Source organism: Dendrobates tinctorius, unplaced genomic scaffold (genome assembly GCF_039654945.1).
Source record: "Dendrobates tinctorius isolate UK_male_01 unplaced genomic scaffold, ASM3965494v1 ptg000003l, whole genome shotgun sequence".
NCBI lineage: Eukaryota > Metazoa > Chordata > Amphibia > Anura > Dendrobatidae > Dendrobates > Dendrobates tinctorius.
The window spans coordinates 56,168,744-56,240,832 of NW_027361671.1; the positions used below are offsets into that span (position 1 = coordinate 56,168,744).

The 72,089-nt window shown below is 44.2% G+C and overlaps 1 protein-coding gene across 2 annotated transcripts; it reads right to left on the bottom strand.

Moving 5' to 3' along the window:
- Positions 1 to 7,050: 7,050 nt before the first annotated feature.
- Positions 7,051 to 35,666, bottom strand: CDO1 (cysteine dioxygenase type 1). 2 transcript variants are annotated; one of them, XM_073553180.1, is made up of 5 exons: positions 35,138 to 35,664; positions 22,134 to 22,211; positions 11,891 to 12,048; positions 9,988 to 10,157; positions 7,051 to 7,542 (listed from the first exon to the last, which is right to left on the bottom strand). In XM_073553180.1, the coding sequence occupies exons 1-5, from the start codon at positions 35,305 to 35,307 to the stop codon at positions 7,513 to 7,515; spliced, it is 606 nt and encodes a 201-aa protein (XP_073409281.1). In that variant the 5' UTR covers positions 35,308 to 35,664; the 3' UTR covers positions 7,051 to 7,512. The 2 variants fall into 2 exon arrangements, with proteins under 2 accessions (XP_073409281.1, XP_073409282.1); XM_073553181.1 differs by lacking the exon at positions 22,134 to 22,211 and having other exon boundaries at positions 35,138 to 35,666.
- Positions 35,667 to 72,089: the final 36,423 nt, after the last annotated feature.

Sequence of the window (72,089 nt, forward strand, 5' to 3'; positions counted from 1 at the left end):
TATGTGTAAAATTTTGGAGCTGTAGGTGTTAAAGGATTAATTCACGGAAAAAACTGTCACGGGCTCCCGCCCAATTTTCTCCGCCAGAGAGGGCAAGCCAGTGACTGAGGTCAGATATTAATAGCCTAGAGAGGGACCATTGTTTTTGAGCCCCCTGGCTAAAAAAAAATCTGCCCCTAGCTACCCCAGAAAAGGTGCATCTGTAAAATGCGCCAATTCTGGAATTTACACACTCTCTTCCCACTGCCATGTAGCGGTGGCATATGGGGTAATAAGGGGTTAATGTTACCTTGCTATTGAAAGGTGACATTAAGCCTGGCTAATAATGGAGAGATGTCAATAAGACACCATCAGTCCACTAGTCAGAAAGAGTTAAAGAAAAAATAAAAAAAACAGACATTAAGAAAAAAGAATTGTAATGAAAAACATTTTTTCCATCTTTATTACACTCCCAATCCATTCGAAGCCATCGTTCTTCTGAAAAAAAAAAAATCAAAAATAAGAAAGCAACAATATCCATACCTGTCAGTTGTACAGTCAGTCCCACGCCGCAATTCATCTGAAGGGGTTAAATAGTTTACAACCGGAGCGGTGCTAATGCGACCGGCCTGGCTGTAAACCACGGAGGAATGACAGAAGCTACCTGCGCAGCCTCCCCGCCTGACTGGAGATGAACTGATTAGCGTGGGAAAGTTTCTGAACATTTTCCCATGCAGTCAGATCACCGCGGGTCAGGCAGGGAGTCTGCGCAGCCTCACTGACATCAGTGAGGCTGCTCAGACTCCCCGCCTGAACTGAGGTGAACTCAAGAGCGTGGGAAAAAGTTCAGAAACTTTCCCACGCTAATCAGTTCATCTCCAGGCAGCCGTAGCGCCTGACATGATTTAATTCATTCTGCAGTGGTTTAAAGCTGGGCCGGTCACATTAGCATCGGTCCTGATTGTAAACTTGTTAACCCCTTGTGATGGATTGCAGCGGGGGACCTAACGGAACTGCAGAGAGGTATGGATATTGTTGGTTTATTTTAAATTTTATTACAGGAGAATGATGGCTTCAGTTGGATTGGCAGCATAATAAATTTGGTCAAAAACTTTGTCATTTCATTAAAATAATAATTTTTAGTGTGTGTGTGTGTGTGTGTCTTTTAACCCTTTACTACTATAGGATTAATAATTGATAGGTGTCTTATTGACACCTCTCCATTAACCCGGCTTAATATCACCTTTCAATAGCAAGGTGACATTAACCCCTTATTACCCCATATGCCACTGCTACAGGGCAATGGGAAGAGAGAGGGTAAGTGCCAGGAAAGGTGCATCTTACAGATGCGCCTTTCCTAGGGGCAGATGTTTGTAGCTGGGGGAGGCCAATTACCATGATCCCTTCCTAGGCTATTAATATCTGCCCTCAGTCACTGGCTTTCCCTCTCTGGCGGAGAAAATTGTGCGGGAGCCCACGCAATTTTTTCCCGCAATTATAGCCTTAAATGTAACCCCTAGAGTTCCAAATTTACCCCTAGAGTTCCACGGACATATACTGTATAAAGTTTTGATATGACATGGTTTACTATATGTAAACCATGTGTCATATCATGTCAGGTTCTGTAATGATTTTAGAGAAGCCGGCAATTGATTTAGCGGCAATTATGCCATGTAGAACTCTATGAACTATAAATATCTGTCTCAAATTCAAAATTAAAGAAGCTTTATTGGCAGGACTAAATACAGATTAGTTTTGCCAAAGCAAGTGTACAAAAGGGAATGGGGATAGGGACTGTAGGGATGTTGGATAGGGGCTGTAGGAAATGTGGATGGGGGCAGATCCAGGATGGGGCTATAGAAGTCCATGGCATAGGGAAGGTGGATGAGGGCAGATCCAGGATGGGACTATAGAGGTCCATGGCATAGGGAAGGTGGATGGGGGGATGGGGCAGATCCAGGGTGGGGCTATAGAAGTCCATGGCACAGGGAAGGTGGATGGGGGGCATGGGGCAGATCCAGGGTGGGGGCCTTAGAAGTCCATGGCATAACATAGTTCTCTTTCTCGCTGTCTATGACATTCGTTCACATATTGCGCTGCTATCTCCACTGCTCTCTCTTCTTCCCCCAGCAGGATATATGTTTTCTCTTCCTCCATGGTGATGAAATCCGGGAAGCGATGTGAGTCTCCTGAAGTGAGTGTCCCTCACTGCTGAGTATTTGGGGCAGTGTAGCAGGAAGTGGGTCTCATCCTCCAGGGCCTCCTGGTCACAGTGTTGGCACAGTCTTTTCTCCCTGGGCTTGTAGCTCTGCCTGTGTAGTCCGGATTCGATGGCCAGACTGTGGGCAATGAGTCTATATCAGCTCAGGATCTTGCGGTCTCTGAGGTCTGGGAGTTTCTCCAGATATGGGGCTAGTCTGTAGTCTCTGTAGACTCCGGTACATGGTCAATTTCTGTGAGCTGATGATGTCGTTCTTCCAGTCACTTACGTACCTCTCCTGGCCTTCGTCTACCATCTTCCTGATTCTGGCTTTTGCCAGGTTGTTGTGATTGGTGTTCTGGTCAGGTTGGGTTTGGGCGAGCTGTTCCAAGGGTCCTGGCTTTCCTGTTTCACCTACATGTCAGGGCTTTATGGTGATGGGAGCATGGATTGCTCCTACGTAGGTGAGCCCAGAATGACAGTGCCCTCTTTAGAACCGTTAGGTGTAGAGGGAATCTGCCCAGCTCGGCCCGGCAAGCACAGTTGGAGGTGCTCCGATGGACTTGGAGAAGGTGCTTCCAGAATTCCAGGTGGAATATTTCTGTTGGGCTTGAATCCCACCTTGACCAGTCTGGGTAGGTAAGAAGACCCGAGACTTCGCTGCCATACAGGAGGATTGGGGCAATGATAGAGTCAAAGATTTTTAGCCAGACCCTCTCTGGTGGCTTCAGATGGTAGAGTTTCCTTCAGATGGCATAGAAGCAGTAGCGTAGCTACCGGGGGGGGGGGGGCAGAGGGGGCGGTGGCCCCGGTGGGGCCCACCCAAGCTATGCTATGTACCTATATCTGCGTGCAGATCGCGCCGATACAATTACATGCTGCAGCAGGGAGTCATGTGACCGCTCTTCTGCAGAGGAGAGGGGGAGGGGGGGTCTCTCACCCAATCCTGGCTGAGCGCGCTCTCCTTGAAAGCTCCCTGCTGCAGAGAAGTCATCATCTCCAGCAGCAGCCTGGACACAGGGGGCTCTGCCTCTGCCTGTGAGCCGAGTTCACTGTCTGCTCTGCACTTGATTGCTTCTGACTGAGGAGCCTGAAAGCTGAGGAGCGTGCTGCTCCAGGACCAGTGGACACTGCACACAGCATGGGAATTGATGAGTATCCATGTTAATTACTATTTGAAGTGTCTAGTCTGTTCCTTTGGATATATACATACAACTTACTGCTATTTGGGTGTAATATTCATTACATGATGCTCTCTTTACGTGTTACATAGTTTTCAGGCACTTTGCAGCAGTCAGTGATGCGCTATATGGTGATGCTTTGTCATGGCCTGGGAATTTACTGCACTTTGGGACTGAGAGAAAACCAGGAAAAGTGCAAACTAGAGATTGCACAGCTCAATGACTGCAGCCAGCAGTGCTGAGAAAGTGGCGCATCCTCCCTGGCAGGCAGAGGGAGGGTTAAACCAGTGTATCGATCACCTTATCTCGCTGTTTGTGCTGGCATGTAATTATTAACCTACCCGTTACCAGGCTGACAGTGAGTCCTAGAGGATTAGGGTATGTGCACATGTTGTGGATTACTCTGCGGATTTGGCCAAATCCACAGGTTAAAATGACCTGCGTTTTACCTGCGGATTTAGTGCGGATTCCTATAATGGAGCAGGTGTCAAAACGCTGCGGATTCCGCACAAAGAATTGACATACTGCAGATTTAAATCTGCAGAAAATCCGCAGCATGTGCACTGTTTTTCATTTCTCAGACTGTACTGTACAACGCAGTAGAAACTGCTGCGGATCCGCAGGACCAAATCCACTGCGGATCCGCAGCAGAATACGCAACGTGTGCACACACCCTAACTAGTGTTTGCTGCTCCCAGAGTGCTCCTACTAGGAAGTTAAGTCTGGCACTTGTAGTGCCACAGCAGCAGTTAGTGCTTGATGACAAATAGCTGTGGAATAGTGTTTTTCTATACAGCGATTATTAGTGGCAAGGACATTTTACTAGTGTGATATATTAGTATCAGTAATGCAGGTGACTTCTTGTTGGAGTGAATCGTACAATGTGGTGAGCTACGGGGGGGAGGGAGGTCACCCCAGGACCAGTGCTTTGAGGGGACCCACCCACAGCACGCCGATAGTGTTAAATTCTGCTGCAGAATCGACCTCCCTGCTCTGCCACCCGGCCGCTATGGGACCCGTGAGCAGGCGCAGGGGCCCTGCAACAGCAGTGGGTCCCCACCTGTCATTGCAAAATCAACTGTGTTGGCTGGATGCCAAGTCAGCTGACTACATTGATGAAAGAAGGAGCATTACGCTCCCTCTCCCATCATCCCCCTCTCATCAGCTTCTGATGTCACTAATGCCAACACTGACAGGGGGAGGGGTGGGGGGGGGGCGCAATGACGTCACTACTCGGAGTCTACAGTCCGGAGATGTGCGGGAGCTCGCAGCAGTGAAGAAACCAGGAGGAAAGGTGAGTTTTGGATTTATTTTTTATGAGGCTGCCTATGGGGTGCATTATATAAAGGGCTACATTATTCTATAGGGTCTGCCTATGGGGAGTGCATTATACTATATTGAGGACTATAGTGAACTTGTCTGGCACATTATACTATATGGAGGCTACCTAGTGGGCCATCATACAGTGTGGAGATTACAGTGTTGGAGCTATCAAACAATTTTGGGAATAATAAGCGGTCAGTATATATACAGTGAGGGGGATTAGACTGTGTATAAGAGCGCATCATACTGTGTATAGGGGAGCATCATAGTGTATAGGGGAGCGACTCATGACATTATTAAATATAAAGTGGGCACTTATTGTTATAGGGAACTCAGGTAACTGTGGCTGTCAAAGGGGCACAAATGGCGCTATTACTTTCTAGGGGACAAAATATGGGCACTTTTTGAGAGTTGCCTTAGAATTTAGAGGGCACAGAGAACCACAGAGCAGGTACAGTTAAAGGGACACATACAGCAGCAGCGGCTCAGCATTGGGGTATCAGCAGGGTAAGGAGTTTGTGCAGGTAGGGAGTAGTCCCAATTGGTGACAGTGCTGAAAATATGAGACATGAAATGAATCTTTGTTGTAATCTATGCAGACGAGTCCTGGCTGGAAGAAGTTGTCATGTTGGTCTGGGCCAGATGGAAAAGTGAACGATTCCATCAGAAAGAACGTCAGCTGTAAGTTACCATCTGTAACTGTGCTGTGATCTCTTATACTGTATGTTGTGTAGGACAGGTATCTACCACTCACTATATGGTGGTAATATCAATATTGGTCTTTATTTAGAAATTATATTCAGCAACAGTGCGGTCCTCTGCTGAGGTTTTCCCTCCACTATTATTGTGCGTCACCGAGTTGTAATCAAGGTTACCTGGTTGGGGGCCCACTCAGAAGTTTCGCCCCCCCCGAACCAAAACCCTAGCTACGCCTCTGCATAGAAGGTTTTGCATGCCTTGTCTTTCAGGTTCTCTATGGCTTGTTTGAAGCTCCCTGACCGGTGAATCTCTAGGCCCAGGTAGGTATATTTGTCCATTCCTGTAAGAGCGCAGTTGTTGAGGACAAATAAAAGGTGCTGGTCTCAATGATGTGTGAGAATATCTATAATAATAAATGCCCTAAGCAGCTTCCGGTTGTAACAACTTCCGTCCAGTTGTAACCGGTGACGTCACCGCACACCTCTTTCCACGTTAACCCTCAACACACACACTCCTCTCACCTTTCACCATCTCCACTCACGTCCACTCACTCTTTCACTCCACATACGACCCTTTCTCTCACTCCGTCTCTCATACTCACGCCGTCATCGCCGCTGATCCACGATCCCCGACATCTTCTTCCGCCGGCGCCATCCTGGATCCAGACGTCCTCCACGCCGGCGACATGTTTTTGCGGCGATGCCATTTTGGATCGGCGAAATCCCGCGATAGTCAAGATGGCGTCGCCGCAAGAACATGTTGCCGACGTGGAGGACGTCGGGATCCAAAACGGCGTCATCTCGCGAGATTTCATCGACGCCATTTTGGATCCAGACGGCATCCACGCCGGCGACATGTTCCTGCGGCGACGCTATTTTGGATCGGCGAAATCCCGCGATACTCAAGATGGCGTCGCCGCAAGAACATGTCGCCGGCGAGGACGACGTCGGGATCCAAAATGGCGTCGGCGAAAACTCGCGAGATTTCGCCGACGCCATTTTGGATCCCGACGTCGTCCACGCCGGTGACATGTTCTTCCGGCGGCGCCATCTTGAGTATCGCGGGATTTCACGATACTCAAGATGTCGTCGCCGCAAGAACATGTCGCCGGCGTGGACAACGTCTGGATCCAGGATGGCGCCGGCGGAAGATGTCGGGGATCGTGGAGCAGCGGTGATGACGGCGTGAGTATGAGAGACGGAGTGAGAGAAGGGGTCGTATGTGGAGTGAAAGAGTGAGTGGAGATGGTGAAAGGTGAGAGGAGTGTGTGTGTTGAGGGTTAACATGGCAAGAGGTGTGATGCTATCGCATCCTCCAGATGCGATAGCATCAGGCCATAATCTAGTATATTATATATACACACACACCATTTTTTTTATTCATTCAATGTGTATGTATATCTGTTCCTTCGATTCGTTATTAAACCTGTCAGTGTGATTTTACTATACAGCAAACTGAATTGCCGGCTTTTCTAAAGGACACCGGTGCGTATGTCTCGCAAGTCACATCTGGTCCGTGTGTAATCCGTATTTTTCTCGCCCCCATAGGCTTGCATTGGTGTTTTTCAGGCGTAATACGGTGCAAATCACAGCAAGCTGCAATTTTCTCAGCACAAATGTTCCAAATACACAGACACAAACATTAAAAACAGCACAAATGCAAAAAGAATAAATGAATTTGAACTTTATTGTTCTTGGTGACGATTCCAAATTCATATGCCAACTTTTTTTCTAAAAATATATATAGATCGAAATGTACATTTGTTACAAGAGCAGTAAAAGTCTATACACAGAAATCTTGGCTTGGTTTCCACATAAATGAACTGTCCTTTGAAGCTAAGAAACAACTTGTTATGTTATGGCTAGGACATGTACAATTATATAGATACTTAAAAATTGGAAAGAAAAGGATTCTTTCATTTTTTAAAATATAAAAGTTATATTACTATTAAAGGCTTCAACCCTGAGGAGAACTTTAAATCATGTAATATTCCAGAACTGCCATTCTCGTGGGCCCTACTGAGGGTGTATGTACAGTTTGGTCAAGAACAGCAGAGGCTACAAGATTTTCATATGATCTTCAGGGTGCCACAGTATTTCAAGAAGAATTCCAAAAAATTCTGGAAAAAAGTTAGTTGTTTTCTTTTGATTGTGTGGTTGCCTGCAAATGAGAAATCAAAGTTTTATTCTAGGTGACTATGGGCATTGAGATTTTGCTCTTTGTAAAATCATAGTTATTAGAAGAGCATTACATTTAGCAGCTTCATTATAAAGCAAAATACTGTCAAATTTATACAATTAATGGATTTGAAAACCAAATAATGTATTTTATATTTCCATAGAGGCAAGCTACCATTAACATTTCCATAACAGAAAGTCTAACAATCTTGAAGAAACGCTCCCATCAAAAGGTTTAGTCTCTGATTATATTGCAGTCATCATATTATACATCAGTGTACATCCAATTGCTCATTTTGCCTTTCTACCCCACTAATTATTCTGTTTTCCATTAGGTCTATGACATCACGTGTTTAAAAACAGACTAGTTTAACCCTTCTAAGCTCTATGTAGATAAAGGAGGCCAAATTTGTCTGCACAAGTCAGTCACTGCATAAGTCTATGGTAGGGGTGAGGAGAAGAGCAGTTGGGCAGAAGAAGGGGGGGGGGGGGGGGGGGACACACACACACCTGTAGACCTGCACAAGTCGGGGGATCGGCTACAGGACAACAGGCAAGCTTGGTGAGAAGGTAACAACTGTTGGCACATTTATTAGAAAATGTAAGAAACACAAGGGAACTTTATCTTCTTCAGTCTGGGGCTTAACGCAAAATGTTGCGTCGTAGGGCGAGGATGATTCTAAGCACAGTCAGGAATCAGCCCAGAACTATATGGGAAGACCTAGTCAATGACTTAAAGAGAGCTGGGACCACAGTCTCAAACATTACCCTTAGTAACACACTATGCAGTCATGGATTAAGATTCTGCTGGGCATGCATGGTCCCCCTTCTCATGCCAGCACATGTCAAGGCCTGTCTGAAGTGTGCCAATGACCATCTGGATGAGGAGGCATGGGAGAAGGTAATGTGGTCAGATGAGACCAAAATAGAAATTTTTGGTATCAAATCCACTAGCTGTGTTTGGAGGAAGAATGAGTATAACCCCCAAAACACAGTTCCAACTGTGAATCATAATTGGGGGGTGGGGACATCATACTTTGGGGGTGCTTTCTTCAAAAGGGGACAGGACGACTGCATCATATTGAAGGAAGGATGGATGGGGTATCATCTATCATGAGATTTTGGCCAACAACCTCCTTCCCTCAGTAAGAGCATTGAAGAAGGGTTGAGGCTGGGTCTTCCAGCATGACAGTGACCCTAAACGCACAGCCAGGGTAACTAAGGAGTAGCTTCGTAAGAAGCATTTCAAGGTCCTGGAGTGGCCAAGCCAGTCTCCAGACCTGAAGCCAATAGAAATTTAGAGGGAGCTGAAACTCAATGTTACGCTTCGACAGCTGGGAAACCTGAAAGATCTTGAGAAGAACTGTATGGAGGAGTGGGCCAAAATCCCTGCTGCAGTGTGTTCAAACTTGGTCAACAGCTACAGGAAACATCTGACCTCTAATTGCAAACAAAGGTTTCTGTACCAAATATTAAGTTATGTTGTTCTATTGCATCAAATACTTATTCCATGCAATAAAACACAAATGAATTATGTAAAAACCATTAAAAAAAACAGAAGATCACATTGTATTTTTAGATTCAGTCTCACACAGTTAAAGTGTACCTATGATAAAAATTATAGCCCTCTCCATTCTTTGTAGGTGGGAAAACTTGCAGAAATCAGCACTGCATCAAATAGTTATTTTGCCAATTGCATAATACTTTAAATAAAGCGGCCGTGTTTTGACATTTCCTGGCATTTGGCTTTGAACAAACAAGTTGGCGTCATTAAAGTTTTAATTACATGTGTTTCTTGATGCGTTTCTGCACCAGAATCGCAATACCAACTTTCTGCATCTAGTGCATTTCTGTGGAGCAAATCTACACATAAAACTCAGTTAAATTGATGTGCTGCGGATTTGAAACATGCAGCACAGGTCAGTTTTACATAACGCTCAAAAAAAATATAAAGAACATGAAAAATACACAGCATGAACTTTCTATAGATCCTATCCACTTTCCTGGAACTATGAGACACCGTTTTCACATAGCAAAAATAATTGACCAAACACTCTTCCTGGGAAAACAGCCTAAAGAGGTTGTGCCATCAGATAAATAGGCAATGAGAATTTAACACTTATGACTGCTTTTATTAACTATATTTAGAACCACAATTTGTTTACAAGTGTATTATTAGGCATCCAGAAGGAATTGGAAGAATAGAGTTAGATGGCCTTCAGGTTGAGACAAGGGATTCCAAATGATCTGAATTACAAGTTGAACACACAAACCAAAAGAATTGTGAGTTTTCTTGGTTGCCAAAAGAAAATATTCAAGGTCTGCAATATTGTGAGCAGTAATCCTATTCCATTATAACTGCCCATGTGAATTGTTGAAGACAAGTCAAGGATGTTTCTTAAACCATTATTCTAAAAATTCGACTCACCACTGGAGTCCGTTCACCATATTTGCTCCAAAAAGTCATTTTAACTGTATTTCTGTGTCCTGTTCGTTGGTCAAAAGTTTGGCAATGGTCAAATGGAGGACTGTATAAGTGAAGGCTCACAGCAGTCTCTGTGTGACTTGAGTTTTCCACTCTGTGAAGACCAATTGAGTCTGAAAGAGAAGATGAGAATGAAGGGAGAATTGGCCATTGTAATGTAGTAAACCGTTTTAAAGCGTATGTACTTGTTTTCTTTTTGAAACGACAAAAAAAAAAAAAAACCCACACATCTTAAATGCTAATATTTAAATTTGTTTTCTGCAGCTTGTGTTTTCGTATGCTGCAAGCTGTATGACACTGAGCAAAACCCATCAGAGAAGCTCCCTGGCTGGTACCTCCCTCTCTATTGGTAGTGGAACCAGTGCATATGCCCCGATGAGTCAACACTCCCCTCGCTAACTCAATGCAGTGTGAATCTGAACATACACCACTCATTCTATCCTCACAGTCACCAAATCTTGTGAGCTCATTAAAAGGGGTCCCTCCAGGCATACCTTGCCCTGTGATTGGACACTAGATGTGGAGAAACAACAGCACACAGGGTGTGGTAACCAGCTGTTCACCAAGTAATGTGCATGGTCCCAATTCTTAGTAAGACAACCTACGAAGACATACCATCCAATGTGAATTGGTGTCTCTCCGTACCTGAAGGTCTGACAGTAGATTATACCTGCTCCGCTTCTAAAAATGTAACTCAGAATTAAAAATAAAAAGCATATTGAAAGTCAAATTTGTAGAGTTTTTTTTTTTTTTAACTTTCTCCCCATCATCCAGTTGTATGGCTTTTTTATCCATATTTTAAGTTAGATACTGGTCTGGAAAATAAAGCAAAGTCTGATAGTGTCTTCTAGGCTCTCAAGTGAAGGCTCACTTTTTTTTTTTTTTTTAAAGTATACCGAAGGTTATTGCAGATCTATGCAATGGAGAGGCAAGAGGCTCCGGTTGCGGCTCAAGGCCTTTCTTTTGGTTGACTGTTCTAAAACAAGCTGTCCCCACATAAAGTTTAATTGACCAGAAGTTGTCCAGTCAAATTTTATTCACATCTGTAATGAGGTCTTCAGAAATTTTTCATTTGAATTTCTACACCAGAGGAGATTGGTGTAAACCAAACCCAAGAGCTCAGTCTAAAAAGGTTACGTTACATCTCAGGTTTCAAAATGTGAACAGATAATTGAGGAGCCTGGAGATTCCACCTCATGAGTGTGATGCCTTTTGTTTTTCCATAACAGAGTGGGTAGATAAAACAAGATATTACTATATTTAATATCTTCCTCAGCGATTGGTCTGTAGGAGGGGAGTGATTACAGCAGCGCAGGTTATTTGTGTACAAGGCAGATAAGGCAGCAATGGCAAGATAATCAGTATCACCTTGAACATAAACCCTTTGATCGGATTACTAAACCATGAAAAGATACAGTCAGAGCTATAGAGATTAGGGTTTCTTTAAAAACTTATGAAAAACAATAGTTTATCTGTTATTGCTGTATGGACCCAAGGAGCACCAATTCAGAACGACAGTCACACAAAAACCAAACGCGACGAGTCAGGGGTCGTCTTTGAATTTCAGAGTTGCACAAATTACAGGTGTGTATAGAGTATGGAAACCCAAATTCACTGGGGGATATTGTATGATGTTGTAATTTATAGTCATAGACTAGGTCAATTTACCTGTAGCTGAATCGGAAATGGGGAGGAATTGTGGTAGGGACGGAAGTGACTGTCTGTTTTGGACTGACACTTTACCATAGAGATAGTGTAAAAAAAAAAGATCAGGAAAAAAAAATTAAAAAGTTGCATTATGTTTGATAATGACCAAGTCTCTGCATGACTGCCTGTAGAAAATTACCGTTGATATACGCGCATTGATTTAGTTTGAGTACTCCTTCAGACTTCTTTACCATCGATCCATTTGACTTTTTCTGAGGCCAATCATATAGCGTCTCCTTGAGGTTGCCTTGTAGTAGTTTCAGGAAGCAATGAGAGTTGGTGTGATCATGGATGCTGCTGTATATGGGGAGAGGGAACAAATAGATTATATTAATACAGGTTCATCTTTGGAAAAAGCCAAATTATTGGGAGTATGACAATAGATTAATTAGGGTACAAAACGGGAAACACTGTTGGTGGTGCTCATCTTTCTAAATCACCAAACTATAGAAAATAGTTAGTAATAACCCATTGAGTTAATTCTGCAGTTCAATACGGGAGGGGGGTGTCTGCGTTTAAAAAAAGATTATATATCTCCCATGACATTAGTGAAAAGTCCTGTCTTTGGATCTTTGAAGGGTTAACAGTCAGGATTAGAGGCGGATGCAATCTCACTTGCTAGTAATATGGTTTTTAATGACAGCTGTGGTATGGCATTGGACATCTTTCCAGGAGTCATAAAAAACCCCCATTTGTGATGAGTGGCAGTTAAGAGGTTAATACGACAGGTAGCAACCCTAATTGAATGTCGATTGTCCAAAGTGAAAATAAACCCGATATGGGCCATTTTATAATCCATTCAGACACAGCCGCTTTCAATAGCTTTTTTTCCTGGACTGGACTGTGGTTTGGCCCCATTCTGCTGTGTGACATGGCAAGTAATGATAGTAGCAACTCTATCACCTGACATTTCATAATGCACTGTTCTGGGGAAACAAGTCCAACAAGGCTAACAGAACATGATGTAACCAAAAAGTGGTTCAAAATAAATCAAGCAAATGATTTACAGAGTTACTTAATTTTTTATTTAGACCTATATAGGATACTAGCTGAAGAGCCCGGCGCTGCCCGGGCATAGTAACTGTGGCTAGTTATAGCAAATTATAATTATCCTCCATCCCATAGTCCCGTGCCCATATACCCATCACACATCCTCCATCCCATGCCCATATACCCATCACACATCCTCCATCCCATAGTCCAGTGCCCATATACCCATCACACATACTCCATCCCATAGTCAACCATTATGACATCATAATGAGCGGCGGGGCTTGCAACCTATGACGACATCAGCGTCGCCATGGCAACCGTTATGACATCAAAATGAGGGGCAGAAAGCTACTTCCGTTCATCGTTCACCTGCCAAGAGAGGTACACTGGTGTCTACTGGATCCTATGACAGCACGACGCAGTGTTTGTTCTGTGGACATGAAGTGGTGAAGACAAGACCTAGTAGTGATTTCGATGACTATAGCTTTGTTAAAACGGATGGATTTGTAAGGTCCATCTTGTCACATTGCAAACAGCATAATGATGACTGGGCAACCACCATTCAAGGGAGAATCGCGTACTTTGGGAAGGACTTACATGCTGCAGACTGTCTGTATCATCATTCATGTGACATTAACTTTCGGACAAATTACAGAATTCCTATGCGTCATGGTGGTGGATCTACTACAAAGAAACCGTGGAAGGTAGGGAGGCCAATGAACATGGACCAAGAGCAAGTGTTCTTGACAATGTGTGCATTTCTCGAGGACAACGATGAAGAGCAACTGACTGTCACAGATCTTGCAAAGAAAATGACGGAGTATCTTGTAGAGGGAGACAGTGCTGCCTATAGTAATAAATGGCTGAAGTATAGGCTGCAGGAGAGGTATGGCGATTCGCTACTCATAGCAGAGTGTGAAGGGTTGCCTAACATTGCAACGTTCCGTGAAAAGAGCAGAATAATCCTGAGGGACCATTTCCGTAGTCAGGAAACGGATGAAGCCCAGAAGAGAGCCATCATAGAGACTGCGGCCAAACTAATCAAGAGCGATATCAAGTCTAAGATCCCATCTTCAACCGATGAATATCCAAAGACTTCTTCGCTTGAATGTCAGTCTGCCTTAGATTATCTCCCCCTGAGTTTGCTTTGCTTGCTTGAAACCCTCTTCGTTGGAAAGGACATTCACTGGAAGGTCGCAGGCATTGGACAATCAGTTGTTCAGGCTCTACATCCCAGGGCTGTAGTAGCTCCATTGCAGCTTGGGTTAGCAGTCCAGGTCTCGATTTCTTGTAGACAGTCTCTCAGCCATGGGATATTGTTCATCATATTCGGAAGTTCAGCGATTCGAGGAAAATGCTGCCGCTTCTGTTGGCCAGGATGTACTCGGTGGTACCATACACAGACTGGATACGGCACTGCTGTTCACTGCGGACAACGTCGATCATAATATCATCACGTTAGATGGGAAGGGGACTTTCCACGGCATGGGGATGGTAGCTACTGTGACTCCAGGAAGGAAGGAGAGTCGCACTGTTCTCAGACGGAAGACTGCGGACTTGGAGATAGTTGAACAAAGCAGAGTTGATGTAAGGGAATACCGTTATGCAAAACACACTCGCCGAAACATAAAATTCAAGCCCTTGCCATTTCTCGACGCCATTGATCATCGTGTTGATGTATTGTGGGAGATGTCTTTATGCTTCAAACAGCCTGTACCAAGCTGGAATGGAATGATGCACATGCTACATAAAGACTGATCATCCGGGGTCGTCTTCGGTAATCTTCCTGCCCATCATTGACATGTATTCCGGAGACAAGTCATGCATCTTCTCTACTCTTGAGTATCTGTGCAACCTTGCTGATAAACACTGATCCGCTGTAGTTGTTACATTCGATCAGCCACTCTACTGGAAAGCGTCAGAAATCAAACACGAGGTGCCTGAAGACAGCACGGTTCGAGATGTTGTCCTGATGCTCAGGAGCTTCCACACATTGATGAATCTTATGGGTGCCATAGGAACATTGATGGATGGGAGTGGAATCAAAAAGATCTTGGGTACAATTTACGGTGACAATGCTGTGCAACACATCATGACTGGAAAGGTAGTTCAGCGTGCAGTTTGTGGCCATCTCCTCCTTGATCAGTGTCTTACTCAGCAAGTTGCAGACAAAAGTACTTTGCGACCATCCCAGTTTTGCAGACCTGTTGCAAGAACTTGAGCAGTTGTATACTCGGACACTGACAGGGGAGAGTGACTTGAATTCAGTCATCACTTCTACCTGCCTTAGTGAAATTGTCCACCTCTTGTCCACCAAAAGAAACGGATTATTCGCTCACTCTCGCACCAGTAAACTATGGCTGAATTACCAACAGATGGTTGGAATTGCAAGGGAGCTTATCGAGGCCGATCGTACAGGATCCTGGCTGATGCACCTTCATGCTGTAGCCGAATGTTTGCTCATTCTTGCAGCTGCTGGGCATGGGAACTATGTGAAGGCCGCCTACCTTTACCTCCAGTCTATGACCACTCTGGAAGATGATATGCCATCAGTCTACCATAGATTTAGGAATGGCTTGCATGTTGTAAGGCAGACTGATCAGTACTGGGCAGGCCTGGGTTGCGACCTAGTCATCGAGCAAGCTCTGATGCACTCCCTAAAAACTGCATGAGGACTCACCAGAGGAAGTGGAATGTCCGAACATCAGAGGGCCTTGTGGACTGTCTGTACCAGTGTCCTCTTCCTACAGTGATGCAATGCAGGGTTTCACTCGCCAGAGCTTTGTCACCAGTGAACACCACAATGAAGCAAGAACGTCAAGGACGAGAAGAGTTCGTGAAGACCTGGAGAAAATTGCAGATAAACTCAAGACCTTTTCACCTTTCTCTGATGAAGTGTCTCTTCGCAACATTATCACCGGTGTCAATGCAAATAAGGAAGTGACTGTCCATAACCTGTTCACCATTGGCAGAGAAATAGTGGCAACAACGGAGGGTCAATCACTGTTTTCAGTTAAGTACAAGCGGTCAATGAAAGCAAAGACCCTGGCATCCAGTGAGGCTATTTACGTTGCTAAGGACAAAACAATAGACCCCGCTCTTTTGTGGTGTCTCAAACTGCTGATCTTTCCCTTGAGGTGATGGCCTATGAACTTTCACCATACCCACCATCCCTCTTTGAGGCAAAACATCTCTTTCGCAAACCAAACAAAGCACAACTGATGGCTGCTATAAAAGAACAGAGTTCAGATGACGCAGTACTCAAGGATGTACCAGAAGTGGAACATTATGTTCTTGACGGAGGTTCTCTTCTCCATCGACTGAAGTGGTCAGAAGGAAAGACATATTGTTCAATCGCTGAAGACTATGCATCTTTCACTCTAAAGCACTATGGTAAGGCTACGATAGTATTTGATGGTTACATTGGAGGACCAAACACAAAGGACATTCAGCGATGTCCTTCAGCGACGGCGCAAAAAACGAACAAGTAACAAAGTGAACATTGCTGAAGGAACAAAATTTGTCAGGAAAAAGGAGGACTTCCTTTCGAATGTGGAGAACAAACAGTCTCATATCAATCTCGTTTCACAGCGCATGAATGACAGAGGTTGCCATGTAATACAATCAGAGGGGGATGCAGATGTGGAGATTGTTAAGGCAGCAGTGTCAATGTCATCCAACAAAAGTACTAGTCTCATTGGCGAAGATACAGATCTTTTGGTGTTCTTACTTCATCATGCATCAACCAGCGATGGCAACAAGCTTTATTTCTACTTGGATAAAGGGAGTCCTGCAACAGTATACGACATTAAGGTTACGAAGAAGTTCCTGGGAAACCATGTCTGCAGCAGTCTTCTGTTCCTTCATGCATTCACGGGTTGCGATACCACTTCCGCGGTTTTTGGAATTGGAAAAACTCGGTCTACGCAAGGTTTTGAAGGGAGACTCTGTCTTAAATAGCTGTGCTAAAATCTTTTCCACACCTAACAAAAACAGAGCTGAGATTGAAGACGTTGGGTGTAAAGCGATGGTGGCATTGTTCGGGGGCAAACGTGGAGGCAATCTGTCTGCAATGAGGTATTCTACTCTCTGCAAAAAAGTTGGTTCAGCCAAAATCTTTGTTACACCTGAACGACTGCCACCGACCTCCTCTGCAACGAAGTATCATGCCCTTCGGCATTACCTCCAAGTGATGCTTTGGATGGACAATGGTGAGGCCATGGACACTACTGAATAGGGATGGGAATTGCAGAACAGTCTAGTTCCAGTGATGGATACTTCACCCGCGCCAGAAACACTTCTGAAAATAATTCACTGCAATTGTTCTCGTGCTTGTAGTACAATTCGGTGCACTTGCAAAAGACACGGACTTACCTGTTCACAGGTATGCGGACCATGTCAAGAAGGGCATTGTGACAATATGAGTGAGGAAGCAGTATCTAATGATGAAAATAGTGACTATTGACCTGACACGCTTATTCAGTGATGAAGTAGGTCTTAAAATGCACTGTGTATTAATTCTATAATTTCTAGAAATATACATATATGTCATGACGTCATTGATGACGTCATGACCTCGCCTGTCCATGTAGTTAGTATAAAACTTTGTATAAAAATTGTTATATTAAAATTTATAGTATACAAAATGCAAACTCTTCTGTAACCTAAAGCTACAGCTTAGAAATAGGGAAATATTTGTTATTTTTAGTGCGATGGCTGTCATCAGCTTATGACGTCATAGTTAGGACCTTTGTGGTGATCAATTTTTGGAAAACTTTTAATATGTTGTGCTCCACATATAATAGTAATAAAAAAAAAAAAAAAAAAAAAAAAAATAAATCATAAAACGCTCTCTTGGAATTTGTTTCGGGTCAAAACGTATTTTGACTGGACTACCATGGCAATTTGATGAACAATCTGTAGGATCATCGATCTTGTGCAAGTGTAGATAGGTCCACCAGGGTCTTCTCTGCAGTTAGTGTAACTTGATTGTATTAAGCCATCTTGTTGCTGATCTTCCTATTTGCCTTGTTCCTTCTATTCTTCAACCATAATGTCCTTCTCCAGTGATTGCTCTTTATATGATGTGTCCAAAGTAGGCAAATCATAGCTTGGTGATTCTTGCTTGAAGTGACATGTCTGGCTTGATTGGTCCCACCCTTGACCTTTGCACAGATTCATTAGATGCTTCAAATTAGAAGAAGTCGGAGTCTGTCATTGTGGCACTGTTGTGGTGTTAAGCATAATAAGTTTGTTGGCGATATTTAAAAACGCCACTTCCTTCAACACACCACCCACTTATCAAAATTATAGAGTAGTTGGACAAGACTGGAGTAAATTATTGGAAACGCAGGAACATTGTTGTGCAACAGAACATGCTCATGTTTTGAGGAGGAGGGTAGCGTTGAGAGATGGCGGCTGACAGCCATGTCAGGTGCGCAACCACCGTGATGGTACCATATCCTTATTACAAAATGGTCAATAACGAAGTCACTGTTGGAGCAGATAATCTTAAGACAGCAGGTTGTGTTTTTTTTTTTTTTAGTTTCTCTTGAATCATTACCTAGATGTAATTTCTAGCACACATTTAGTCTGCCATGTTTAAGAATCTTAGTCAAACATTTTTTTCAAAAACTTAAATTTTGTTTTTGTTTTGTTCTCTATTTTAGTAAAGCCAATAAACTAGCTGCGAACATAAGACAGTTCTCATGTAGAAGGGAGTTTTTAATTTAATATATTGGTATACAACTTTTTTGTATTTCTACTGAAAAAAGTGAATAAACTAATAGGGACACCACACGAATATAAAAAATAAGCAAGAAGCAAAGTTACTACTGGAAATTTGAGTAATCATTTTGTATACGTGAAGGAATGTACAACTGTTAGATAATGTATACTGGTTTGACAGCTCAAGGCAAAGTTTGCAAAAAAAAAAAAAAAAAAAAAGATATATATTGACTTTACACTACAGTATATTGAAAGGAAAAGTAGAAGAAAGCATAAACAAGTAAGACAATGGTCAGTAATCAGCAGAAAAACAGCAAGAACAATAACAAGTAGGATAATGGTCATTAGATAAGAAATCATTGAGCAGGTGGAACTTGGACTTCATTATGTTATGAGGAGAATGATAGTCGTGCCAAGTCTTCTCTGATCTAATGTGTTAGTGGCTTTCAGTCTCTTACATACAAAAGTTGTACAAAACGGAAGATTTCAACCAAATCAAAAGTTCAGTTCTTTAAATGGTGAGTGATCAACTTTTGGTTGATGAACATTTGTAGTCTTCCAAAAGATCAATTAGACATCTGATATTTTCAATTTCTATCATCCATTGCATTACCATAGCTACCACCAGGGGGGCAGAGGCCACCCCATGCTGAGGGACCCACCCAGAACTACGCTACTTAACTATATTAGTGTGCACAGCTCGCAGACACGATCTCCCTGCACTGTCGCTATGGGGCCTGTGAGCCCAGTACCAGTACTGGGCCCCCAACTCGTTATTGCAACTTCAACTCTATTGGCATCCTAGATGCCGCTACAGTTAAAAGAAGCGATTAAGTCAGCTGATCATCTTCCTTGGTGTCTGACGTCTCAGCAAAGCAGGCGAGATGACATCACTACATAGTGCCCACAACGCTGACATTCAGAGCACTCGCTGCAGAGACCAGAGCAGCAGGGGAACGAGAAGGAGAGGGAAGTATTGTATTTTTTTTTCCATTTGAGAACATTGTCAGGGCTAGCATACCATATGAGGTGCATTATACTCTATGGACTATGGAATACATTATACTATACAGAGTACTATGGGATGCATTATACTGTATGGAGGACTATGGAGTGCATTACACTATACAGAGTAGTATGGCATGCATTATACTGTATGGACTATGAGGAGTGCATTATACTCTGTGGAGGACTATGGGGTGCATTGTGACGGTTTGTATGGGGTCCATATACTGTATATAGGCCCATTATGCAGCATGGAGGGCTATGTGTGGTGGTGGTGGGTCACCATACTGTGTGTGGAGAAATGCACTGTGGGGCAGTGTTTGTGGGGCACTTTTGTTGACATCATACCTTAGGAGTGCAATGGAAACTAAGGCTCCAGTAGGTGGAAAATTAGAGGGCACACAGCACCACACAGTAAGTACAGTAATAGGGACACCTGCAGCTGCTCAGTCTTGTGGTGTCGGCAGGATGAGGAGTTTGTGCAGGTTGGGAATAGATGGGGATGGTGCCTGAAATGTGAGACGTCATATGTGTCTTTGTTGTAATTTCTGCAGCAGAGTCGCGGCTGGAGAAGCGGTTATGTCGATCTGGGCCAGAAAGCTGGGAAAAATGAATGACGCCATGAAAAAGTACAACAGCTGTAGATCACCAATAACTGTACTATAATCTCTTATGTTCTGCAGGACTAGTATCTACAACTATATGGTGGTAATAATAACAGTGTTGGTCTTTGTATAGAGGGGTTTTTTTTTTCTAGTAAAAGTGCAGTCATCTGCGGTGGTTTTCCTACACCCACTATCACAGTACGCCACCATATTTATAATCAGGGTTACCTCGTTAGGTGCCCACTCCAAAATTTCACCCCAACTGAACGTTGTTTGTAAAATGAAAAATTTCTCTTTTACAATGCAAGTCTATGGACATTCGTTCTCATGCTCCTTAGACTTACATTGTAAAAGCCACTTGTAGGTCACACAGAGCACAGTAACCCTGAAAGTCTGCAGAGTGGTGATGTCACTGAAGAGGTGCAGAATGGCACTGGATCGCAGAGAAGATCCACACACCCACACTTTATGGGAGGGCTTCTTTATGTGCCCAAATACATTAGGTAGAGCTCAAGTTAACACAAGAAATTTGGCACAAATTAGCCTTTTATCTAATGTGTATGGGGTTTGAGAGGATGACTCAATTATTCCTCAAAGGCAAGTGCTGGATTTCACCATGTACAAACCTTTCTTTAAATAGTAGGAAAAAAAAAAAAAAAAAAAAAAATCATCTTGAGATGTGTTTTTATTCTGGAAAAATCATGGCGGCTCCTGGGCAATTACACAGTTTGCCTTTTGTATAATTCACCCCAGTTGTCCTTAGAGATTTGAGAAGACCAATGGATGAAATAGTAATTGGTGGGATCTACTGACAAGCTAAACAAAAAAAAAAAAAAAAAAAAAGAAAAACCCGTCATATACTTCTGGTCTGTGCATTACATGGAGGAAGGAAACCAGGGGTTTCTTCAAAGGATCAAGTCTATACTTTAACACCACATGAGGAAGGTATAGTGTTAGGCTAAGGTTAGAAGGAGACAGTCCGCGACACAGGTCACATAGTATTGCAACTGCGTTGGCTTTTTTTTTTTTTTTTGCATCAGTCACGGTACACTTGGGGGTCACTGTGCAACCTCATTCACTAATGCACTGCAATGTAGAAGCGACACCTAGCAAACTTTGGCCGGCAAAAATCGCTTTGTAGCCCCAGCACAATTTTCACTTTGGAGTCATACTGGGGCAGACTTTGACAGCTGAAAACATGCAAAACACAAGCCGCGGAGACACCATCACATGTTTCTCAACGCAAGCATGACTAGCCAGGTCTTTCCCCGGGAAGGAACAACCACGGGAAGGGCAGTCTCCAATGAAGGAAACCACCTATGCCAAAACATGGTATCCATCCACAGACAGCTGTTTCGGGGTATTGCCCCTCATCAGTGTGGAGTAGGAAACTGGCTAGTAGGAGCAATGCCTAGTAAAAGACTGAAAAATGAGGATGAATGAACTCATGGAGATCAACATCCAACACTGCGGAGACACCATCACATGTTTCTCAACGCAGTGATTCTAGAGCAATGCCCCCATCCCTTATGGGAAATCTGCAAAAACATGCGAAACACAAGCCGCGGAGACACCATCACGTTTCTCAATGCAAACGTGATGGTGTCACTGAGAATCACTGAGTTGAGAAACATGTGATGGTGTCTCCGCAGTGTTGGATGTTGATCTCCATGAGTTCATTCATCCTCATTTTTGACAGCTGAAAGGCCTAGGGAACAGCAGATGGGGCGACACTTCATTAGCTTATCATAGAGCTCCACTTTATGCATTTTTAACAATTCACAAGTAATTGATAGCCATGATGTTTTAACATCAGAATAGCTAGTAAAAGTGTGGGCTGGCCCCCTCCATATCCATTTGGCCCCTGTACGCTGGTTGCACATACATGTCTACGCCTGCAGCTGCTGCCAGATCTACCACTAGACTCCCTTGCCTTGAGGAAGGGCACTTTGCAAACCAACAATGTATGGTTAGTTGGACTCTTCAGTTGGCGATATTTTCAGCTACATCAACTAATCAAGACTAAATAGTTAAAAATTCTGGATGTTTTACCTGCCATGTCCTTCACCCCAACAGAGAATCATGAGATTAAACTTCCCATTTCCTTCATTCACCAAGTTTCTGGTGTACCTGCAAAACAAACAGATACAATGATCTCCATAGCAGGACCACCGTCACTTGTTGTTGGCCTCCTCCACGATAATTAGATATGACGACAGACCGGTGGGAAGGATAAAGACTGATGTGGATGATCACAGGTGATGAAACAAGGAGGCAACTTAAGCGGTCACTTGCACTTTTCCCCCCCGCATTTTTGACACAGAGGTTTTGGTCTCTTGTTGTTGTGTCATGTTTTAAATAAAGCTGCTTTGTTTTTGATACTTCCTGGTATTTGGCTTCAATAAAACTTTATTGATGCAGTCATGTGCAGATTACATGCGTTTTTACTGCATTTCTATAGTGGAAAAGCATATGCGGTTTTTCCACATCTAAGGCAATACTATGGGGAAAATCCTCACATAAAACTCAGTGTACCCACAAGAGAAATTGACATGCTGCGGATTTGAAACGTGTACCACAAGTCAGGTAAAAAAAAAAAAAAAAAAAAAAAAAAAAAAAAAAAATAGTAACAAAGAATTACTATAAATGCCATCCACTTTGCTCGAGCTGTGTGGTGCTGGGTTTTCAAGGGAGCAAAAAAAAAAATAAAATAAAATGTAGACTGAGCCCTTGCCGGCAGGGTCCTCTGTCCTTCTGTGTGTCTTGTATTGCTCATGTTTATTGTACTTGTCTATGTTTGCCCCTTTTCACATGTAAAGCGCCATGGAATAATTGGCGCTATAAAAATGTATAATAAGATTAAAAAGAAAAGCACCTTCCTTGTGGGAACACAGCCTTACAGTCCCATAGCTCACCACTTTATATGAGCGTGACAGAAGCCACAAGAAGTGGGCCTTGTTATCTCTTGGGGTCTGCCCCCTACTCTACAAAGGTCAGGATCCCTTACAAGGCACCATTAACTAACTGAAGCGTATCATGATGGACAGCATTAAAGACTAAGACGCTGTATACAGTCTGCCTAGATCAGAAGTGGCCTTCGTGATGTTTAGATTTGACATCAGAGCAACTAAAATGTAATCCAGTTTTATATGGTCTTCACACACCTTTAGATTTATCCATGTGTCTACCCAGTTGGCCATCCATTGCACTGCAAAACTAGTCTTATGGGTAGGGTCACAAGACCGGTTTCTCCACATCTGAGAACAACATTCTGATTATTCATATCAGAATGGAGCCAGTTTTTCTTGGATGGAAAAAAAAATTAAAATAAATAAATCACTTTCTTGTGAACATGGAGGATGTCTAACAAGTAAATTGCAAAGTTTGTTTTTACCAGCACATGGGCTCAACCCTAAGCTGTACCGACTATAACGCCATTCCTTCTATGGCGCTTTACATGTGAAAAGGGGTATACATAAAAAAAAAAAAAAAAGTAGAAGTACTGTATAATAATCGTAAACAATACAAGCGAATGTCTGGTACAGGTGGTGCGAGGACCCTGCCTGCGAGGGCTCACAGTCTACAAGGATTTGAACCAAATTTTTCTGAGGTTTGCTACAATTTTTGTTTTGCTGAATTAAAAAGATGTACGGCATTTACTGAAAAACCCGTAAATCAAAGGTTTCACTTTTTCCCCAAATCCAAAGTAAATACCGTACGTTTATGGTGATCTTTTGACCTAGATTAGCTCAGAACCTAGTTTTTATTGGTTATCAACGCAGGGAGCTTACAAGGTCAGCAGGTTTAATAGAGATTGTAGCTAAAATTTAACTTTCGTTCCTAAGGTATAACATTTCATGCCATCTAGTATCATTTATCACGCATCCTCTGAAAAAAGATGATGTTCATGTTAGAGTCAAGCCATCTCTTTATAATGGCCATGGCTCCAATTCATTCCACTGATGAAGGGTATGTGCCCACGATCAGGAATAGCAGCGTTATGGACTCAGCTCACCTGTGCTGCATCCAAAACGCTGCGTTCTGTGATACAAGCACAGTGGATGGGATTTATAGAAATCTCCTGCCCATGGGGCTTATATTTACTGCTGTGTAATCACCTGTGGTGCAGGTTTACAAGCCGCAGCATGTCAATATCTGTAGCGCAGACTAGAGTTTCCACCATAGAAAGTACTGGATGCAGTAAATCTGCATGAGTCAATGAACACATGAGGATTTAACTGCACGATTGAACCCAGCAAAAATATGGTGTGCCGAAGAGCCGCTATTTCCTGATCGTGGGCACTTACCCCTAGGGGTGCTTTCATGATAAATGCAAGTGCACGGCCAAACCCTGTAGTAGATGGGAAAAAAAAAAAAAAAAAGGGACCAAGACGGAACATTTTCACAGCAAGGACGTTTTGACATTGCCGTTCCTTTTTTTTTTTTCTTTTCATTTTATGGTAAGCTTTCACAGGCACATTCTATGAGCACAAATGCAGTGAAGACACGCAAATGTGCACTGAGCAGGGGGCTGGACAGGATGACCCTTGAGGTTCCTCCTAGTAATGAACTAGTATACTTGTTGCTCGGGTCTCCCCTAGCATGCTCGGGTCGTCTCCGAGTATTTTGGCATGCTCGGAGATTTAGTTTTCTTCGTCTCATCTGCATGATTTGCGACTGCTAGACAGCTTGAATACGTGTGGAATGCCTGTTTGTTAGGGAATTTCCACATGTATTCAGCCTGTCTACAAGTCGCAAATCATGCAGATAAGACGAGGAAAACTAAATCTCCGAGCACGCCAAAATACTCGGAGATCACCCGAGCATGCTCGGGGAGACCTGAGCAACGATGCTACTTGCCCATCACTAGTCCCTCCCAACTCTGACATTCTAGGATAATAAATCACAACATTCAGGCAGAGTTCATATGAAAATCCTGTCAAAGCACTCAAAACAACGAATAAATGCCCTTCAATGTAAAAACGACTTGCTGTGCATATGTTCAGATTGTGGAACTTATTATCTGCTTCAGGTTTCTAAAAACACTAAGTAGAAACAGGTCCTTTCTTCTGGCGTTTTCGGCACAGAAAACCATCTATAAGGTCGGGATCACACGCGAGAAACACGGCCAAGTCTCGCATGTTAATACCCGGGGCTGCCGCCGGCACTACGGAGCGGAGTGTGTGGCTCCATGTATTGCTATGCAGCCTCACAGTCCGCTCTGAGTGCTGGTGGCAGTGCCAGGTATTAACATGCGAGACTTGGCCGTGTTTCTCGCATGTGTGATCCTGGCCTTACCGAACAAACAGGCAATCCCCAAAAGTGTAGCTGCCAACAGCTGGGAGACATGCAGCCGCTGGGACTCGAACATATTATTCAAGCATGCCCAAGATACTTGGATATCACCCGAGCATGTTCGGATATAACACCTTATCCCAGCATGTTCGCTCAACACTATTCCAGACAGATGAGCAGATCTGCTCTGAAAGCTGCTGCAGGGCTAGTGCTTTATGACTCTTCAGAAGAGGAGGGGGACAGAAATGAGCAGGTAACTGCTGAATGGATATCAATAGGTTGGAGAGAGCTGTCTGGGATATTTACAGTTAACCCCTCTCCTGCAATGTAACTATTGCCACAAGAAGGAAACTAGCTGTACACTATAGAAGAAAATCTCTTGTTGTAGAGGGAAGGACAGCAGATGGGGAAAAAAAAAATAAAAAAAAAAAAAAAAGAAAGTTTATTTTTATGGTGTCTTAAAGGGTTGTACTTTAATTGTTTTAATTAAAGTATAGGGTAAAAGATGCTGGTAGAAGGCTCATCTTAACGACTCCATGGGAACATACCCATAAAAGGTCACAGTGTTTGGAGCAGAAACGCTCCAAAAAACTACCCAAACAAAAACAAGTGTGCACACACCCCAAAGTTTTTATCCCACAAAAGACAGAATAGGTGATAAACGCTCACTTTTGGGACCCTAACTGATCATAAGAACGGAGATCCAATTGCCTTTTCTTAGTCACTGCATGGAGCACATGGTACTGATCATGAAAGCTAGGAAAAACATCCTAAATTTGTTTAGGATAACAATTACTAGAAGTCACAGGAAAGCATATATGTTCTGAAAGCTTGGTTCAAAGATACGAAAGTTGTGAAATAGAGGGCGGACCCTGGCAGGTCACCAGATGTGAATCCACAAGTCCTGGCAGACTACTAGTTATCTACTGCAGAGATTCAGATCTCCAGGCTTTGCCACAAATAATGATTGATAGGTATTTAGTCACATACAGTTTTAAAGGCTTTTGCTTTATCAAGGAGTCAATAAACTACAAATATCTTATAAGAAGAAAAGGAATCAGGTCCATTTGTCTACGGTTCCCATGTGTCTCTATGGTTTCCCATGTGTCTCTATGGTTCCCCATGAGTCCAAGTGTGAAAAGGAAAAAATAAAATAAACTTCTAGAAATTGTTCTATTACAATCAGCCGATTAGGTAATGTTCCCAAATGCTTCATGCCAGAATGGTTGACAGTATTTGCTGTATGATTAGTGCAAGATTAAGTAACGTCTATACACACTTGTAAGGAGAATAAAATGTGAAACCCTTATTATTTGTAGGCTATGGACTGCCATGATGCTTTATTGTTAGAAGTTCCTATAAGGACTTAGTCTGCTGATCAATCGCTCAGATGTTGCTCTTAATGAAAACGTGAATATTCATATGGCATAAACCGTACAGATCCAAGGGAAAAACAAGTTACTTATCTGATCTTTTTCCTTGCTTGACCTAACATGAACTTATGTATTCATCTGCATGTTCAGTGCATGGGCATAAACCCCTGCTCTGTTAGATAATGTCATGACCTGGTGGTAACAGGCTTTAGCCAGTGTAGATATAACAATATCCCACTCTACAGCCCATTTGTTAGAAGTGGTCAGGCTCAAACAATAAAAAAAAAAAAACCCACTTTAAAATATAACGTAACTTAATAAATTTTAGAATATCACTAATATAGTGAGATAAGCACGTACCACCACCAAGGTATCATATAGACACTTCAGAAATAAGAGGGGGGTGCCTATCCCTGTAGTACACTAAACTTGCCCCCACCTACCAACGGAGGTTGGCACTCTAGATCCTGCGCAATGGTGCCCCCAGTCATCGACAGTTCACCCTGCTGGCCCCAATTTGGAGCAGGGGAGAAAGAAAATGATACAGCACTAGATTGAAATATCAGGAGTTTTAGGCTATGTACCCACGTATGCAGAGAATTCCTGACTGAAAACCAGACTCCTTCCCAGAAAACGCACGTTTTTTCCGGAGTGTCCCCAGTCTCCTAGAAAATAGTTAGAAGTGCGTTTTTTCTGCGAAATTAATGAGCATGCTGCGTTTTTTACCGCAATGCATTTTTTTCACAGAAAAAAAACCGCATCAATATGCACAAAAAGTACAGAAATTAAATTGAATGGGATGCTTCTTGTAAGCGGTTTTGCTGGTAAAAACGCTTACGTGTGCACACACCCTTAGAGTATAATAATGGTCCAACGCTGATATTTCAAACTAGTGCTGTTCCTTTTTCTTTCTCCCCTGCTCCAAGTTAGGGCCAGCAGGGTGCACCGTCGACAAGTGGGGGCGCCATTGCGCATGATCTAGGGTGCCAACCTCTGCTGGTAGGTAGGGGCAAGTTTAGTGTACTAGAGGCATCTCCCTTATTTCTTATCAAGTGTCTACATGATACCTTGGTGGTGGTACATGCTCATCTCACTACATTAGTAATTTCATAACATTTATTATTAAAAGTTATATTTTAAAGTTTGTTTTTTTTTTAACAGTGAACCAATAATTTCGGACTTATTTCTCCTAAAAACGTGTAATACAACTGGGCAGACCCTGTACCTGCAATAGGAGTTTCCAATCGGGGCCGTCAGTGTCATTGTGTCCAGGGGCCCAACCCACTGACAAAAGCAATGGTTACTCACACTTGTTACCTTATATACACTTTCAAGAGGAATAACAGATCTAAGAAAAATATGCTTTAGAACTGATAATTTATAAAGAAGGAGCCTTTGCTAAGACCGAGCACAAGTAATATGTGGCCATTTGTTTATGCAGAAAAGCCCTCTGGAATAATAGCACATTGCTGCAGAATTGTAACACATGTTAGGTAGACATATTGCCTCTGGCATGGATTTGTGTAGTCAGTCTACAGGTTTGGCAACTTATTTCAGATCCGATGTTTGCTGTAGCATATTCAGGTGTGATGTCTACCTGTACAATAATAGCTGATGGCAATTCCCAAGAGGCAGACACAGACTGTTATTACCATGACTATTATAAAACACTCACCCGTGGCTTGAGAGCATTGGTTCTCAGGACTGAGGGGGCGAAGGCCAACAATCGGGATGTTATACCACCATCTCATTGACAGGGTATAACATCCAAACTTGAGGCTACCCCTTAAGGGTGTGTGCACACGCTACGGATCCTGCTGCAGTTTTGGTCCTGCGGCTCCACAGCAGTTTCTGCTGCGGTGTACAGTATCATTATAATCAATGGAAATAGAAATCCGCAGTGCACACGGTGCGGAATTTTCCGCGCGGATTTGCTGCGGCTTCAAAACCGCAGCATGTCAATTCTTTGTGCGGATTCCGCTGCGGTTTGGCACCTGATCCATGGCAGGTGTCAAACCGCAGGGGAAACCCGCAAGCTAAACCGTAGAAAATCTGCAGATAAACCACAGGGCTTTTGACCTGCAGATTTACACAAATCCACGTGGAAAATTCCGCAGGACAATCCGCAGTATGCACAGACCCCAAAGCCAGTCACTAGAACACAATTATGCCCATGTAACCTCACCAGAGGGGAAGGTTCACCAAACCATACAGACAGAGGTTGTTGGAATTGGTGATGAGCGTGTGTTATCAGAGCATGCTTGAGGGAGAATCTTCAGCGTTCTCTGATACTATATTTGAGTCTCCGTGGCTGCTCGACAGCTGCAACACATGCAGGGATTGCCTTTTTTAAGACATGCAGCCAACACGACTCAAACATTGTATTTAAGCACTCCGAAGATACTCTACTAGCACTCGAGCATGCTCCAAAAACACTATCCGAGCATGCTTAATCATCACTAGTTGGATTTTTTCCAACTAACTCTGTTCCAAGATAAAATAACTAATAAAAAAACAAAAAAAAAAAAAAAACACCCACACGCCATACATTTCTAAGTTTCCTTTAAGTCATCATGTTAATGGAATGGTTCGGTAGACTTTATCAGTATTCAGTATAATCTCCCTCTCTCCTAAAGTCTGGGCAAACGTACCGATGACAGAACATACACATATGTAGAGTTAAGGGCATGTCACACTAAGATATCGCTATAACTAGTGACATCGCTGTGTCTGATACTTACCTCCGACCGGCTCCCCCGCTGGTTATCGCTGATCGCACGAGAACGTTCAGGACTGTTTCTTGTCGTCAGCTTCCTGCTGTGACGACGAGCAACGCGTGGACGCGGGCGGGAGGACGCAGGATCACCTAGTGTGACAGGTAAGTAGCGACCCCCGACTCCAGCGATGTCGCTGGTGAGATCTGCCTGTGTGGCAGCTCACTAGCGACCACTTAGCGATGTACCAGCGATCCTGACCGCGTCATATCGCTGGTACATCGCCAAGTGTGACAGTACCTTTATCCTTGGTGAACTGGTTCTTGCCATAGATGATGTTAGAAACTCATTACATTGATGACCATTTTCCAGGACTTTTTCTATCTGTAGTGCTACGCAGACTGCAACTCATACTGAGCAAGTGCAAGAATTCAGGACCAGGAGAAGGGCAGTAAGAAAAAAAAAAAAAAAAGCTAATCAAGCAAGGTGTGTGAAGATAAGTTTGCAGCCCGAATATACTTGGACTCCAAATCTGGCACTGTGTATAGGATTCATAAAATACTGAGCACTCCGAGAGGAACAGAAGGTCATTCTAGGATTGATTTGTAAAGAACCATAGTCCTTCCCACACAAGACCCACTTTTCTCTTATACTTTCCTTACCCAATTGCCTTCAAGACTGCAGCATTAGCACAGCATTGCAGAATCCCAAAGGATTGCATGGGATGCTTTTTTTTCGCGGCAAAATCACGTGATAAAAACCTCGACGTGTGAACGCAGCCTCAAGCAGGTCAGATTTGCAGAACATTGCTGGAGATTTTACCTCTACAAGAGAAATCACCAGTATGGGAAGGCATGAACTGTCAGTAGAAATACTAAGGAGGGGAGAGCTGGAGAAAGTGAAAGGTTTCCCCTGAGCTCCATGTGAATTTGGGAGGAAGCTTGCACTGAAGATTTTGTCTGTTTCAAAGAGCAGGGCCACAGTCATATCAGGCATCTTGTATTGTATTTTGGGTTAGGCCAAGTTCACATTTGTGTATATGTGTGCAGCGTATCATCTGCATGTGCAAACACATGCAAATGCAGCATTTTTTATCCGCATCAGAAGAAAAAAAAAAAAAACAAGCTGCGTGTGCATGTGTTTGCATTATTTATAACGCATGCGTTATTTATGCGCATGCGTTCGATAGGACAATGCTTTTCCAAGAAAATTTCCTTGACACAAGCCATGTCCTGGACCTGCTCATTCTGAAGTACGCATGCATACGCGTGTCCTTGTGTACCAATGCGTTCCCATAGACAGTAATGCGTTGCTTTGACGCACTTCATTCACATGCGCATGGCTGCTCATATTTGACGCCTCAAAAATGCAACATGTTGCATACACCACTGCATGCATACGCATCCACAAGCAAACGCATGTCCCTGCATACACCATGTTAAAGATATGTACGCATGAGGATCAAACGATGTCCACAGATACGCAAATGTGAAACCAGCCATACAAATACCATTACATACTATTAAAATGTGAGTCCTCAGTGGTTGATACCTTTTAACGGGTAACTGAAAAGATGGTGCTTGGTGATGAGCGCAAGTGCTCGTTCCTCAAGGGTATGCACCGAGTATGACGGATGCTCGAGTGACATGTTCGCGTCCCCATGTTTCGTTGCTGTTAGACAATACATGTGGAGATTGCCTGACATACACGGACAGTGAAGTAAAAATGACACTCAGGTCACACTCGCAACAGAGCTTGAGCAGAGGGTCATTTGTAAATAGCATCCAATGCTCTCATCATCGGATACTACTCACCAGTGCGAGCCCCAACACAGAAGTCTCAAGACTGTATCAAACCAATTTCAAGATTGTTATGCAAACACTGCCTAAGGCTAGTTTCACACCAGCGTATTGCAGAGCTGCGGACTTCCTCCGTGAATCCCCGCCCACTGCCGCACCTCCTCCATTCAGCTCCGCATGCGGCCTGCGTACCCTGCGCCGAAAGCACCACCAAAACGACGCATGAATAGGCATCCACATACATCGGCATGGCTTGCATACCCGATGCTAAAGATAGGGTATGCAGCCCGCATGCCGACGTAGGCAGAGCTTAATGGAGGAGGTGCGGCAGTGGGCGGAGCTTCACGGAGGAAGTCCGCATCCCTCCGCAGCTCCACCACTCGCTAGTGTGAAACTAGCCTTAGTAATGTGAAACTGACCTCAAACATTGCAACTGTTCTTCACTGCTGTCCTGACACACACTATCTGGAAGGTTTACTCAGTGTTTGGCCGGGGTCCCTTTAGCATATTGGTATCCAATGATTCTCTCATGTGAAAGCATTGAATGTGATGTGGTAATGACACTCGGCTCCTGCTTTGCTGCAAAGCGTGAGCTGAATGTCAGTGCTCCGATCCTTTCGCATGATAGGATCGGAGCACAGCTGTGGAGGAGCTGGAGCTGGAGGAAAGTAATTTCTCCATCTCCTCTGCTGTCGGTAGGAATCACACTTCACTCAGGTAATACCTGACTGCAGTGCGATGTTTCACACGTACATATAGACTTAAATGGCTGTGTGAGATCCGATTCTCAAGTGCAATTGCAGCATGCTGCAATTGTTTTCCCATGCCGATTCGCCTTGAAAAAAAAATAATTGCAGATGTGAGCTGCACCATAGAGAAATATTGCACTTTCCCAAATCAAATTTTTTTTTCCCAGATTGCACCGCAAGTGGGAATAATAGCCCTTATATGGCTTTCTCCTCATCTATACTGCCAAGCTGCGACTCTCACCATCCAGATTCACCCCAAAATGGCTGCCTCTTTTATACAGTCTATGGTGGTATAACAAACAGCCAATAAGGAGAGACTATTTGATTGCTGCAAGGCATTACAGGGAAGTCAGTCTGGTTGTTCTGGGGTCATGTGTGATCTTCTTTGGCCGATCCAAACTTCTGCAGTGTGTAAAATGTCAGCCAAAATTTTTTGGCAATTAACTAATCAAATTGTAAATTTCTTGAATTTGTTAGATTCAGCAAATGTTCAAAAAGACAATTGCCCAAATTCATCAAGAGACTTGTGTTTGGCCAGTCGATGCGCCAAATGCATCCAGAGGAGAGGGCAAATTAATGAATGTGGCACTGATGTCAGCATCTGTGCACAACCACAACACATGTACTCCAGGCAGGGACTGGAGTACAGTTCAGGTGTAATTTACACCACTTTGGTAATTTTGACTGTGGTTCGTCACGATTGCTCCATGCAAATTGCTGCCCACTTTTCCTGAAGCTTTCGGCGCTAGCGTAAAAATGCCAGAAGTTGCGCAAGTGTTTTTTTTTTTATCATATCAAACAATTTTAAAGTAGATTTTAAACAGCTGGCAAAAGGGCTTGTTTTAATAGGGCCAATAGGTGTTTTATGCACAGCGAGTGCTTGCTGATAAATCAACTGTAAAAAAAAGCGCAGTGTTGCCCTTTTCCTCGCACGGGGATTTCCATCATCTGTTGGAGGAAAGCCAGTAGCAACATTTAAGGGTTAACCGTATATAGTTAAAAGGTTACAATACAAAATAAAAGAAAAAAAAAAAAAAAAAATCAGGTTAGATCTGGATAAGCAGCCAGCTCAGCGATGCATTGCTGTAAGGCTGGACTGCCAAGAGCCTGTGGTTGTCAGTGTACAGGACAAGTGATTGGCTGGCGGACACACGCCCTCGCCACTCCCAACCAGAACTCTGTATGTTCTGCTGGCATGTGCAGAGGTGTGCTGTCTGCAGCATGGAGGGGAGAGGGAGACAAGCACCCATAGGGCCAGTCAGGTCCTATAGAATAGATCTACCCTGTATAGATTGTGTCTACACGTTACTGACACACTGAACTGCGAATATGGCTCTTTCCTAGTTACACTGACAGCTGAATGTGAACCCAAATCAATGGGATTATTGTAGGCAGCGATCTTGTGCTTTCTGAACTGACAGAACCGATGTGGCGATACCCATAAAGGATAAAATAATTACAGATAATTGTGTTAGGTGTCCCATGTGAGCAAAGGAATATTTTTCTTTTTAATACAGTATACGTAATAGCAATCTGCTTGGGTTATTGCAGAGTTTTAGGTGCAGATTTGGCACTGTTTTTTTAATGCATCAAAATTAAAATTCTGCCTTAAATGCAATTGCAATTTTTTCCCCAACATGTAGTTTCTCCCTCATAGAAAGCCTGTAGCGCCTCAAGAAATGGACAGTTCAATAGCATCTTTAAGTTTACAGTGGACATTATTTTTCTTAAATCAAGTCTACTTTTGCTAAAACTGTTAAATGCAGTTGATTTTCTGCATGAATAAATGCATTCAAAAAAAAAAAAAAAAAAAAAAAAAAAAAAAGGGGGGGGGGGAAGCAGGGCCTCAAAGGGCACTTGTCGGAACCTTCATATTGCCATCTGGCACCAGTGGTGTAATGGTTTGGGAGAGCCTACTAGAATAGTCCTAGGAGTTGGATGCATTCATCATGTACACGTTTTATTGACCTCTGTCTGATGACTGACAGTTTTTTCCTAGAATGCAGATTTTGGGCAGCACGGTGGCTCAGTGGATAGCAGTGCAGCGCTGGGGTCCTGGGTTTGAATCCCACCAAGGACAACATCTGCAAGGAGTTTGTATGTTCTCCCCGTGTTTATGTGGGTTTCCTCCGGGTACTCCGGTTTCCTCCCACATTCCAAAGACATACTGATAGGGAATGTAGATTGTGAGCCCCATCAGGGACAGCGATGATAATGTGTGCAAAACATGTTATGTTAGCGCTATATAAAAAAAATAAAGATTATTTTGGGGAGAAGCCTCTCAATCATTGGTTGGAGGTCAGGGGGTGCACGTATATGGTAAACCTCAGACACCTCACTACCAGCCCTGCAAGGAATAGGAGTGAACAGCATAAATGGTCAGACAGGTTCTCCAACACTCCAGACACCACCACTGTGCCAACTCTCCCAAACCGTGCCTGGAATCAGAGATGCAAAACATCTGTGAAAACACACACATGTATCCTTACATCAATATGTGCCATACAATGGAACGGTGTGCGTAGATGGAGATCTGTGGGGCAGGACGCGGCTTTAGGGAAGGCCATTAGTAGATTCACAAGTGGTTGAATATATGAATTAAGGATTTTTAGTTCTCCTTTCGGCTGCACTCACTCCTTCATGGCTTTGGCTATAACAACAATCTCTGAATGTGTTTCCTGCCCAATTAAAGTTCTGCAATCATTACTTCGATTAGTATTACAGGCCAAAGCATTAGGAGTTTAGTGTCCACTAGTCTGGGCTACAAAACCAGTAATGCTGCACAACCAGTCTTTGACCCCGTCCTTTCACTTGTCAATTTATATAGGACATATGTGGCAACAAGACAAAAAAAAAAAAAGTCAGTTTCTCTATATTTGATTAATGCAATCAAGCTGCTCGTATGACACAAAAGCAAGAACTGTGGGCCATCAGCTGCACAGGAGTGACATATCTGCACAGTCAGGCCATAAGAGCTTACATAGCACATTCCTACAGCCTGAGATCCCCAAACCTCACCCTTCCTCCTTAAGATAGGCACTTTAATGCTAAATGACAGAATCCTAATGTAAAGAAATCAGGGAATGACTTTGTAACCAAGGACTACTCCTAATAATGAACAGTTACCTGTAAGGGTCAAACTTTGCATATTTCATCCATTCCATTGGGTTGCTTTCATAGGACTCCATGATACTCTGGACTTCCTCTACATTGACTTCATCACTGGCAAAGATCTCATGCAGGATCTGGATCAGCTCATCCAGTGTCTGTGGCTTCAGAATGTCTGTGTGCTCCATACTACACGCCTGAGCTGAGGAGACCCTAAAGTGAGATGCCTGGAGGACCACCAGCAGCTGCTCCTTCACACAAACAACTCTACAGGCTGCAGCTTTCTTCTGTATTTATGCACTCTGCTTGCAGAGGGCTGTACCAAGTTTCTTAGGGGAGGCAGGAAAGCCAAGGGCAGTGTTTGTCAGCTCCTGTCTCTCCACAGCTATGTGCTGATAACTAGGACAGGCTGATCAATCCATAAACAGCACAATCAGGTCATAAAGATTATGTCTTTGTTTCCCATCAGAGTCTTTAGCAGTCATTTCCACCTTTTGCAGCAAGGTCTTGTGCATTCACACATAGCTGCAAAGCTCTTGTCCTACTGAGCTGTAAAATAAGGGGCTTGCAGGGGGTGTTGGTTTTATTAATTCAAACCAACAGAGGAGGGAACATTCAAGGGTCAAAGCAAACTCCTGACATTGACCTCCTTCCCTGGGGAAAAAAAGACTAAAAGCAAAATATAAGCCAAGCTATTTGGTTAAGATATATTGAAAACCCTGACAATTCAAGATTGATATGTTGGAAACTTGGTTGGAACTTACTAACTTTTGTGCAGTCAATAACTGTTGATTTGGGTTTTTTTTCACACGTTTCATCTGAGCTGGATTATTAGGCAGAATTCACACATGCAGTTTTTATTAACCAAATACTGTGGGTCCAAAAGGAAGGTAGATTATAATTATGCTGGAATCACATAAGCAGTTTCTGGGGGCAAAAAACAAAAATATCTATGATAAAGAAAACAAATCAGCTCCCCCTTGGGACTGTCCAGAAAAAGGGCTGTATAAATCCTGCTTCTAGGGATGTCTGATAAAATCCAAAATATTTTATTGAAAAAATAGTTCAAAATACAACTACAAAACCATAATGGCAAAGGCAAACGCATTTTAGACGCTAACGTCAATTACTAAAAATGTTAGCGCCTGAAACACGTCTGCCTTTTAGGGGTTGTAGCTGCGACTATTTTTAACTATTTTTTCAACAAAATATTTTGGATTTTATCGGATGACCGTGGAAACTGGATTTATACCTACTTCTACCAAAACATAAAAGGATTCAGAAACATAAATAGAGGACTGATACTTCTTCCAGGTGGATTTACTTCTGCCTTTCACTCAAGCTGCTCCTCAGGTATGTAACTTTCAAGCCTGAAGATGTGTACACCATGGTTAAGATTAGTGATGAGCGAGTATGCTCGTTACTCGAGACTTCCGAGCATGCTCGGGTGTTCTCCGAGTAGTTTGGTCATGCTCGGAGATTTATTTTGTGTGGCCGTAGCTGCATGAATTGCGGCTGCTAGCCAGCCTTAATACATGTGGGGATTGGCTGTTTGTTAGGGAATCCCCACATGTATTCAGGCTGTCTAGCAGAGGCAAATCATGCAGCTGCAGTGACACAAAAAAAATCTCCCAGCACACCCAAACTACTTGGAGAACAACTGAGCATGCTTGGAAATCTCGAGTAACAAGCATACTCGCTCATCACTAGTTAGGATACATTAAAGCTCACTATATCTTTGGAGGGAAATCAGAGTACCCAAGGGAAACCCAGCCAAACACTGGAAAAACTACTTCAAAGCAACAGTGCTAACCACTGAGCCACCATGCTGCCCATGGAAACTGTCGTCAAATGCTCTGAACAGCCAAAAAAGTTTTTGTTACTTTTTTTTAGTGATTTTTGTCATTTTCACCCAGTTGCAACTAATTGGGTGGAGATGGGGAGGGTGGCGCCCCTTCTTCAAATTCATAACAAGAAGTGGTGTACTTTATGACTGGAGTGAGTGCAGGGGTGAACCTAGCCTCTCTGCTGCCTGAGGGCAGTCTCACACGTCCAGATAATTCCGGTACCGGAACTATCCGTGTCTGTGTGGATACGTGGTACATCCGTGTGGCAACCTTGTGATGCACATGTGCCACATCAGGACCACATGGACGGCCTCCAGGGAAGAAGCGCTACAGTAAGCGCTGTTCCCCGGCGGCTGGTGCTGAATGCTTCTGTCATTCTTCTCTCCTGCTCTGCCTGTAACAGCGAACAGGAGAGAATGAATGAAAACCCGATGTGGGGTCCCCTCTGTTTGTGAACCAACCAGGCAAAACTCACAGCTGGGGGCTGCTATTAGGCTGGTAAGGGGCCATTGATCTTGGCCCCCCAGCCCAAAAACAGCAGCCCACAGCTGCCCAGAAAAGGCGCATCTAGTAGATGCATCTATTCTGTACCTTTGTTGGGTTCATCCCACTTGCCCTGTAGCGGTGGCAAGTGGGGTTAATAAGGGTTAATATCACCTTGCTATTGTAAGGTGACATTAAGCCCGGCTTAGTAATGTAGAGGTGTCAATAAGACACCTATCCGTTACTAATCCTAGAATTATTCAAGGGTTAAATAAACACACACAATACAAAGTATTTTAATTAAAGAATACACTACACTACACAAATCTTTATTATACTCCTAATCCCATATCAAAGCCATTGTTCTCCTGTAAAAAATAAAAAAATAATAAACCAACAATATCCATACCTGTCCGGCGATCAGTCAAGTCCCAAGGCGTAAATCCATCTCAGAGGTTAATCAGTTTACAGCCGGAGCGCTGCTAATGCGACCGCTCTGACTGTAAACTGCTGGGGAATGAATGGAAGCAGCCAGCGCATGCTCAGTAACTAGTGATGACGTCACCGCTCATCACTGAGCCTGTGCGTGCTGTGATGTGGGATATTAGGGGTAGTAGTCCGGTGGCTCTGACGGGATGATGTGGGATATTAGTGGTAGTTGTCCGGTGGCTCTGGCTGACGGGATGATGTGGGATATTAGTGGTAGTTGTCCGGTGGCTCTGGCTGACGGGATGATGTGGGATATTAGTGGTAGTTGTCCGGCTGCTCTGGCTGACAGGATGATGTGGGATATTAGGGGTAGTAGTTTGGTGGCTTTGACGGGATGTTGTGGGATATTAGGGGTAGTAGTCCGGTGGCTCTGGCTGATGGGATGATGTGGGATATTATAGAGAATGTGGCTATGTGGAGTGGGCGGGGCTATACACTCAGCTTTATATATATATAATCATTATAATTTGTTATAACTAACCGTAGTTACTATGCATGGGCAACGCCGGGCTCTTCAGCTAGTGTAGAATAAAAGATTCCTGTGCACATGACACATTAGCGGCACTCAGTGGGGACTGACCAATGAGGAGGATACGATGGCTGCAATCACAGTCCTCACGGGCTAGCTTCTCCAGCTGGATGTACTATGGAAGCCAAGATTTAGAAAGTCTCTGTAGATTAAGGCTAAGAGCCCACGTTGCAGAAATGCTGCGGAAATGTCCGCAGCATTTCCGCAACTCCCTGCCGCGGGTAAAACGCATGCGGAATTCGCATGCATTTTCCCACAAAAGACAAGCGTTTTGCAAGTGTTTTTAGCTTACAGAATGCTTGCGCTTTCCAAGCGATTTGAAGCATCGCTTGGAAAAGTGATTGACAGGTTGGTCACACTTGTCAAGCATAGTGCTTGACAAGTGAGACTAATTTTTTACTATTGATGCTGCCTATGCAGCATTAGTTGTAAAAGATAGGATGTTAAAAATAATTAAAAAAAAAAAATAGGGATATTCTCACCTTCTGGCGACCCCCGGAATCCTCCCGCCTCTCAGCGACGCTGCCGGCAACTTCCGTTCCCAGGGATGCATTGCGACAATGACCTCTGATGACGTAGCATCACGCGAGACCGCTAAGTCATCAGAGGTCATTCGCACAATGCATCCCTGGGAACGGAAGATGCCGGCAGCGTGGCTGAGAGGCGGGAAGGACTCCGAGGGCCGCCAGAAGGTGAGTATATCCCGATTTTTTATTTTAATTCTATTTTTTACAGTGATATGGTACCCAGGGCATGGAGGAGAGTCTCCTCTCCTCCAGACCCTGGGTACCATCCGCACATGAAGTGCTCACTTTACGCATGGTGAGCTTAGCCACATCATGCGTAAAGTGAGCGTTTCAATGCAATCCTATGGCTGCGGAATTAACCCGATTCCGCAGTAAGAAAGGACATGCTCCAGACCGCTATGTGATTCCGCAGTGGTAAAATCCGCAGCATTGACACAGCAACTGCGGAATCCCATAGGATTGCATGGGGATGCGTTTTTTAAGCGTTTCTGAGGCTGCAAAAACGCGGTAGAAACACTAAAAAAAACGCAACGTGGGCACATAGCCTAACAGTTTACAACAGTATATTTGTATACATATGTGTAAAAGGGCTGCATGCACATTATATTCATATAAATTTATATATGTAATATACTGTATGTGTAATACATAAATATGTGTGTGTGCGATATATATGTATATATACAGTATATTATATACGTATGTGTATGCATGCACATTACACAGGGACAGCTGCGTACAAATATACATATAATTATGCATAGTGTAGCTGCATATAAAATAGCGACTACAAAGCTGGATATACAGTATAAATGATGCATATATACACTATATATGTAGTGTGTGTGAATAGAATGGCTACATGTTATACTGTATATGAACGCTCTGCTGCTGAGCAGTGTGTGTGATTGGCTGCATACATGTTATACTGTATATCAAGAACCCAGCCGCATAGCAATAAATATACACACAGAGACACCGCTCTGCAGCAGCACTTTCACATACAGCATAACATGTAGCCGACCTATTCCCATACATATAGCTAGCTCTGCAGTTAAGCGATTTTATAACCAGATTCATTATATAGCATACACACATGCACACAGAGGCACCGCTCTACAGCAGAGCTTTTCCGTGGCCAGCAGTACACGCAGGCAGCCATACAGATGTGCCTGCTATGGGCGACACACGTCGCACGCAGCTCTGCTGCAGCCAGCTGACACACGCTGGGCTCTGCACACAGTGTTCTGCTGCAGTCTGCTGACACACACTGGGCTCTACTGCAGTCTGCTGACACATGCCAGGCTTTGCACACAGCGCTCTGCTGCAGTCTGCTGACACACGTAGGACTCTACACACAGCGCTCTACTGCAGTCTGCTGACACACGCCTGGCTCTGCTGCAGTCGTCTGACAGACGCCGGGCTCTGCTGCAGTCTGCTGACACACGCCGGGCTCTGCACACAGCTCTGCTGCAGTCTGCTGACACATGCTGGGCTTTGCACACAGCTCTCCTGCAGTCTGCTGACACACGCTGGGCTGTGCACACAGCGCTCTGCTGCAGTCTGCTGACACACACCGGGCTGGCAGAACGCACCAAATAATAAAGATGGATTAATATATGAGGTGCGATCGCAGCCCAGGGCCCACCGTGCAGAGGTGACCAACTGCAGCTAAACAATGAGGAGAAGGCATGTAGGAGAAAGCCAGACACCGGTTCGTAACCACTAACCCAGTGCTAGCAGGAACGAACTCCGTTAATTCACGTAGTTCGCGCCAGCCGGCGAAAAAACGCAACCTGTTAAAGTCACAGGTCACGGTAATGTCGACCACTGCTTGGAGCGGGTGCAATGTCCGCCCTGACGGACGCCACTAACCAGCCTGTCAACGGTGCTGGAAAGCGCACATATGGCGCACGGCGCTGCTCTGGCAGATGCTGCGGTAGCAATAGTCCAGGAGGCCTGTACTGGCCGACGCCCAGGGTGCTAGTGGATGATGAGGAGACACACTGCGGCGCTAAGCAGTGTCAGAGCTACGGTGCTGACTCTGATTCCTAACTCATACGTAATATCCAAGGAGGGGGGAAGTATAATGCGTCAGTCACCAGGCTCATTCATCCATCATCACAAACACACTAAGCACTATAGCCTCAGAGTCTATCATAGCGCATGGCGGGGCGGCCATGCGAACCTTTTATAGCCGTATCCTTCCGGAACCTTCCTGATCCCCCTGATGGTCCAATCAGAACTGGAGACGGACCTGAGCATGTGACTCCCGATCCCCAATGGGAGATCGTCCCACGAGCATGCTCAGTGGAGCGATGGAAGGACTTAGACTCTGGAGTCTTTTGCTGCTGGCCAGACTGCATTGTCATAACTGGACCAGAGGACTGCAAAATTCGGTTGCTAAGGGCAACGGTTCCAACAGCACATGTTGCAGTGCTGGTAACGCTGAGCCAGGAAGGCTGACGGTCTTAAAAGCCATGTGATATACTGACCGGGGTCAGTGGAAGAGACTTATAGGACACCTCTGCAGTAGAGGGGTCTGAGAAAATGCGCAGCCAGCAGGTGACGGTCGTGAAAACCGTGTGATCTGCTGACCGGGGTCAGAGAAAGAGACTGGATTGTGATAGGGTGCCTCTGTGAATAAGAGGTACCCGAGGACCTGTGTGGCCGACACAGGTAACGGACAGGTGTTCGTGTTGTACTGACGGGGGTCAGTGACAGAGACTGTGTACTTGGAGGGTTCAGTGTGCAAAGGTCCTGGAGGGTCAGTGTTGGGAGGTTCTGGGAGAAGAATCTGATCCCTGGAGCACATGTGACCTTGGACCTGGTGAGGCGTGAGTGTTGGGCAGTCTCAGGCAGAGACGGATGTCCTGAATAGCACCCGCTGAGCCCCTGGACCTGGTGAGTCCAGTGTGTTGGGAGACCCTGGGAGGAGGGTCGGCTCCCTGAATAGCACCCGGTGCGCCCTGTGTGTTGGACGGTCTCAGGAGAGGAGACAGATGTCCTGAAGAGCACACAGACAGGACACTTGAGTTTTGTGTTGCATGTGTGTTTTTTTTTCTTTTCCCTTTCAAGTCAGCTTGCGGTGGCTCAGTGGGGGTCAAGAAGGTGACAAGCGGCTTGCTGTAACTCGGCGGGGTTATGAAGGGGACAAGCGGCTTCCTGTAACTCGGCGGGGTAACGAAGGTGACACCAGCAGCTGTGTGTGAGCGGCAGCCGGAGTCGGAGATCGGTGACAGCAGGAGCTGTGGTGGAGCCAACAAGAACTTGTGTGGTATCGTTAAAGAGACAAACTGTGTTGTGTGAACTGTGGTCTAAGGAGACTTGCAGAAAGGACATGGGGAAATCCCGAAAGGGGGCGGTGACCCAAATCGGGGTGGTAACCCAAAAAGGGGTGGAGTCCCAGAGGGAGGCGGTGACCCAAATTGGGGAGGTAACCCAAAAAGGGGTGGATTCCCAGAGGGGGGCGGTGACCCAAATCGGGGTGGTCCATAAAAGGGCCGTGGTTCCAGAAGGGGCAGCACTGGTTACCTCAGTGGACATGTCTGGAGTACCGCAGTGTGTGTGTGTGTCTTTTCCAGAATGTGCGATATCCTTTCCGGGTAATAACGATGGGCCGCAGGGGTGTACCATGATGTTGCACTGGAAAAGAGTCTCTGGTCGGCTGGACTCAAAGAGTCAGGTGACTCTGACAGGAACTTCGCTCACTTTCTGGCTGACCGAGAAAATGGTCCAGGTTTGCTGTAAACATGGGGTCACGGTGAACTATGCGGTAGACAGAGTAATGTTTGACCCATCCCACAGCGTTTTGTGCCAAGGTGGCGGTATACACCAGACTTAGTGTATGGCTTAGAGATACGCCGGGACTTGATGGTGTTTGATGATGTATGGCAGGAGGTTGGAGACGTTTCTACTGTTGGGCTAACAGATATTAAGACGGTGACGGCTCCTGACGTGGTGAGGTAAGAGGTAGAAGTGACCGGAAGAAGGGGTACGTCTGCCCAACGAACGGACCTGACGTCTCGTGACAGGACTGACGTTGACCTGATTGATAAGACGGCTGAAGTATTAACATGGTTAATGGGTAACTGGAGGGATGACTTGGCAGGTCGGGGTAACTCAGACTCTGGGTGTGACTGTGGCTCTGAGATAGAAAGGGAGCACAGAATAGAAGAGCTAGAGAAAGAAGACTCTGAGCTCAAAGGTCACCTGTCAACGTGGCAAAACGTGAACCAGACCCTTAGGGAAGAGATGGAAGAACATGTCAAAAGGGAAAGAGTCCTGAGGCAAATGGCCGAGCACCGGGTCGAGGAGCTCGAGAAAGAAGTCTTGGAGCTCAAAGAAACTGTAAGAGGTCTTCTGCGGGAGAAGAGCTTGGATGAAGGCTTACAGCCGCCTAGCACGAGTGATAACAAGATGGAACTGCCAGTACCCATCTTGGCAAAGGGTCTTGAAGAGATAAAATCTCATGAAGTTTGTGAGCTAAGAGCGGAAGAAGACAGTCACCCGGTTGGGTCAACTGTAGTAAGGTAAGTGTCCGTGGTAAAGCCAGAGCCTTCTGTTCAGGAAGAGAGCAAGACCACGACCTTCAAATCTGTAATCGAGGTACCCGAAGACATGCAAGAAGCCTGTGTGTGCATGAGGCTTTTAAAGAGGCGGTCAAGGCGTGTAAGGTGCACTGGGCACCTGAGACTCAGCAGTTGGTGATAATATCAGCCAGAGAAGATACAGCAAACCGAGTAGCTGTCCTGAAAGAGATGCATTTGCAATGTCTCCATGTCAAACAGCTGGTCAGGTGGAGTAATATGAAAGCTGCTCGACACCTAGAGTTAGCAAAGGGAGGCTATGGATCGGCTGGGTTTGCGGGAGGATGTAATTCCATTACCCAAAGGTCTGATTGGGAGAATCATTGGAAGACTCGGGAAGGTAATGCAAGACCTTGTAAATATCTCCGGTGTGGTGAGGGTGAGGATCCTTCCTGATGATGAAAACCAGGTATCCAGTGAAGAGGGTAGGATCCCCATCATGGTGGTTGGCTCCGTGGAGTATCGAGTGGGGTACCTGCAAGAGATTGAGCAGTTGAGGCTGGACCGTCGGTGGATCAATAAAGAGGTACGGAACACCAGGTGGCGGCCGCCTTCAACCCAAGATGTAAGGACCCGAATGGTTTCTCCAAGTAGTGACATGGCAGATCGCCGAAGAATGTCAGCAAGTGGTAGTTCGACTGGCAGGACGAAGCTGAGAGACCATAGTTCCTGTGAGATGCTGAATGAGTCAGACTCAGGCCAGACAGTAGGCTTGACTAAGACTTATGACCGCACCAACCGTGGGAGCTGGTCGGGTAACGGAACAGACAAGGAGAGGAATGTGATGACTAAACAGTGTCTGATGACGCAGACAGACTGTGACTGGAGGGCCAAAGATCAAGGCCGATATTCTGACCGCTGGGGGCGGGGGTGGCCTAACGTAGGGATGAGGCTGTATGACAGACGGAGACGGTTCTCTCGACCTGTGGGGCAAGGTGTAATGAGTGCCCGGTCTCGAGATCCCGGGGTAATGTTGTATGTTCAACCCCACAAGTTTGAACAGAGGGGAAAGGTATGTGGTGTAGTGACCACTGTGTCCACTAGGGGGGTTTTGTGGGTGTCCCAGGACAGGTGTATAAGCATTTCCAGTGTCCTAATAGGAGTAGGATGCTGAATGATCGTAATGTATCCCAAGGTGGGTGGCCTTGGGATGAAGGTTTGCTTATGTGCTGATGAGCAGAGCTGATCTTTTGTTCCAATGTGTCAGGGAGAAGCCTTCAGGTGATTGATGAGATGGGTGGGATCAATCATCTACAAATCCACCCAGGGGTGTGTTTAAGAATGCCATAGTAAAGTGTATATGAGTGTGTGTGAAGGACATGTGATGAGGTCATAGCCATGTGACCTGGTGGGCGTGGCTATAGACCATATAAGGTGGCCAGGGTAGGTCACATGGAGTGAATGCTTGGACCCGGTTGATCCGTTTTGGAAGGTCTCGTCTGGGAGATGGGACTCCTTTCCTGACAGCACGTGAATGCTGTGTTTAATGGCTGCAAGTGTCTGACAGTTCCCAGGGAGAGGTAATGAACATCTGCAGTGAGCTGAAGCAGCCATGAGGTAACCCAGACGGGGTGAGAATTATGAGGCTAGAAAGCCTGCGCAATGGACATTGCATAACCTGTGTGAGTACAGGCTTAACAGAGTGGAGCTCTGTCATGGACGCTATGCTGTTGATATGAACTTTCTGTGGCTGTTTATGGTTTATGATGCCTGAATAAACCACATGAACTGATGATGTTTTATGGAAAACCCGTGCCGGATCTGGTTATTTGGCTGCCTAGCAAGTATCCCCTATCTGAATAGAAAAGGGGTTGAAAGGACAAGTGCACATGTTACAACCACTTACAACTATACATCGCCAAGCACAACCCACAGCCTGACTCTCCTCCTATAGAATCACGTGGTCCTAACATCATCAAAGGTCCTTTGGCCAACTAGGCTCCCGCATCCAGAAGTAGGGAAATGTTGGGTGTCACGTAGGAAGCTCGATGCGCCCGGTCCTCCGCTTTTTGTAGGGGTAAGGACAGGGCCGGTTTTAGAAAAAATGGGGTCCTGGGCAAAATTCAAAGTGGGGCCCCCAATCCTGAAATATTCCACCAACAGCACTGTTAGGCCCCGTCACATGTCCATATAAAACACGAACATGTTACACCGATATCGGTGTCACCAGTGTTTTCAATCAGTGAGAAGTCCATGTGTCATCCGTGTTTTTCCAGTATGGATACTAGAAATGAAATTACAAAGCTTGTCACATACTTTCCATGTTAAACACAGATGGCACATGTACAGCACATGTATGGCACACGTATGGCACATGGATGGCAGTGGTCCTTTACATGACAGTCTGTCTTCTGGCGGCAGCCGTCGGTGTCCGGTACCTTCTGCTGAGCCCCTAGTACATGAATACGTGCGGCTGAAGCAAACAAGGCCGCATCAATCCCAGAGTCAAACGTGAATGGCCATGAAGCAAGTGGCAGGGAAGGCCGCAATAGTCTGTCCGGCATTTGGCTATGCCTGCTCTGCACGTGCGCGGTTCTCACAGTCAATGGGCGCACGGCACCTCTATCTCTGGCAGTTACTGAGCGCCTGGCACCTCTATCTCCAGCAGTTACTGAGTGCATGGCACCTCTCTGGGCAGCGGTCCCACTACAGACGGCGGGGACCAACCGACGCGGCCTGTCACGGCACCTGTACTCGGGGAGGGACAGAGCTCGCTGCTCGCCTGTCTGCTCGCTGCTACTGGTTGGTGCCAAAACTGACTGATTCCGTGCGCGCTGCTGCTTTGTCACGCCCCCTACTTCCGGATCACGAGATTTGTCCGGTCTCTTATTCTTTTCCCTGGACAACAGAGGAGACAGTCCCGACAGTCCGGCACCGGAGATGTACCCGCAGCCCGGTCTTTCTCCTTACACCTGCACGCATAGTTGAGATGGGATTTCATAAAATCCCTCCACTATGCTGTAACATCTGTATGCAGCATCCAATCCACAGCGCTTACTGACCGTGGAAACATACCCTTAGGATATGTGCACACGTTGCGGATTTTCTTTTGTAAAATTCTGTGCGGATTCTTCCTCTCTTTGCAGAAAACGTAGAAGAAAATCCGCGTAGATTTGATGCGCTCTTGATGCGGATCTGATGCGGATTTTCATGCTGATTTGTAAGCTAAATAAAGATATATTATTTAATTAAAAAAAAGAATTGTGATGTCATTTCCTTGTCCAACCTCTTCTTTTCCTCTTCTTATACATTCTCCATTGAAGACTATAATATCATTACATACCATGTTTAAATATAATGTGTACACACACAAAACAAATATAAGTGAATATAATATATAGATAGATAGATAGATAATTTCAAAAAGAGTTGAGGCAGCACACCATTTACAAAGTTTTACAAACCGCTCTTTAATAGCCTCAAGTCTTTTTGAAAGTATTTACAAGGACTGGTATGTGCCTATGAGGCGTTTGCACCCTATTTTCAACTGTGCTGTTTTTTCTAATTTTTAGATAGATAGATAGATAGATAGATAGATAGATAGATAGATACTACCAAGCCCAAGGTTTATTAATCCCCTTAACCCCCGGAGTTTTTTTTGGTTTTGTGTTTTCGTTTTTCGCTCCCTCCTTCCCAGAGCAAGAACTTTTTTATTTTTCCCTACATATGGCTGTGTGAGGGCTTATTTTTTTGTGGGACAAGATGCACTTTTGAATGACACCATTGCTTTTACCATGTTGTGTACTAGAAAACGGGGAAAAAATTCCAAGTGCGGTGAAATTGCAAAAAAAAGTGCAATCCCACACTTGTTTTTTGTTTGGATTTTTTGCTAGGTTCACTAAGTGCTAAAACAGACCTGCCATTATGATTCTCCAGGTCATTACAAGTTCATAGACACCAAACATGTCTAGGTTCTTTTTTATCTAAGTGGTGAAAAAAATTCCAAACTTTGCTAAAAAAAAATTGCGCCATACCCGTAGCATTATAGCAATTCGCTCATAGCAATTCAGCACTGACTACCATAGAGGTCTCCAGGAGACCTCCGGTTGTCATGGCAACACATCGATGACCCGAGATCACATGACGCGGGTCACCGGTGTGAGCGTATTTCCGGCCCGATGTCTGGAAGTGCTTGTTAAATGCTGTCAGCGTTTGACAGCGGCATTTAATTAGTTAATAGCCGCGGGTGGATTGCAATTCCACCCGTGGCTATGGCGGGCACATGTCAGCTGTTCAAAACAGCTGGCATGTCTCGGGAAAGATGTGGGCTCAGCGCTGGAGCCCACATCAAAGCGGGGGATACTGACATCAGCGTAATAGTACATCTGATGTCAGTAAGGGGTTAATGAACATAATAAACTGATACATAAAGATTTATATAAAGACACACACACATACGAAATATGCATGAAACACAATATCTGTTTAATTTTCAAAAAATGTGTAAAAAAAAAATGCGTGGGCTCCCACATAATTTTCTTAACCAGCAGAGGGAAAGCCGACGACTGGGGGTAATACTCATGGATCTTCCCAGGCTAATAACCCCTCTCCTACAATAGACGTACTATTCCGTCCATGTGACCTGGGACCTAAGTCCCAAGGACGGAATAGTACGTTGTTATGAATGAGTCACCGGAGGAGGAAAAAACAAAAATACAAGCTAAGTCCAGAAAACCGGAGAGGTTGGTAGCTATCGGATTGCAGACCCCTGATCCTATACACCACAACTAACAGTAGCCGTGGGGGGTTCCTACGGTGCCCTAGACCCCTCGTCACAGCCGGAGAACTACATAAGCCTAAAGAAGGAAAGGGGAAATCTAAACTGCCCCAGAGCAGACCCCAAAGCAATAGACAGCCCCCAACATGTATTGTCGGTGAAAAACAGATGAAAACACAAACACAGACAGAAAGACAGGCTGAGCAAACGATGGGGCCCAACTAACTAGGTAGGACAGGACAGAAAAGATGCTGGCTGCAATCCGCAAAAAACCCTACCAAAAATGTCCCAACCGTCTGATAGGGAAAAAGGCCCTGAAGTCGCTAGACTTCAAAATCACTATATCAGCACACAGGTATATTCTGAAAACAGAGCAAAGAGATCAACTGATCAGAGACAAAAATGGAATTCAGCCAGTCCCAACCAGGACTGGCTGAATACAAACACTAAGGAAACCAGATAAAATCTCATGGAATAATAGCAGGGCAAAAACTTAGCTTTTAGTAGACAGGAACTAAGCTGGATGCAAGAGCTCAGAGCAGAAAGGATCACCAGCAGCCCTGCAGGGCGTCGGCTGCCTTATATCCACTCAGAAACTCCAGATGTCCAATCACACTCCGCCTGTTCAGATGACAGGTTCTTCCCATCCCAATCAATTTTACTACCTCTTTTCACCAGCAGAGGGAGTTCATCAGACATCAAAGGTGAAGGGGAGAATGAACTCACAACAGTGCGTCTAGCGCGATCAGCTGTGCTCCCGGGGGAGCGCAGCTGATCGCAGCCGGGTGTCAGCTGATTATCACAGCTGACACCCGGCACTATGTTTCAGGGGCAGTCACGGACCGCCCTTGACATGTTAACCCCTGGCATATTGTGATCAAACACGATCGCAGTGTACCGGGGGTTTAGGGAAGTATCGGGAGGGAGGGGGCTCCCTCTGTGCTTCCCTGAGACCCCCACAGCAGCACGATGTGCAGCGCTGCTGCGGGGGTCTCCTTCCCTGCAGGTCCCCGAATCGAAAATGATGGCAGGGACCTGCAGGGAGGTGGCTTCCTCATGCCTGCAAAGCGCTGGCATGAGGAAGCCTGCAGCACTGCCTGTGACAGATCGCCGATCTGTCACAGCGATCTGTGATGTGACAGATCAGCGATCTGTCACATGACAGTTATGTCCCCCCTGGGACATTGTAATAAAGTTAAAAAAAAAAGTGTAAAAATAATTTATAAAAAATCATTAAATAAATAAATAAAAAATATTCCCTAATAAATTCATTTTTTGAAAATAATAAAAAAAAAACAATAAAAGTACACATATTTGGTATCGCCGCATCCGTAATGACCCACCCTATAAAACTGTCCCACTAGCTAACCCTTTTATTGAACCCCTTAAAAAATAAAAGTAAAAAAAACAAAGCAAAAAATAAAGCTTTATCATCATACCGCCAAACAAAAAGTGCAATAACGCGCGATCAAAAAGACGGATATAAATAACCATGGTACCGCTGAAAACGTCATCTTGTCCCACAAAAAAAGAGCCACCACACAGCGTCATCAGGAAAAAATAAAAAAGTTATAGCTCGCAGAATAAAGCGATGTAAAAATAATTATTTTTTATATAAAATTGTTTTCATTGCATAAAAGCGCCAAAACATAAAAAAGACATAAATGAGGTATCGCTGTAACCGTACTGACCCGAAGAATAAAACCACTTTATCAATTTTACCGCACGCAGAACAGTGTAAACGCACCCCCCAAAAGAAATTCATGAAACACTGGTTTTTGTTCATTCTGCGTCCCAAAACTCAGAATAAAAAGCGATCAAAAAATGTCACGTGACCGATAATGGTACCAATAAAAACGTCAACTCGTCCCACAAAAAATAAGACCTCACATGACTCGGTGGGTCAAAATATGGAAAAATTATATTTAATTTTTTTTTTAAATGTATTTATTTCTATTTTCCCATTAGGGCTAGGGTTAGGGTTAGGGCTAGGGTTAACGTTAAGGCTAGGGTTAGGGCTAGGGTTAGGGCTAGGGGTGTGTTAGGGTTAGGGTTGGAGTTAGAATTAGGGGGTTTCCACTGTTTTGGCACATCAGGGGCTTTCCAAACGCGACATGGCGTCCGATCTCAATTCCAGCCAAAAAAGTCAAATGGCGCTGCTTTCCTTCCAAACTCTGCCATGCGCCCAAATAGTTTACCTCCACATATGGGGTATCAGCGTACTCAGGACAAATTGCACAATAACTTTTGGGGTCCTGTTACTCTTGGTAAAATAACAATTGGGTGTGAAAAGATCATTTTTGTGGAAAAAATATGATTTTTTAATTGTACGGCTGTATGTTATAAACTTCTGTGAAGCCCTTGGGGGTTCAAAGTGCTCACCACATATCTAGATAAGTTCCTTAGGGGTCTAGTTTCCAAAATGGGGTCACTTGTGGGGTGTTTCCACCGTTTAGGCACATCAGGAGCTCTCCAAACTTGACATGGCATCCGATCTGAATTCCAGCCAATTTTGCAGTGAAAAAGTCAAACGGCGCTCCTTCCCTTCCGAGCTCTGCCATGTGCCCAAACAGTGGTTCCCCCCCACATATCAGGTATCGGCGTCCTCAGGACAAATTGCACAATAACTTTTCCAGTCCAATTTCTCCTGTTACCCTTGGTAAAATAAAATAATTGAACCTGAAGTAATTTTTTTGTGAAAGCAAGTTAAATGTTCATTTTTTTTAGATATTCAAAAAATTCCTGTAAAGCACCTGAAGGGTTAATAAATTTCTTGAATGTGGTTTTGGGCACCTTGAGGGGTGCAGATTTTAGAATGGTGTCACTTTTGGGTATTTTCTATCATATAGACCCCTCAAAGTGACTTCAAGTGTGATGTGGTCCCTAAAAATAAAATGGTGTTGTAAAAATGAGAAATCGCTGGTCAACTTTTAACCCTTATAACTTCCTAACAAAAAAAAATTTGTTTCCAAAATTGTGCTGATGTAAAGTAAACATGTGGGAAATGTTATTTATTAACTATTTTGTGTCACATAACTCTCTGGTTTAAGGGCATTCAAAGTTTGAAAATTGCAAAATGTTCAAAATTTTCGCCATATTTCTATTTTTTTCATAAATAAATGCAAGTTATAGTGAAGAAATTTTACCATTAAAGTGAAGTAAAATAAGACTTGAGAAAACAATCCCAGAATCACCTAGATCCGTTGAAGCATTCCTAAGTTATTACCTCATAAAGGGACAGTGGTCAATATTGTAAAAATTGGCCCGGGAGTTAACGTGCAAACCACCCTTGGTAGTAAAGGGGTTAATATCAGCTCACAGCTGTATACTTAGCCTTTACTGGCTATTAAAATAGGGGAGCCCCCTCCCAAAAAAATGACGTGGTGCCCCCCTATAATTAATAACTAGCAAAGGCTATGCAGACAGATGTGGGTGATATTAAAAACCTAGGAAAAGGCAATGGATATTGCCCCCCCCCGGCTAAAAACATCAGCTCTCAGCTGCCCCAGAAATGGCGCATCTTATAGATGTGTACTGCAGTCACATCGAGAGTTGTGACTGCCCTACACGGCCTCTGGTGACACACTAACAGGAGGTGATCCTCCTGCAGTGTATCAGTGTTCATCGGAGTTCGTGCTCTCACTTTACGGCACTACCGCTGCGTGAAAATTTTCTCACGCTGCAGTGCCACAAATGACAGCACAAACTCTGGTGAACTCTCGGCGGCGGAGTGATACACTGGAGGATTATCACTGTGTCACCTGTATCACTGTATCACAAGAGGCACTGTAGAGCAGTCACATCTCCCGATGTGACTGTTCTACATGTGAGATCGCCGTGGGACACTTGTTATTTAGAACTACAGTGGACCAGGGAGTATTTATGGTGGTTTATTATTAATTACAGGAGACCGAGGGCGTCGGGGATTAGCTGTTTGGTGAGAATGAATGTTTTGTTTTTTTTCTGTTATTCAACATGGATGATGGGACTACTATCCCATTATTGGCTCATACTGTCACTGTATATGTGACAGCAGAAATAGCCAGATGGGGTAGTAGTCCCATCAGACGATGCCTGCCTACATACAGACACCCGTACACACACACAGACACCCGCAGACAGACACGCACATATTCTCCGCTCACACATAGTCTCCGCCCACACACATAGTCTCCACCAACACACTCTTCCTCCTGCCTTTCTGCAGTGTTTTTCGCACGCACAGCCACAGCAAATCCTCAAACCTTTTTACACCTGAAGTTTTGCTGCGTATTTGACTGGCTTAATGGAAGTCATTGGGTGCAGAAAAGCTGCAGATCCGCAAAAAGAATTGACAGAAAATAAAACGCTGCAAATCCGCCCTGATTTTTCCGCAGCATGTGTGCACAATTCCGGATTCCCATTCATTAACATTGGTTGGGCACGACATTGTGGATTTGATGCAAATCTGAGTGTCAAAAATCCTGTGGATCTGCAACAAAATGTGCAACATATGCACATAGCGTTAATGAAATGGGTCCAATGTGCCATAAAAACACAATCTCAGAACCACTGGGAACTATTCCAAAGTTATCTCTATGTAAAGTGGCACATGCTAGATTGGAATGTTCCAGTGTAAAACAGATTTTTCTCTCCAGTTCTGCTGATTTTTGTAAAAAAAAGTATGTAATATCTAGACATAGTCCTAAATGGAAAGTATGGTCTTTGCAGATGGTATTTTCATATAGAAATTTCACTAGCTGGAAAATTACATATTGGTGGATATGAGTATAAAGTACTGAATGCCATTTTGACGATGTGCCAGGTGTCTACTTCTAAAAAAATTAAATCAGTATGGGGGGTTTAACATCAATTTTAGTTTATTATTTAGGTTTTGTTTATGTACATTACAAGCAGCTAATAGTGGTGCAAAATGTTAAAAAAGACAGCTAGCTCTAGCTGTAAGGGTATGTGCACACGTTGCGGATTCTGCTGTGGATCCACAGCGGATTTGGCCCAGTGGATCTGCAGCAGATTCTCCTGCGGTGTACACTACCATTATATTCAATAAAAAACGCTGTGCACATGCTGCGGATTTTTCCACGCAGATTTGCTGCGGTTTTGAATCCGCAGCATGTCAATTCTTTGTGTGGATTCCGCTGCATTTTTACACCTCTTCCATTATAGGAATCCGCAGGTGTAAAAACGCAGGGGAAATCCACACAAAAACTTCAGAACATGCGCAGGGTGTGTACCCACGTAAGCGTTTTTTTTCCCGCATTTTTTAAGCGTTTTTACCGGCAAAAACGCTTAAAAGAAGCACCCATTCATTTTAATGAATTCTGCACTTTTTGTGTATATTGATGCGTTTTTTCCGCAAAAAAAAAACGCAGTATGCTCATTAGTTTCATGGAAAAATCTAACTATTTTCTAACTATTTTCCATGAGACTTGGGACGCTCCGGAAAAAACGCATAGAAAACGCGCGTTTTCTGGGAAGGAGTCCGGTTTTCAGTCAGGAATTTTCTGCATACGTGAGTACATAGCCTAAATCTGCACTAAATCCGCAGGTAAAATGCAGGTCATTTTACCTGCGGATTTAGTAAAATCCGCGCGGAAACATCCGCAGCAGAATCCACAACGTGTGCACATACCCTAAAGGGTTTTCTTTTAATCCCTCCATAACGCTGTACAGTGGCATTTTAATTATATTTTACATTCACCTTTGTTTTTTTTCTTTATCAATAAACTTCAGAAATGTATTGTTAATGCCACATAGACAAAAAGAGAGAATTCCACCCACGCGCTTCAATTTTTGTTTTCTTTGCAGACACAGAAACAAAAGCTTGTATGAATCACATCAAATCTTTGAAATTGGAGCAATTTTTACCAAAAAGTATCTTTTAAGTTTAAATATTCAGGACAGAGAGATTAAATACTGCTGTAGGCTTTAAATATGAAGACGGGATGAAAAAGCATAACCAGATTATACATATTACAGCTGACACCTAGTGGGTGGACAGCACACTAAGCATACATTCCCTGAGATCATTATTGGCTTTCTGGTGTTCTTGGACCGAGGCCATACCTTGTCCGCAGTGACTCCATCGTCATCTTTCCAATACCATAAAGGCGCAGACAGGGATCCTGTCAGAATAAGGAAACCCCAACACAATGTTTGCTGGCGAACACTCTGTTAAAGTGAAGCTAGCCCTAGGGTTAAAGTGTAACTGTTGTTTCAGGTGACTTTACAGAAAAAGCTCTCAAACACCAAAAATAGACAGCGTCCACCGTAAGTGGGCTGGAACAAAGGCAACAAAAAATGTATTCTGCCTAATAAATAATGTAGGCTTTACCCCTTTACTTCCAAGAGTGGTTTGCGTGTTAATGACCGGGCCAATTTTTACAATTCTGACCATTGTCCCTTATGAGGTAATAACTCTGGAACGCTTCCATGGATCCTGGTGATTCTGACAAAATTTTCTCGTGACATATTGCACTTCATGATAGTGGTAAAATTTCATTGATATGACTTGTGTTTATTTGTGAAGAAAATGGAAATTTGGCGAAAATTTTGAAAATTTTGCAATTTTCCAACTTTGAATTTTCATGCCCTTAAAACAGAGAAATATGTCACATAAAATAGTTAATAAATAACATTTTCCACATGTCTACTTTTCATCAGCACAATTTTGGAACCAAAATTTTTTTGTTAGGAAGTTATAAGGGTTAAAATTTGACCAGCGATTTCTCATTTTTACAACACCATTTTATTTTAAGGACCACATCACATTTGAAGTCATTTGAGGGGTCTATATAATAGAAAATACCCAAAAATGACACCATTATAAAAACTGCACCCCTCAAGGTGCTCAAAACCACATTCAAGACATTTATTAACCCTTCAGGTGCTTCACAGGAATTTTTGGAATGATTAAAAAAAATGAACATTTAACTTTTTTCACAAAATATTTACTTCAGATCCAATTTGTTTTATTTTACCAAGGCTAACAGGAGTAATTGGACCCCAAAAGTTGTTGTACAATTTGTTCTGAGTACACTGATAACCAATATATGCAGGTAAACCACTGTTTGGGCGCATGGCAGAGCTTGGAAGTGAAGGAACGCTGTTTGATTTTTTTCAATGCAGAATTGAGATCAGACGCATGTGCCTAAACCACCCAATTCTAACTCCAACCTTAACCCTAACACACCCCTAACCCTATCCCTATGGGCTCATACTCACTTGCGAGAGACTCGCACAATTCTCGTGCGAGTCTCTAGCATGAACACCCGGCACTGCCGGCACTCGGACTGGAGCATGCAGCTGCATAGAAATACATGTAGCCGCACGCTCCAGTCCAAGTGCCGGTGGCAAGTGAGTATGAGCCCTAATAATAATAATCTTTATTTTTATATAGTGCTAACATATTTTGCAGCGCTTTACAGTTTGCACATATCATTGCTGTCCATGATGGGGCTCACAATCTAAATTCCCTATCAGTATGTCTTTGGAATGTGGGAGGAAACTGGAGAACCCGGAGGAAACCCACGAAAACACGGGGAGAGAACATACAAACTCCTTGCAGATGTTGTCCTTGGTGGGATTTGAACCCAGGACCCCAGCGCTGCAAGGCTGCAGTGCTAACCACTAAACTATTTAGTGCTGATGCATCACACAGAAATCAGATTACGAAAATAAACAGTGGTTGTAATTGTCACGACTCTGTTATCGAGTGTCCCGGGACCAGAGGCTCCTTCCCTGTCCCTAAAACTGGGGGGCACCTTAGCTCGCCCTGTTCCCCAGATTACTTCTGAAGGTGAAGATGCCGGGTCCACGTACTTTTCCTTATGTCCTGAATCCACCCTCTGTCTATACCCTTCCCCCACCCAGGGGAGAGAGGAGTAATAGTGCACCGTAGTACACCAACCAGACTAACAAGGTCATACGAACGGGTTAACGGAAAATACCAAACATACAAATATACACTCACATATAACAGAGGTATGCACCGGGGAGTAAAGAATGGGGTTAAACCAATGTTAAACCAAAGTAGGAGAAGAAAGAAAATTATCAGACTCACAAAACCAAGCAACTCTCACAGATAAATCCACCAACCAACTACTCAAATAACCACCAACACAACTCATCCTAGCAATGCAGCATGTTATGAATGAGTCACCTTAGGAGGCAAAAGCAGAAATACAAGCTAAGTCCAGAAAACCAGAGAAGTTGGCAACTATCAGATTGCAGACCCCTGAACCTATCAACACAACTAGCAGTAGCCGTGGGGGGTTCCTACGATGCCCTAGACCCCTCGATCACAGCCGGAGAAATACATAGGCCTAAAGAAAGAAAGGGGAAATCTAAACTGCCCCAGAGCAGACCCCAAAGCAATAGGCAGCCCCCAACATATAATGACGGTGAAGCAAGATGAAAATACTAACACAGACAGAAAGATAGACTGAGCAAAGACGGGGCCCCAAAACTACCTAGATGGGAAAGGACAGGAAGGCTGCTGTCTGCAATCTGCCAAAATCCTATCAAAGACATAAGCCAACCAGCTGATATGAAAAAGGCCCTGAAGCAGCTAGGCTTCAAAAACTGAATCAGCACTCAGGTATTTTCAGAAGACAGAGCTAAATGAATTCAGCACACCCCAGCAGGGAATGGCAGAAATCCAGAAAAACAAAGCAAAAACAAAGTCAAAGCACAAAAGCAAAAGGCCGAGCAGCAAACTTAGCTTTGGAGGAGCAGGAATTCAGACTGGTCTCCAAGGATCCCACAGAGAAATCACCCGCAGGGCAGAAGGGCATCGGCAGCATTATATCCAGTCCGTAACTCCACTCAGCCAGTCACAATCATCAGCCTTAGGTGTTTGACAATCAGGCTCACTACCTTTCTTTACCAGAAGAGGGAGTTCCTCGGGCCTCAGTAATGAAGGGGAAAATGAACTCACAACAGTACCTCCCCCTTGAGGAGGGGTCACCGAACCCTCAACTATGCCACCAGGGCGATCAGGGTGAGCCCGATGAAAGGCACGCACCAATCGTTTGGCATGAATATCAGAGGTGGAGACCCAGGAATTATCCTCCTGACCATAACCCTTCCACTTAACCAAATACTGGAATCTCCGTCTAGCCAGACGGGAATCCAGTACTTTCTCTACCTCATACTCCATGTTAGCTTCAACCAATACAGGGTCTGGAGGTGCCACCCCCGGAACAACAGGTTCAACAAACCTCTTCAACAAAGATTTATGGAACACATTATGGATTTTAAATGTGACAGGAAGAGCCAAACGAAAAGAGACCGGATTAATAATCTCCACAATCTTGTAAGGTCCAATAAATCTAGGCTTAAACTTAGGAGAAGCCACCTTCATAGCAATATTTTTTGATGATAACCACACCATATCACCAACCTTAAACTGGGGACCAATGGTCCTATGTCAGTTGGAAAACAGCTGGGCCTTCTCCTGGGAGAGAGATAACTTATCCACCACTTGGTCCCAGATCTGGTGCATTCTCTCCACCACAGTGTCAACACCTGGGCAGGCAGAGGGCTCCACCTGCCCTGAAGAAAATCGAGGATGAAACCCAAAGTTACAAAAAAAAGGTGACATCAAAGTGGCAGAACTAGCTCTATTATTCAAAGCAAATTCGGCCAAGGGCAAAAATGAAACCCAATCATCCTGATCAGCAGAAATAAAACATCTCAAATATGACTCCAAGGTCTGGTTTGTTCTCTCTGTCTGCTCATTGGTCTGAGAGTGAAAAGCAGAGGAGAAGGACAACTGAATTCCCAGCCTGGAACAGAAAGTTCTCCAAAATCTAGACACAAACTGTACTCCTCTGTCAGATACAATGTTCTCAGGAATCCCGTGCAAACGAACCACCTGTTGTAAAAACAGGGGCACCAACTCAGAGGAAGACGGCAACTTAGGGAGTGGTACAAGATGAACCATCTTAGAGAACCTATCACAAATCACCCAAATAACAGTCATCCTCTGAGAGACAGGCATATCAGAGATGAAATCCATTGAAATATGGGTCCATGGCCTCTTGGGGACAGGCAAAGGCATCAACAACCCACTAGAGCGAGAACACGATTTAGACCGGGAGCACGTCCCACAGGACTGCACAAAATTCCTGACATCACGAGACAAGGAGGGCCACCAAAAAAAACCGACTCACCAGATCTCTAGTACCAAAAATACCTGGATGACCAGCCAAAGCAGAGCAATGAACTTCAGACATCACTCTCTTCTTCCACTGGTCAGGAACATACAACTTTCCACTGGGACAACGCTCAGGTTTGTCCTCCTGGAACTCTTCCAGAGCACGTCTCAAATCGGGCGAGATGGCAGAAAGAACTACCCCTTCGCCTAAGATGGTAGCAGGCTTGGTCACCACAGGAGAATCAGCAAGGAAGCTCCTAGAGAGGGCGTCTGCCTTGACATTCTTTGTTCCAGGAAGAAAAGAAACCACAAAATCAAAACGTGTAAAAAACAAGGCCCACCTAGCCTGTCTAGGGTTCAAGCGCTTAGCCGACTCTAGGTAAATCAAATTCTTGTAGTCAGTGAGGACCACGACTTGATGCTTAGCTCCCTCCAACCAATGTCTCCACTCCTCAAATGCCCATTTCATGGCCAACAGTTCCCTATTTCCCACATCATAGTTACGTTCAGATGGAGAGAACTTTCGGGAAAAGAAAGCACAGGGATTCATTTTAGATGTTACAGGATCCTTTTGGGACAAAACAGCTCCTGCACCAATCTCAGAAGCATCCACCTCTACCTGAAATGGAAGTGAGACATCAGGTTGCCGCAAAACCGGGGCGGAGGTGAATCTTCGCTTCAACTCCTGAAAGGAAGAAACAGCCTCCGGAGACCAATTTAACACATCAGCACCCTTTTTAGTCAAATCAGTCAATGGCTTGGCAATACTAGAAAATTTTGCTATAAATTTCCGATAAAAATTAGCAAAACCCAAAAACTTCTGGAGGGCCTTCAAAGAAGTGGGCTGAACCCAATCGTGAATGGCCTGTACCTTGGCCGGGTCCATTTCAATAGTTGACGGGGACAAAATAAATCCCAAAAAAGAAATCCTCTGTACTCCAAAAAGGCATTTAGATCCCTTGACATACAGGGAATTCTCCCTCAAGATCTGGAACACAGTCCGAATATGTTCCACATGAGAATCCCAATCCTTGGAGAAGATCAAAATATCATCCAGATAGATAATCAAAAATTTATCGACAAAATCTCGGAAAATATCGTTCATGAAGCACTGGAAGACAGAAGGGGCATTAGTGAGCCCAAAAGGCATCACCAGGTACTCAAAATGTCCCTCCGGAGTATTAAAAGCCGTCTTCCATTCATCCCCATGCTTAATGCGAATAAGATTATACGCCCCCCTGAGGTCAAGCTTGGTAAACCAGCAAGCCTTTAACTCTGGAGAATAGATCAGAAATCAGGGGTAACGGATACTGATATTTAACAGTAATTTTGTTGAGGGCACGATAATCAATACAAGGTCTTAATGATCCATCCTTTTTGGCTACAAAAAAAAACCGGCACCCAAGGGTGACGAGGATGGTCTAATATGACCCTTCTCCAACGCCTCCTTAATATAGGATCGCATAGCCTCGTGCTCGGGTACAGGTAAATTGAAGAGCCGACCCTTGGGAAATTTAAACCCCGGGCTCAGTTCAATTGCACAGTCATAACTAGTGTTGAGCGATACCGTCCGATACTTAAAAGTATCGTATCGGATGGTATCGGCCGATCTAAAAAAAATATCGGGTATCGCCGATTCCGATACCGGAAGTCCCATTCAAGTCTATGGGACTTCCGGTATCGGAATAAGAAAAACCCTATGTTTGCCTTGTACAGCCTCTCTGGGGTCTGTACGGGCCTTTCGGGGGGCTGTGCCGGCCTGCCGGGGGGTCTGTGCAGGCTCCGGTGGTCTGTGCAGGCCTGCCGGGGGGGCTGTGCCGGCCTGCCGGTGGTCTGTGCAGGCTCCGGTGGTCTGTGCCGGCCTGCCGGGGGGCTGTGCCGGCCTGCCGGTGGGCTATGCAGGCTCCGGTGGTCTGTGCCGGCCTGCCGGTGGTCTGTACAGGCTCCGGTGGTCTGTGTCGGCCTGCCGGGGGGCTGTGCCGGTCTGCCGGTGGGCTGTGCAGGCTCCGGTGGTCTGTGCCGGCCTGCCGGTGGTCTGTGCAGGCTCCGGTGGTCTGTGCCGGCCTGCCGGGGGGCTGTGTCGGCCTGCCGGTGGGCTGTGCCGGCTCCGGTGGTCTGTGCCGGCCTGCCGGGGGGCTGTGCCGGCCTGCCAGGGGGTCTGTGCAGGCTCCGGTGGTCTGTGCCGGCCTGCCGGTGGGCTGTGCAGGCTCCGGTGGTCTGAGCCGGCCTACAAGTCCCATCGGGCGATGCCTGCTACCATGACAGTGATTGACACATTAGCCAATGATGGGACAGTTGTAGTCCCATCATCCGGCTAATGAGTTGAATGTAAAAAAAAAATAAAAAATTTACATGCTACATACATGCTACATACATACTACACATATACATACATGTAACATACATACTACATGCAACATGCATACTACATACATAATACATATATACTACATGCATGCAACATACATACAACATATATACTACATGCATGCAACATGCATACTACATATATACTATATATACTACATGTAACATACATACTACATATATACTACATGCTACATACATGCTACATACATACTACATACATGCTACATACTACATGCATACTACACACATAATACATATATACTACATGCATGCAACATACATACAACATATATACTACATGCATGCAACATGCATACTACATATATACTATATATACTACATGTAACATACATACTACATATATACTACATGCTACATACATGCTACATACATACATGCTACATATATACTACATGCATGCAACATACATACAACATATATACTACATGCATACTACATATATACTATATATACTACATGTAACATACATACTACATATATACTACATGCTACATACATGCAACATACATACTACATACATGCTACATACTACATACATAATACATATATACTACATGCATGCAACATACATACAACATATATACTACATGCATACTACATATATACTATATATACTACATGTAACATACATACTACATATATACTACATGCTACATACATGCTACATACATACATGCCATGCTACATATATACTACATGCATGCAACATACATACAACATATATACTACATGCATACTACATATATACTATATATACTACATGTAACATACATACTACATATATACTACATGCTACATACATACTACATACATGCTACATACCACATGCATGCAACATGCATACTACATATATACTGCATATATACTACATGCATGCAACATACATATACAGTGGGGAAAAAAAGTATTTAGTCAGTCAGCAATAGTGCAAGTTCCACCACTTTAAAAGATGAGAGGCGTCTGTAATTTACATCATAGGTAGACCTCAACTATGGGAGACAAACTGAGAAAAAAAATCCAGAAAATCACATTGTCTGTTTTTTTTCATTTTATTTGCATATTATGGTGGAAAATAAGTATTTGGTCAGAAACAAGCAATCAAGATTTCTGGCTCTCACAGACCTGTAACTTCTTCTTTAAGAGTCTCCTCTTTCCTCCACTCATTACCTGTAGTAATGGCACCTGTTTAAACTTGTTATCAGTATAAAAAGACACCTGTGCACACCCTCAAACAGTCTGACTCCAAACTCCACTATGGTGAAGACCAAAGAGCTGTCAAAAGACACCAGAAACAAAATTGTAGCCCTGCACCAGGCTGGGAAGACTGAATCTGCAATAGCCAACCAGCTTGGAGTGAAGAAATCAACTGTGGGAGCAATAATTAGAAAATGGAAGACATACAAGACCACTGATAATCTCCCTCGATCTGGTGCTCCACGCAAAATCCCACCCCGTGGGGTCAGAATGATCACAAGAACGGTGAGCAAAAATCCCAGAACCACGCGGGGGGACCTAGTGAATGAACTGCAGAGAGCTGGGACCAATGTAACAAGGCCTACCATAAGTAACACACTACGCCACCATGGACTCAGATCCTGCAGTGCCAGACGTGTCCCACTGCTTAAGCCTGTACATGTCCGGGCCCGTCTGAAGTTTGCTAGAGAGCATTTGGATGATCCAGAGGAGTTTTGGGAGAATGTCCTATGGTCTGATGAAACCAAACTGGAACTGTTTGGTAGAAACACAACTTGTCGTGTTTGGAGGAAAAAGAATACTGAGTTGCATCCATCAAACACCATACCTACTGTAAAGCATGGTGGTGGAAACATCATGCTTTGGGGCTGTTTCTCTGCAAAGGGGCCAGGACAACTGATCGGGTACATGAAAGAATGAATGGGGCCATGTATCGTGAGATTTTGAGTGCAAACCTCCTTCCATCAGCAAGGGCATTGAAGATGAAACGTGGCTGGGTCTTTCAACATGACAATGATCCAAAGCACACCGCCAGGGCAACGAAGGAGTTGCTTCGTAAGAAGCATTTCAAGGTCCTGGAGTGGCCTAGCCAGTCTCCAGATCTCAACCCTATAGAAAACCTTTGGAGGGAGTTGAAAGTCCGTGTTGCCAAGCGAAAAGCCAAAAACATCACTGCTCTAGAGGAGATCTGCATGGAGGAATGGGCCAACATACCAACAACAGTGTGTGGCAACCTTGTGAAGACTTACAGAAAACGTCTGACCTCTGTCATTGCCAACAAAGGATATATCACAAAGTATTGAGATGAAATTTTGTTTCTGACCAAATATTTATTTTCCACCATAATATGCAAATAAAATTAATAAAAACCAGACAATGTGATTTTCTGGATTTTTTTTTCTCAGTTTGTCTCCCATAGTTGAGGTCTACCTATGATGTAAATTACAGAGGCCTCTCATCTTTTTAAGTGGCGGAACTTGCACTATTGCTGACTGACTAAATACTTTTTTGCCCCACTGTATACTACATACAATACATACATATAGACATACAGTACATATAACATAGAGTACATACTCACCGTCACTTGTCACTTTGATCCCCGAAGCCATTGTCCCCTTGAGGAATAAATATCAAAATAAAAAAACACCAATATACTTACCCCAATCCGCAGAAGTCCACGAGGGTCCCACGTCGATCTTGCGTGGAGAACAGCAGCATCAGCTGATGCTACCGTTCTCTACCAGCTCCAGGAATACAATGACGGAAGGTAGGTATCCTTCCGCACTGTATTCCTCCACCACTGTAAAAAAGAAAAGTACCTAGTCTCACTTTAGGCCATTGCTGCGTGGGAATTTCCCACGCAGCAATGGCATAAAGTGAGACTAGGGACTTTTTTTTTTTTTTTTAAAGTGGTGGAGGAATACAGTGCGGAAGGATACCTACCTTCTGTCAAAAGTGGCTCATTGCATTTTGGACTTCCGATTCCGGTATCCGATACGAAAAAAGTATCGGTACTCGGTATCGGAATTCCGATACGGCAAATATTGGCCGATACCCGATACTTGCGGTATCGGAAAGCTCAACACTAGTCATAACTCCTATGAGGAGGCAGAGACGCAGACTCATTCTCACTAAATACATCATAAAAGTCCGCCAAATAATCAGGAACATCATGTGACTGAGGAGAGGTGGAAGACACCGGAGCCTCACTAAAGGCACACCGACAACCCCAACTCACCACAGACACAGATTTCCAATCCAAAACTGGATTATGAATCTGTAACCAGGGAAACCCCAGAACAACAGTATCATGCAGATTATGCAACACCAGAAATCTGCAATTTTCTTGATGGTCTGGGGCGACCCGCATTACCACCTGGGTCCAAAACTGGGGTTTATTTTTAGCCAAAGGAGTAGCATCAATTCCCCTCAAAGGGATAGGCGTCTGCAGAGGTGTCATCGGAAATCCACAACGTTTAGCAAAATCCAAGTCCATTAGGTTTAGGGCTGCTCCCGAATCCACAAACGCCTTGGCGGAAAATGTGGACAGGGAGCCGATCAGAGTAATAGCCAGAAGAAACTTCAACAGGTGGCAACACCTCTCGTGCAGCTTTGCGTTCGCGCAAATGCTGATCAACCTGAATGGCTAATGACATAGAATCGTCAAGACCAGAGGGAACAGGAAATCCCACCATAGTATCTTTTACGGCTTCTGACAACCCCTTCCGAAAGAGAGCAGCCAAGGCATTATCATTCCAGGTAGTAAGTACTGCCCACTTTCGGAATTTTTGACAGTACAATTCTGCAGAATCACGACCCTGGCTCAATGCCAGCAGGGTCTTTTCAGCCTGATCAATGGCATTAGGTTCGTCATACAACAACCCCAAAGCTTGAAAGAATGCGTTCACATTAGTCAGAATAGGATCATCTGGTTTCAAAGAAAACGCCCAATCCTGGGGATCGCCACGCAGTAAAGAGATGACAATTTTAACCTGCTGCGCGGAGCTCCCTGACGAGTTAGGCTTCAAGGCAAAAAATAATTTACAATTATTTTTGAAATTCAAAAATTTAGACCGATCCCCAAAAAATACATCAGGTGTAGGAATCTTTAGTTCAGCAGCATGTGAATGAGCAAGGTAGGCGGAAATTCCCCGCACTTCCGCAGCGAGCTGCTCCACACGATCAGACAATTGCTTTATCTCCATTGAGAGAAAAAAAAAAATTCCCCCTACGGCCTCAGAGATATAGAGGAAAAAATATTTTTTTTTTTTATTTTTTTTACAATTCTTTCCTGCTATTGAGTACCCTAGAATCTGCGGTATGGCGGGTGATTCTGTTATGAATGAGTCACCGTAGGAGGCAAAAGCAGAAATACAAGCTAAGTCCAGAAAACCAGAGAAGTTGGCAACTATCAGATTGCAGACCCCTGAACCTATCAACACAACTAGCAGTAGCCGTGGGGGGTTCCTACGATGCCCTAGACCCCTCGATCACAGCCGGAGAAATACAAAGGCCTAAAGAAAGAAAGGGGAAATCTAAACTGCCCCAGAGCAGACCCCAAAGCAATAGGCAGCCCCCAACATATAATGACGGTGAAGCAAGATGAAAATACTAGCACAGACAGAAAGATAGACTGAGCAAAGACGGGACCCCAAAACTACCTAGATAGGAAAGGACAGGAAGGCTGCTGTCTGCAATCTGCCAAAACCCTATCAAAGACATAAGCCAACCAGCTGATATGAAAAAGGCCCTGAAGCAGCTAGGCTTCAAAAACTGAATCAGCACTCAGGTATTTTCAGAAGACAGAGCTAAATGAATTCAGCACACCCCAGCAGGGAATGGCAGAAATCCAGAAAAACAAAGCAAAAACAAAGTCAAAGCACAAAAGCAAAAGGCCGAGCAGCAAACTTAGCTTTGGAGGAGCAGGAATTCAGACTGGTCTCCAAGGATCCCACAGAGAAATCACCCGCAGAGCAGAAGGGCGTAGGCAGCATTATATCCAGTCCGTAACTCCACTGAGCCAGTCACAATCATCAGCCTCAGGTGTTTGACAATCAGGCTCACTACCTTTCTTTACCAGAAGAGGGAGTTCCTCGGGCCTCAGTAATGAAGGGGAAAATGAACTCACAACAGCAGCATAAGCTAGCACTGACGATGTGTGTTAGTCAGGACCCAGATTATATAGGGAATGGGAGTGACCAACAGTGCACAGCTCAGAGCCTTAGCTCTAAGATCTCTCAACAGGGCAGATTAGCCCCTGCATTGCCAAATTTTTTTTACACCATTTAACGTGAAGGTGAAGTGCTTCTATTCAGCACAGGAGTAGGAGAAGTCAGAAGCTGCGGTCTTCTGGCTCCTTTCTGTCGCAGTAAACCCGTGACAGTAATGTAACAAAAAAGGCAAAGAGCAAGTCACTGTAGATAGATAGATATAAATATGGGGTAGATAGGTATGTGGTAGGTAGATAGATCAAAAGATAACCGTGAGATATATAACTAGGGCCGAGTGTGTATAGTTAACTGTACATGTATTAACCAAATAAATCGAAAAAAAACATAGGGTCCACATTTTTTTGATAACCAGCCAAGGTAAAGCAGACAGCTGCGGGCTTATATTATCAGGCTGGGAAGGTCCATGGTTATTGGGTGGTTCCCAGCCTAAAAATACAAGCTTGTTGCTACCCCAGAATTGGCGCATCAGAATAGATGTGCCAATTCTGGCACTTTGCCTGGCTCTTCCTGTTATGAGCAGTGGAACACACTAAATAAAATTATAAATAAAGTGCGTTCACTGCTCGGGGTCCACCGTGCGGTAGTTGGTGAAACCGCTGCTAGACGGTTGCAGAGCTATCAGGCGGTGAAGTGCACAGGGTTTGGACGAGACCCAGATGCAGAAAGCAAGCTCTGTTGAACACACAGAGCTGCAAGCATAAAGACTAGTGTTGAGCATTCCGATACCGCAAGTATCGGGTATCGGCCGATACTTGCTGTATCGGAATTCCGATACCGACTTCCGATATTTTTTCAATATCGGAATTCGGCATCGGAATCGGAAGTTCAGTTGATTGACGGCCTGACGTCATCATGATGCGCGGTGTGTGCGCATCATGATGCGCCGTCATTTCGGGCCTTCCGGGGGTCTCTGCCGGCCTGCCGGGGGGCTGTGCCGGCCTGCCGGGGGGCTGTGTGGACTGCCCGGGGTCTGTACCGGCCTGCCGGGGGGCTGTGCCGGCCTGCCGGTGGTCAGTGCACCCTGTGGGGGTCTGTACCGGCCTGCCGGGGGGCTGTGCCGGCCTGCCGGGGGGTTGTGCTGATGTCCGGGGGTCTGTGCAAGCATCGTCCGATGGGACTACAAGTCCCATCGGGCGATGCCTGCTACCATGACAGTGATTGACACATTAGCCAATGATGGGACAGTAGTAGTCCCATCATCCGGCTAATGTGTTAAATGTTAAAAAAAAAAAAAAAAAAATACTACATACATACTACATGCATGCTACATACATACTACATGCTACATACATACTACATATATACTACATACATACTACATACATGCTACATACATACTACATGCATGCTACATACATACTACATGCATGCTACATACATACTACATATATACTACATACATACTACATACTACATGCATGCTACATACATACTACATATATACTACATACATGCTACATACATACTGCATGCTACATACATACTACATACATACTGCATGCTACATACATACTACATACATACTACATACTACATGCATGCTACATACATACTACATATATACTACATACATGCTACATACATACTACATGCTACATACATACCACATACATACTACATACATACTACATACTACATATATACTACATGCATGCTACATACATACTACATGCTACATACATACCACATACATACTACATACATACTACATACATACTACATGCTACATACATACTACATATATACTACATGCATGCTACATACATACTACATGCTACATACATACCACATACATACTACATACATACTACATACATACTACATGCTACATACATACTACATATATACTACATGCATGCTACATACATACTACATGCTACATACATACCACATACATACTACATACATGCTACATATATACTACATGCATGCTACATACATACTACATATATACTACATGCATGCTACATACATACTACATGCTACATGCATGCTACATACATACTACATACATACTACATGCTACATACATACCACATATATACTACATACATACAATACATTCATACAATACATACATAGACATACAGTACATATAACATAGAGTAACATACTTACCAATACTTGTCACATTGTTCCCCGAAGCCATTGTCTTTTCCGGAATAAATATTAACATAACAAACCACAAAAATACTCACCCACGATCCGAAGCAGTCCACGAGTGTGTCCCACGACGATCTTGGGTAGAGAACTGCAGCATCAGATGATGCTGCCGTTCTCTACGGGCTGCAGGAATCCAATGACGGAAGGTAGGTATCCTTCCGCACTGTATTCCTCCGCCACTTAAAAAAAAAAAGTCCCTAGTCTCACTTTATGCCATTGCTGCGTGGGAATTTCCCACACAGCAATGGCATAAAGTGAGACTAGGGACTTTTTTTTTTTTTAAGTGGCGGAGGAATACAGTGCGGAAGGATACCTACCTTCCGTCATTGGATTCCTGCAGCCCGTAGAGAACGGCAGCAACAGCTGATGCTGCAGTTCTCTACCCAAGATCGTCGTGGGACACACTCGTGGACTGCTTCGGATCGTGGGTGAGTATTTTTGTGGTTTGTTATGTTAATATTTATTCCGGAAAAGACAATGGCTTCGGGGAACAATGTGACAAGTATTGGTAAGTATGTTACTCTATGTTATATGTACTGTATGTCTATGTATGTATTGTATGAATGTATTGTATGTATGTAGTATATATGTGGTATGTATGTAGCATGTAGTATGTATGTAGTATGTATGTAGCATGCATGTAGCATGTAGTATGTATGTAGTATGTATGTAGCATGTAGTATGTATGTAGTATGTATGTAGTATGTATGTGGTATGTATGTAGCATGTAGTATGTATGTAGCATGCATGTAGTATATATGTAGTATGTATGTAGCATGTAGTATGTATGTAGTATGTATGTAGTATGTATGTGGTATGTATGTAGCATGTAGTATGTATGTAGCATGCATGTAGTATATATGTAGTATGTAGTATGTATGTAGTATGTATGTGGTATGTATGTAGCATGTAGTATGTATGTAGCATGCATGTAGCATGCATGTAGTATGTATGTAGCATGCATGTAGTATGTATGTAGCATGCATGTAGTATGTATGTAGCATGCATGTAGTATGTATGTAGCATGCATGTAGTATGTATGTAGTATGTATGTAGTATGTATGTAGTATGTATGTAGTATGTATGTAGCATGTAGTATGTATGTAGCATGCATGTAGTATGTATGTAGCATGCATGTAGTATGTATGTAGTATGTATGTAGTATGTATGTAGCATGCAGTATGTATGTAGCATGTATGTAGTATATATGTAGTATGTATGTAGCATGCATGTAGTATGTAGTATGTATGTAGCATGCAGTATGTATGTAGCATGTATGTAGTATATATGTAGTATGTATGTAGCATGCATGTAGTATGTATGTAGCATGTAGTATGTATGTAGCATGCATGTAGTATGTATGTAGCATGTATGTAGTATGTATGTAGTATATATGTAGTATGTATGTAGCATGTAGTATGTATGTAGCATGCATGTAGTATGTATGTAGTATTTTTTTTTTTTTTTTTTTTTTTTTTTAACATTTAACACATTAGCCGGATGATGGGACTACTACTGTCCCATCATTGGCTAATGTGTCAATCACTGTCATGGTAGCAGGCATCGCCCGATGGGACTTGTAGTCCCATCGGACGATGCCTGCACAGACCCCCGGAGCCTGCACAGACCACCGGCAGGCCGGCACAGCCCCCCGGCAGGCCGGCACAGCCCCCCGGCAGGCCGGCACAGCCCCCCGGAGCCGGCACAGCCCCCCGGCAGGCCGGCACAGCCCCCCGGCAGGCCGGCACAGCCCCCCGGAGCCTGCACAGACCACCGGCAGGCCGGCACAGACCACCGGAGCCTGCACAGACCCCCTGGCAGGCCGGCACAGCCCCCCGAAAGGCCCGTACAGACCCCAGAGAGGCTGTACAAGGGCAGGAAAGGGTTTTTCTTATTCCGATACCGGAAGTCCCATAGACTTGAATGGGACTTCCGGTATCGGAATCGGCGATACCGATACTTTTTTTAAAGATCGGCCGATACCATCCGATACGATACTTTGAAGTATCGGACGGTATCGCTCAACTCTAATAAAGACATATAAAGTAATGCTGGAGCGAGCTCAGTTTTACTCACAGAGCTGCAAACACAAAGACAAGCTCTGTTGCACTCCCAGAGCTGCAAGCATGCACAAGCTCTGTTTCACTCACAGAGCTGCAAGCACATACACACTCTGTTTCACCCACAGAGCTGCAAGCATACATACATGTGTAATAACGCTGAGTCTGTTTTTAGACTCGCAGAGTCTCAGCGAAAGTGTCACGGTATTTACAGTCACAGAAGTAGCCTTAGGCAGCAGGACTACTCCCTCTAGACCTACTGTTTGATAATACATGAGGCGTCGCAACTGCGGACGCGGGTATAGGCTGCAACTGCAGCGCGGCGAGAGCCGCAGGCAAGATGCTGCAAACGGCTGGCGCAATGCAGACGCTAAGCTGCTAAGATGGAGCTAGGCGCGCTGGCGCTGCTACTGGCGGCTGCCCAATCACTCACACAATCGTAATATCAGAGGGATGGGGTTTCATAAGTCAGTCACCAGTCCAAGCATCCATCACCATACATACAGCAGCAGTATGAAAATACTAGCGCATGGAGGAACGGCCATGCGCACTTTTTATAGCGTACGGGACCTGCCGGAAATCTCCAGAGCCCTGAGCTGAACCAATGGAATCAGGAGCAGGACCTGAGCACCTGACTCCTGAACTGCAATGGGAACTCATTCCACGAGCATGCTCAGAAGCTGGCTGAAAGGACTTAGCCTCTGGAGACAAATGTGAGGATCTGGATCTCTGCATATGTATGGCAGGACACAGATTCCTAACACTTCCCAATTGCCCTGGTGCGGTGGCAATCGGGGTAAAGGTAGTTTGGGTTGATGACAGCTGTGATTTGTCAAAAATTACAGCTGCCATCAAGCCCAGGGGTTAGTAACCCAGAGGTATCTATCAGACACTACCATTAACCCATTAATCACAAATAAAAAAAACACACACACACAGAAAAAATACTTTATTTGTATTATTTGTATAAAGACTCCCTCATACTATCTGTCCTTAAACAATTTCTGGAAAAAAAATTCCATGCAGGTCTGCCATAATCCACCGAATCCAGAAAATAATCCACTTTAGTCCAGAAATGGATACGTGAAAAACATAAAAAGACATTATCCAAAATGCTCCCACAAAGCTCCATCGTAGTCCATGTTTCCCAAATCTTGCTCTGGTGACTGTGAAAAACAGTAAAGTGACAGCTATTCACAAGCATCGGGTAGTGACGACATCAGAGCTGCCAGGTCATGCTGACTGCAGTCGCACGATCAGTCGCCAGGGTTGGATTCGGGGAACATGAACTACAGCGGACTACAGCGCACCTTCTTGGGAACATTTTGGGTAATAAATTGGTGAAAGATGGACTGTCTCTTGTTTTTCTTTCTCTCTTTTTATTTATATCAGGTATCCATTTCTGGACTACTTAGGATTCGGTGGATTACGGCGGACCTGCATGGGTTTTTAAAAAAAATTTTCAATAAATTGGTTAACGAGGGATAGCGAGGGGAAGTCTTTATTCAAATAAAGCGTTTTTTTCTGTTTGTGTGGTTTTTTAAAAATATATTTCATTGGTTTCAATATTGTACAGAAATGAAAAGCAAGATATTTCCGAACAGATTCAGAAAATACAATACTCCTGAACATACAGAACATTTTGTAATTGTAAATTCCCCAAATACCCTACCTTTGCCTCCACCCTCCCTAACCCCCCCCCCCTTGCATTATCTTCTGCATTCTAATTGACCAGAAAGTGTTTATGGTATGGGAGTGTGACCGCCAATTCTTTTAAGAAGGTACCATTAAGTGTTTTCAAATTGGGAT

What these genes read in the sequence shown, in the direction of transcription:
- CDO1 (XM_073553180.1), bottom strand. Translation starts at nt 35,307, where the DNA reads ATGGAGCACACAGACATTCTGAAGCCACAGACACTGGATGAGCTGATC. An exon ending in TGGGGTGAAGGACATGGCAG is followed by an intron (nt 12,049 to 22,133) that starts GTAAAACATCCA and finishes CCCCATATACAG; the next exon opens with CAGCATCCATGATCACACCA. An exon ending in TCAATGCGCGTATATCAACG is followed by an intron (nt 10,158 to 11,890) that starts GTAATTTTCTAC and finishes CTTCTCTTTCAG; the next exon opens with ACTCAATTGGTCTTCACAGA.